The following is a 72,089-nucleotide window of genomic DNA, read 5'->3' on the forward strand; positions in this document are numbered from 1 at the left end:
AAATCTGACGTGTCCACGACCAAAATCTTGCAGTCCAACAACAGACGACACAACAAATAATAATTTTCACGCAGGTTTAATAACCAAAAAAATCCTGCGGAATAAATAAAAAAAAATGTTTGTTATTTCATCGAACATAAGGCTGGTAGGTACAGGGTTTGCAGCCCAGTACCGGCTCCCACCCAGAGTGAGTTTTAACGATTCATTGGGTAGGTGTAAGGCCATTACACCATCTTCTCTCTCACCAACCACTAACAACTAACCCACTGTCCTGGACAGACAGCCCAGATAGCTGAGGTGTGTGCGCAGGACAGCGTGCTTGAACCTTAATTGGATATAAGCACGAAAATAAGTTGAAATAAAATGAAATGACCTACAAGTTATAGTTAGTGAGAAACTGATCTAAACGTGAAACTATTAACACAAACGTTGATGCCGTCGCCTTCCCCACCACTATCAGAAATGTAATGCATATATCTTGCCTTTTGACTTAATAAAGGCGAAACAAAAAGCCATATTAAGCACCAGCCTTTTCTACATGGTATGGTATTCAATACGATCTGTGGTCATTTATAAACAGCAGGAAAAAAGAAAGAAAAACAAAGATACTCTACAACATAAGTAAATATAGTATATATGTCACAATGGTGAATAACCACAGTAAAAATATGAATAGCACCTTGTTTCTGCGTGGAACTGAAAGCGGTGTTCACCATCGCACTGCGATTCACTATGCACGTTTCAGAGATCACTGAGATCACTACACCATTCTAAAACATTTAAGAAACAGTACTTACTAATCAGCTTTCTAAATGAAATAAAATGTTCCCTGTCCTGCTCAAAACATAATGAAATCATTACAATGGCGTAGCCAGCATGAGGCAGACAAGGCACTTGCCTCGTCTGGAATTTCCCCAGATTTATTTTCCCACGACACTGATATTTATTTTACAGGTCTGGCTTTGACTAGGCGTTTTTTCCTCTCTGGCTATGCCCCCAGCATTATTTTTCACGATTCTTGCAAAAGATGGTTCCTATATTCTACATTGTATAGGTCATCATACCAAACCTTCATGAATGTACCCACACCAAGGAGGGCAATATTACTGAACTACAAGTGACTACAAGTCGGTTGACATTAATTTTACATACATATAGGTATTCGATTGTTTTGTTACATGAATTACCATGAACGTACCCACACCACAGAGGGCAATATTACTGAACTACAGGTAATAAAAGTCGGTTCACATTAATTTTACATACATATAGGTATTCAATTGTTTTGTTACAGGAATTACCATGAATGTACCCACACCACAGAGGGCAATATTACTAAAAGCCAGTTCACATTAGTTTTACCTAGATACAATGTACAGTGAAACCCCTTTAAACTGGACACCATTGGAACCAAGTAAAATGTCTGGTTTTAAGAGGTAGCTCTAGCTATGATAACAAGTCTCAAAACTTAAAAGTAGAAAAATAAACAAATTATAAATCATGCTTCTTTGGTTTTTGGTTTTTGGTTGTTTTGTTGGGGTTTTTTTTTTGGGGGGGGGGGATTTATTATGCAATATGTTCACCAAAGTCTACTCAATTTCTATTTTGATGATCTCGTAATTGACAACTTGCATACATTACTTTTAAATATAAACATATATTAGTATTCTTTGTTATGACAATGGCCGTTAAACATCCAGGTATAGTGTTTGTTCTTCACTATGAGTAAGATATACTGTTCACAAGGCATTTCAAAAGTAAACTGTTGGCTCTAATTTACAATCAAGCTCTAATGGATAATCGGTTATATCGGTTATTAGAATAAATTTGACATGCATCAGGGCTATGCAATTAACAAACATGTCAAAGTGCCTGAAAATCCAGTTTTAAAGAATTTCAAACCCATAAACGCTTAGATGGGGAACTTATGGTCAGTTTTGTTTTTATTACTTTCTGGCAGAAAGCCTGCAAACAGTATAAATTCGTACTTAAAACCACTGATAGAATTAAATTTGATTTTAAAACATCAAAATATAACACAAACATAACAGTAAATAACATTAAATTAAAAATACCTTTTCTTTAACATAATGCCAATCTGATTGAAATTTGATTGTAAAATACATATTAAAAAAAAAAAGCATTTAATTTGATCAGGCACGGAAGGACCCATGATTTTTGGGAAGGGGAGAATCTATATACAACTACTTAAATAGAACTTGTACATTAGCATTGAATGGACATTAAAATAAGTGGATTTTTATTTTTTTCAATCATGAACAGGGGGGTCCAGACCCCTTCAACCTCAATGGATCTGCACCTGTTTCAGATCTCCCTGGATCTGCACCTGCTTAGGATCCCATTTCAGACTACACATTGATTAAATGATCACATTTAGGCATGTTCACCGAGTTCTCTCGGTTGTTCACTATAGATTGGTTTTCATGCCTAATATTAAATGAATATGAAAGGATGGAATACAATGAAAACCAGTCTAACTGTGAATGCTTGCCCTCCTGAATTTACTACAGAACCATCTACATGTACAGGTATAGTAATGCACTATGGTTGAACACAAAATATACAGACAGTATTTTTTAATAGTAATAAAATCTTGCAACAAACTTTTTTATTTTCAAAATTATTTTTTAAGAGAGAAATTGGTGCTAAAACAACCATGAGTTGGGACAAATGTCACGAGTCAGGCAGGTTACAACAAACAATATTTACTGGCCTCACAGGAAGGGCTAAACAGGGCCCATGTTTTAGAAGCTATCTTAACGCTATGATATCGTAAAACTGTCAGGGGCTATGACGTGAGTTGGGACAAATGTCACGAGTCAGGCAGGTTACAACAAACAATACTTACTGGCCTCACAGGAAGGGCTAATCAGGGCCCATGTTTTAGAAGCTATCTTAACGCTATGATATCGTAAAACCATCAGGGGCTACGACGTGAGTTGGGACAAATGTCACAAGTCAGGCAGGTTACAACAAACAATATTTACTGGCCTCACAGGAAGGGCTAAACAGGGCCCATGTTTTAGAAGCTATCTTAACGCTATGATATCGTAAAACTGTCAGGGGCTATGACGTGTCGGTGTGTCGTAGTGACGTCATAGCTTACGGCTGTTTTACAATATCATAGCAGTAAGACAGCTTGGGAAATCTGTAACCTAATCATTATATATGATTTGTAGTGCTTTAACCAGAATAGAGGAGTTGATAAACATATTTCATCTTTTCTTTTTGTACTTTGTCATACGTCTTTTTCAGCCTCTCCTCATATAACATTATGAAACAGCAACACCATAACCCTTCTAAAATTATATATCACTTGAAAAAATGTCCTCCTTTTATCAACACTAATAGTTTTTCCCAATATTATTGGACTTTCTGTTTTTATATTTTTTATTTGCTTCTTTGATATTAATACTTGTTAAAAAAATATCTGTAATACGGAGAAAAAACCCTGGCGAAGATTGCCTGTATTTATAAATGAAAGATTTTTAAAATGTTATGTAATTCTTGAAAAACATTCCCCAGTGTTGTAATGTATCCCATGATCTCCTTTGTCCCCAGAACCATACTAGGTAATTGCTGAAAAGCCCCAAAGTATTTGTATTAAAAGCAAACATTCAGTCCATGTTGAGCACTTTTCGTATTTTCGCCACGCAGACGTCGGAAGCTTGTTTGGCCTCCTTGCTGACGAGGGCGAAGTTGAGGAAGCCGTGTGGAAGGTTGTCGATAAGGTGAAGGTCAACAGACTTGCCCAGTCTGTGTAGCTTCTTCGCAAACATCACAGAGTCATCGAGGATCGGGTCCAGGTGGCACGCCTGCAAGACCACATCAAAGTTAAAGTTTGTCATCACTAGAGCACATTGATGAATGTAAATTAATCATTGGCTATTGGATGTGAAACATTTGATAATTCTGACACATATAGTCTTCTGTTAAATGTTTGTTTTAATGATGTCACTAGAGCATCGGCTTTTACTAAGTTTTAGATGTAAAACATTTGGTATTTGTGACACGTGGTCTTCAGAGTTTGTAGCAAGTAACTGGAATGATTTACACAATGACCAAGTATCACCGGACACAGATGAGGCACGGTTTGTAGCATGTGACTAGGATGATTTAACAATGTCTACTTACCACCAGACACACATGAGGCAGTCTGTAGCACGTGAATAGGATGATTTAACAATGTCTACTTACCACCAGACACACATGAGGCAGTCTGTAGCACGTGACTAGGGTGATTTAACAATGTCTACTTACCACCAGACAAACATGAGGCAGTCTGTAGCAGGTGACTAGGATGATTTAACAATGTCTACTTACAACCAGACACACATGAGGCAGTCTGTAGCACGTGACTAGGATGATTTAACAATGTCTACTTACCACCAGACACACATGAGGCAGTCTGTAGCATGTGATTAGAATGATTTAACAATGTCTACTTACCACCAGACACATATGAGGCAGTTTGTAGCATGTGATTAGGATGATTTAACAATATCTACTTACCACCAGACACACATGAGGCAGTCTGTAGCACGTGACTAGGATGATTTAACAATGTCTATTTACCACCAGACACACATGAGGCAGTCTGTAGCAGGTGACTAGGATGATTTAACAATGTCTGCTTACTACTAGACACACATGAGGCAGTCTGTAGCACGTGACTAGGATGATTTAACAATATCTACTTACCACCAGACACACATGAGGCAGTCTGTAGCATGTGACTAGGATGATTTAACAATGTCTACTTACCACCAGACACACATAAGCAGTATGTAGCATGTGACTAGGATTATTTAACAATGTCTACTTACCACCAGACACACATGAGGCAGAGTCTGTAGCATGTGACTAGGATGATTTAACAATGTCTACTTACCACCAGACATAGATGAGGCAGAGTCTGTAGCATGTGACTAGGATGATTTAACAATGTCTACTTACCACCAGACACACATGAGGCAGAGTCTGTTGCACTTGACTAGGATGATTTAACAATGTCTACTTACCACCAGACACACAAGGTAGAGTTTGTAGCATGTGACTAGGATGATTTAACAATGTCTACTTACCACCAGACAGAGATGAGGCAGAGTCTGTAGCACGTGACTAGGATGATTTAACAATGTCTGCTTACTACTAGACACACATAACGCAGTCTGTAGCATGTGACTAGGATGATTTAACAATGTCTACTTACCACCAGACACACATAAGCAGTATGTAGCATGTGACTAGGATTATTTAACAATGTCTACTTACCACCAGACACACATGAGGCAGAGTCTGTAGCATGTGACTAGGATGATTTAACAATGTCTACTTACCACCAGACAGAGATGAGGCAGAGTCTGCAGCACGTGACTAGGATGATTTAGCAATGTCTACTTACCACCATACACACATGAGGCAGAGTCTGTAGCAGGTGACTAGATGATTTAACAATGTCTACTTACCACCAGACACAGATGAGGCAGTCTGTAGCATGTGACTAGGATGATTTAACTATGTCTACTTACCACCAGACACAGATGAGCCAGAGTCAGCAGCATGTGACTAGGATGATTTACACAATGTCTACTTACCACCAGACACACATGAGGCAGAGTCTGTAGCATGTGACTAGGATGATTTACACAATGTCTACTTACCACCAGACACACATGAGGCAGAGTCTGTAGCATGTGACTAGGATGATTTAACAATGTCTACTTACCACCAGACACACATAAGGCAGAGTCTGTAGCATGTGACTAGGATGATTTAACAATGTCTACTTACCACCAGACACAGATGAGGCAGAGTCTGTAGCATGTGACTAGTATGATGTAACAATGTCTACTTACCACCAGACACACATGAGGCAGAGTCTGTAGCATGTGACTAGGATGATCTAACAATGTCTACTTACCACCAGACACACATGAGGCAGAGTCTGTAGCACGTGGCTATGATGATTTAACAATGTGTACTTACCACCAGACACACATGAGGCAGAGTCTGCAGCATGTGACTAGGAGCAAGAAGCGGTGACATGTACGGGTTTCTCGCAATGGGCAGGTGTCTCATCGCCTGTAGCGGACTCTGACCGTGATGCCGATGTCGGGCAAAGTCCGTCGGTCCCGGGGTCCGCTGTGGTGGGGACGCCATCTTCTTGAATGTGGGGGTGGAAGGGGAGCGATTCAGCCTCGATGGTGAATGCTTTTTCGACCAGGCATCACCTGCAGCTAAATCAAGATTCAGCAATTCACGATTTGGACGATGAATGTTACCGCTGGCACTGGCACAAGAATTTCCCATATTATCTCCATGGCAACCACTGGTGTTGTTCTTTGGTTTCGTTTCTTTGTTTGTGGAAAAGAAGCAGTTTAAGTTTGGCAGCCTCTCACCTGACTGACGTGAGGTTTTGACTTTGGTGTCTGCATCTTTACAAGTCTTTGGAACAGAACAGACTAATTTGGCAACAGAAATATCGACCTGCCCGTCCGGTTCATGATCAGAGTATGAAAGTTCGGAGGGAGAAGACGACCTCGATTCGATGCTGTTACAAACTGGAATGGTTTCCTTGTTCACGATCTCGTATTCTCCTATCAGATTGGTGTACGAGTTGTTTTCCTCCAATGGCGTGTTATTCAGGGCCACATCAGTGAAATGTTCGTTAGAAGCCAAAGCTTGATTTTCAGACACAGGCAACTTACGATCTGTTGCGTGAAGTAGATTTCCCACTGCGATGCTGTAGGTAGGCAAACTGTTCGAGGAAACGGCAGAGGATTTATCGAGATCTTCGTAAATACTTGCAGAGTCCAGCGTCGACAGATGCACCTCTAGTGACACGCTTGAATTGGCACTGCTCAGCTGGGAGTCATCAACATTATTCTTTAAAAATAATTCCTCCTTCTTTCTTGGAGCATCTGAATCAATTTCCTGCAAGTCATTTGAATATTCTTGTAACAGAACAGGTACTTTGACTGGAGTTTGGTGACGATTTCTGTCTGAATCAAGACGGACTTTCACTGGTGTATCATCAGAATTTTCTAATAAATCGAGATGGATTTTAACTTGTGAATTGTCAGAATGTTCTACTGAATCCAGGTGAACTTTGACCTGTGTGTCATCAGATGCCTTCTCTGAAACTAAATGAACTTTGTCCCGCATTTCATCAGGTGTATTTTTTGAGACAGGATGAACTTTGACCTGTGTTTCATCAGGTGTCCTCCCTGAATCAGGATGAACTTTGACCTGTGTCTCATCAGGTGTCCTCTCTGCATCGGGACGAACTTTGACCGGTGTTTCATCAGGTGTCCTCTCTGAATCAGAACGAACTTTGACCTGTGTTTCATCAGGTGACCTCCCTGAATTGGGATGAACTTTGATCTGTGTTTCATCAAGTGTCCTCTCTGCATCGGGACGAACTTTGACCTGTGTTTCATCAAGTGTCCTCTCTGAATCAGAACGAACTTTGACCTGTGTGTTATGTGACTCGATCTTGACCTTGGTACGATTGTGCTGCAGTTCTTCTTGCGACACAACAATCCACTCGTCTGATGACGACTCTAGTAGATTCACTGCACCATCATCCTCTCCCGGGAACACTGTGCTAGCCAATCCGGTTGCAAGTTTGTCAGACACACCCGCATAAGCTGGAGAAAAAGAAGAAAAAGAATGGAATGTGTGTTAAAATGTTAAGAAATTCGTTTTAAGGACAGCACTAGCAAGATTGGCTCTGCATGGTTAGCAAGTTCACCAAATTAAAAATTTAGAAACTAGTAAATTTTAGATTAATTTTGCAAAATAATTTCATGTAATAACTGATATTTTGATGATAAATAACTAGGTTTCTAAACTTTTTGAAATTCAGTAGATAATTTAACAAAATGTTCTGCCCATTTTTCTTTTCCAAATGATTCTCAAAATACACGATAAAATCACATTCTGTTAATCTGGAGTTCTGTGGAACCCTACCAATAGTGATTTCATTCATTTATTTTCATTTCAACCGATTTCCGTGCTTATATCCAATTACGGTTCAAGCACATTATCCTGGACACATACCTCAGCTATCTGTGCTGTCTGTTCAGGGTTAGTTGTTAGTGAGAGAGAAGATGGTGTAGTGGTCTTACACCTACCCACTGAGTCGTTAAAACTCACTCTGGGTGGGAACTGGTACCAGCCTGCGAACCCAGTACCTACCAGCCTTATTTTCGATGGCTTAACCACGACACCACCGAGGCCGGTTACTCCTGTGATGACAAATGCTGAGCAGGAAACACAAATGATTAATTAGAAGACAGGAGTCCTAGATTAAGGTTGCATACCGTCATTAACTGCTGTCAGAATATATTCTGTGGATAATACAAGCACATCAAGAGGGTCACATGACTACTAGTTTTAGGGAGTACTCTCGTTTGAATATCAGTACCATATCAGTTAAGCCCCGGGCACACTGTCAAGGATCGTCTGGCCAGATCCACGACGAATGAATACCTCATGGATGACCCCAGATAGTGGTCTATCTGCGGTCCCCTACGGTTACACCACAGTTTAACTACGGTTTTTGATGGATAAACCAAGGAGTAATAAGGATAGGGGGTTAGTTGACAACAAGGAGTGCTACGGGTCATTATGGATCACTAAGGATCGGTACAGCTTAGTACAGACCACAACGGATTGTCACGAATGATGCCGGATCGTATCCGTGGCTAGCCCGGCGTCCCGATCCTTGACAGCGTGACCGGGGCTTTAGTACTAAATGTGTCAAGTAGCTTCAAACCAATGGGTTATTTAACTACTACAGAGGTCAACATACTTGTAATCATAGAAAAAAACATTTCAAAACATTGAGGATTGATTTCCTAAACCGGACCACATTAAGCTGCTATAACCAGTAACGACACGACAAACGGTGGCGTGGTCTTCTGTCTTGGATACATTAACAAGGAAACTCAGAGAATGTGCCTAACAGGGAACATTTTGTTTTCAAAATCTTGATTAGCGACATTTCTAGTCAATTGAAAACTGATTAGCAACTACTGTTTAATGTTCTAAAATTGTTTAGTCATCTCTAAAACGTGCATAGCGATACTGATGAAAAACTGTTCCCTGCCTAAGAGAGACGTACTTGAAGGTTCAGTGGAGGTAAGTGTGTGTCAAATGGTTGATTGATTGGTAGTGTGGTGTATTAAATGCAGGGGCGAGACGTAGCCCAGTGGTAAAGCGCTCGCTTGATCCGCAGTCGGTTTGGGCTAGATACCCATCAGTGGGCCCATTGCGCTATTTCTGGCTCCAGCCAGTGCACCACGACCGGTATATCAAAGGCCGTGGTATGTGCTATCCTGTCTATGGGATAGTTGATATAAAAGATACCTTGCTGCTAATCGAAAAGAGTAGTCCATGAAGTGGCGACAGCGTGTTTCCTCTCTCAATATCTGTGTGGTCCTTAACCATATGTCCGACACCATATAACCGTAAATAAAATGTGTTGAGTGCATCGTTAAATATAACATTTCCTTCCTTCCTTCCTAAAATGCACTGAATAAATGACAGTTGTTAAAGTTAAAGTGGGGTTTTTCTTAACGACACCACTGGAGTACATTGATTTATTAATCATCGGCTATTGGATGTCAAACATTTGATAACTCTGACATATAGCCTTAGAGAGGAAACCCGCTACATTTTTCCATTAGTAGCAAGGCATCTTTTATATATGCACCATCCCACAAACAGGATATCACATACCACAGCCTTTGATATACCAGTCGTGGTGCACTGGCTGGAACGAGAAAAAACCCAATCAGCTGAATGGATCCACCGAGGTGGTTCGATCCTGCGACGCAAGCACCTCAGGCGAGCACTCAACCAACTGAGCTAAATCTCATCCCCAAGAGGGTGGCACATAGCCCAGTGGTAAAGAGCTCGCTTGATGCACGGTCGGTGTGAGATTGATCCCCGCCGGTGGGCCCATTGGGCTATTTCTCGATCCAGCCAGTGCACCACGACTGGTACATCAAAGGCCATGGTATGTGCTATTCTGTCTGTGGGATGGTGCATATAAAAGATCCCTTGCTGCTAATCGAAAAGAGTAGCCCACGAAGTGGTGACAGTGGGTTTCCTCCCTCAATATCTGTGTGATCTGTAACCATATGTCTGACGCCATATAACCGTAAATAAAATGTGTCGAGTGCGTCGTAAATAAACCATTTCCTTCCTGCCCATCCCCAACAGCTGTTGAAGCATAAAAATAACATACTAACCAGCTAAACAACGAGAGAGAATTCCCACAGGAAGTAGTGGATCCATCAGTGTGAGCAGACGCGAGGGCGACGGGGTGTATCGGACCATGACAGGGGTGTAGGCAGCCATGATACCGTCCGGGACGCGGATACCCACCGCGGCCGCACGCATCGCGGTAGAGATCATGAGGTTACCGCCCGCGCTGTCGCCTGCCACACAGATTCTCTCCCCTGTCGATCCTGGAGAGAAGAAAAAATAAACACGAAATCAAGCCAGTTGTAAAAATTACTGATGTTGATTTAACTTAAAAAGATACCTTTTATTTGACTACAGGAGGGATGTGATATCCAGAGTTTAATCTGGACCATCAAAATTTGGCAAATTATATCTGCTTAAGTTTCTAAAACAAAATTTGAAAAATATTTCATGCCACAAAGCTGAAGCTGGACAAAAAGGAGAAATAACAGTGTTCGAGATTAAACATTTTGGGCAGTATCCCAGTTGGATACTAACATTTCAAAATCTGGTATCCCACCTGAGAATTTAGTATTCCACTTAAATGAAATTCATAAATAACATTGTAACAAACTTGGATGACACTGTTCTCGTTCCCAGTCTATTGCAGCATTGCTACCCCGCTATTGCTCCAGTGTAGCATTAGACTGGGTATGAGTTCGAAAATACTGTTACTCAACTTCACCATTAAATGATGACTTTCATTGTTTCAGCGAAAAATAAAAATGCAGGATTAAAAAACCCAACAACATTACATGGTATCCCGGTGGGATACTGGGTTATTGAAGTCTGGTATCCTAAATAAAATTTTGGTATCCCTGGGATATTAGGATACCGTTAATCTCGAACACTGAATATCCCCCAGTGTGGATATTACTGTTAAAGTCAAGATCTAATTTTCATTTCAGTGCAAAAACTATAAACAGCAGAGGCAAATTAAAAAAACAAGCAAACAAACAAACAACAACATAAGGCAGGGGTGCAGAAAGTACTCGCCTGCTCGCCAAATGAAAGTAAAAATTGTGACGAACGAGTTAAAAAATGCAAGTACCAGTCCGACAGGCGATCTGTCTTTTCTATAGTTTGTTTACCACGTGATGTTGATCACTTACCAGGTGTTCTTAATAATATTTTGTCAATATATCTATATATATCATTTGAAGTGAAGACACTGTATATTATAGTATTATTAACAATATATTATTCTAGACTAGCGGACTAGTAGAAATTATTGCCGGTCTGGTGGGCTAGTGAAATATGTTCCATTTCTGCACCCCTGATAAGGTGGCTTTTTGGGGAGGTTTGGTTTGTTTTCTGTTTTTGTAATTTGGAAACTAATGTCAACTGAATAAACCAGTGGCATATTCTATTCAGTAATAAACTGATGACAACTCGACTAAAAACACACCCAGTTTCTCAACATTCTGGACAGCCCAGGCATAGGCGTAAAAACATTCCTCGAGTGCGCGCGGGAAGGGAAATTCTGGAGCCAGCGAGTAGTCAATAGACAGGATCGGAACATTGAGCTCCTTTGCCCAGTGACGCAGATACACCTGGAAATAAAAACAACACTATTAAAGACTTGAAACTTTAAAATTTGTTACCCATGGCACATTGGTTTATTAATCACTGGCTATTGGATGTCAAATATTTGGAAATTGTAACATGAAGTCTTCAAAGAAAAAAGCTACATTTTTCTATTAAAAGTAAGTGAATTTTTTTTTATATGATCTTTCCTGCAGATAGGACAGCACATACCACAGCCTTTATATACCAGTTGTGAGGCACTAGTTGGGATGGGGGGAAATGCAATCAGAGAATGGGCATATTGGGCGTACAGGAACCTACCTCGTGTGACCTAGACGACTGAGCCACGAAGCCCCCACCGTGACAGTGTACAAGCAGACCGGGGGTCCGGCTGATACAGGAACCTACCTCGTGTGACCTGGACGACTGAGCCACGAAGCCCCCACCGTGACAGTGTACAAGCAGACCGGGGGTCCGGCTGATACAGGAACCTACCTCGTGTGACCTGGACGACTGAGCCATGAAGCCCCCACCGTGACAGTGTACAAGCAGACCGGGGGTCCGGCTGATACAGGAACCTACCTCGTGTGACCTGGACGACTGAGCCACGAAGCCCCCACCGTGACAGTGTACAAGCAGACCGGGGGTCCGGCTGATACAAGAACCTACCTCGTGTGACCTGGATGACTGAGCCACGAAGCCCCCACCGTGACAGTGTACAAGCAGACCGGGGGTCCGGCTGATACAGGAACCTACCTCGTGTGACCTGGACGACTGAGCCCACGAAGCCCCCAACGTGACAGTGTACAAGCAGACCGGGGGTCCGGCTGATACAGGAACCTACCTCGTGTGACCTGGATGACTGAGCCACGAAGCCCCCACCGTGACAGTGTACAAGCAGACCGGGGGTCCGGCTGATACAAGAACCTACCTCGTGTGACCTGGACGACTGAGCCACGAAGCCCCCACCGTGACAGTGTACAAGCAGACCGGGGGTCCGGCTGATACAGGAACCTACCTCGTGTGACCTGGACGACTGAGCCACGAAGCCCCCACCATGACAGTGTACAAGCAGACCGGGGGTCCGGCTGATACAGGATCCTACCTCGTGTGACCTGGACGACTGAGCCACGAAGCCCCCACCGTGACAGTGTACAAGCAGACCGGGGGTCCGGCTGATACAGGAACCTACCTCGTGTGACCTGGACGACTGTGCGACGAAGCCCCCACCGTGACAGTGTACAAGCAGACCGGGGGTCCTAGGTAATGTTTTCTGGTCGGGCTTCAGCTTGCCTCCCTGCTTCTTCAGATGAACTTCCTGGAATAGCATTAATAAAAGATAATCAATACACCTGCATGTACATGGGTTCAACGGTCGACCCACTTCAAGCCTCTGATAGGTAAATTTAATATGTGAAATTAAAAAATTGTGTACCTGTTATAAGCTAAGTACCACACCATTAAATTCCTGTTCTTTTCTAGGTTGGTAATATAGGTTGAAATATGTACCAACAACCAGCCACTAACAGGTGTAGACAAGTATCTGTTATGTATACATGTTATTATACAGAAGACATTTTGCTTTATGTAATGTTGTTAACATTCCTCTCTCCCCATCTATCTCTATCTTTATATCTCTCAGTCTGTCTCTCACTCTGTCTCTTATTCTCTCTCCTGTCTTTGTATTTCTCTTGTCTCTCTCAGTCAGTCTGTTGTTTTCTGTCTGTCTGTCTTTCTCTCTCTCTTACTCTCTGTCTGTCTTTCTCTGTCTCTCTCTCTCTGTCTCTGTCTCTCTCTCTCTCTCTCTCTCTCTCTCTCTCTCTCTCTCTCTCTCTCTCTCTCTCTCTCTCTCTCTCTCTCTCTCTCTCTCTCTCTCTCTCTCTCTCTCTCTCTAATTTGTTTATATGCTATATACTAAAATACACCTGTGATGATGACACTATAACTGCGTACCTGGCCCTCCCTGAGCACCACTGAGATAAGCCTCACTTGAACTGAACCAGGCCCCGTGTGGGCGCAGGGCGGGGTGATCACAACCACATCCGAGTTGTCCGACGTCGGCATTTCAAACGAGTCGGGTCCCAGCAACAGAACCTCGTTCACCTGGACAACTGGACAAACCAGCGACGGCAGTTGCTGAAAATAAACATTAATTTGTACAGGTATAAATTATGTTGTGGATAAATTAATTTATCATATAATATCTTACATTTTCAGTGCAATGAAAGTATGTGATATTTTTCAGATCACACACTTTAAGAATTTGATAACTTTGCAAATTAGATGTAAATTAATTGAGGTCATGGCGCTTGGTTTATTGACATTTAAGCAAATGTACTAGGGTGAAACTCCATAACTGATGTATGCATTCATAGTCATCAAATAAAAACATTTCAATAGCAATTTTACATTGAAAGCTCTCCAGGTTTAACAAATCTACAAATGTTATGCAATAGTTTATTTTGATGTAAGAACATCCAAAATGATGTCATTCGAGTTTGACATCATTTCCATTCAAAAAGACATTGCACCACATATTCTTACGTCATTAGAATATCTAGTAATGGCGGACTAGAATTTAAGTTGCATGTACAGTTTACAAAAACATGTTGTATTAAGCTTGAGATGATCATAATGATAAAGAGATTGTGTGTTTCAGTATCGTCAATATCATATATTAGGAATAAAAATAATGTATTATGCTCACCGGAGGCTCGCATAATACAATTTTTATTCCTAATATATGAATCATACTGACGATATCGAAAAACACTTTGGTAATAACCTCTATTTATGAAGCCTGTTTTTCGTTTAAAAAAAAGAAGTTTGTTTTGTTTAACAACACCACTAGAACACATTGATTTGTTAACCATCGGCTATTGGATGTCAAACATATGTTTTTTCTTAAACGCATGTGTTTTAGCATCGTCGTTATATGTGTGTAAGACATAAACAGGCTTTGTAAATTAGGCTCTTACTGTCTTACTTAGTGCGGCAGGATGGTAGTTGCTAAAAGCAAAAAAAAAGTATTCCGAGAATACTGCCGAAGCAATATATGTCCCCTATCGGGCTCAACAATTTTCTTATCTCCTAAATTCAAAGGCCATCACCATGAAAATCAATACTTATCTGTAACAGAACATGATAAAGCTAAGCACAAAATTTCATTGCAATATCTCGTGGCATTGTTAAACAAAACATGTGGAAAATAAATTTTCATATTTCCTAAGTTCAAGGGCCATAACTTTATCACAAATGGGTAAATCGCCATGAAAGTCAAACCTGATCTGTAACAGTATATGATAAAGCTATACACAAAATGTCCGCTCAATATCGTGAGGCATTATGAAGAAAAATGTCCGGAAAACTATATGTGGGACAGACGGACAGACAGACAAAGAGACAGGACGAAAATAAAACTTATAATCCCCTCTGGTTGGACCAGTAAGAGACTAACAAGCATTAATTGAAACAAACAGGATTAAAAAGGTGATCATTATGATTGCAAATTTATTTTACATGCCATCAGTGTTTCTGCCAGAAAGATATTTTTGGGTATGGTGTTATGAAATTGAATATTTAAAATGTGTGTGCTGAATGCAACGGCAGTCGATAGGGGTGATGCTGACAAAATATGACATGTGCACACGCTTAATTACTTTGTACCAGCCTCAGTGGTGTCGTGGTTAAGCCATCGGTCTACAGGCTGGTAGGTACAGGGTTCGCAGCCCGGTACCGGCTCCAACTCAGAGCGAGTTTTAACGACTCAGTGGGTAGGTGTAAGACCACCACCCTCTTCTTTCTCACTAATCACTACCAACTAACCCACTGTCCTGGACAGACAGCTCGGGCGGGACATAGTCCGGTGTGGACAGACAGCTCAGATAGCTACGGTGTGTGCCCAGGACAGTGTGCTTGAACCTTACTTGGATATAAGCATGAAAATAAGTTGAAATAACTGAAATAAATTAAAGGAAAGTTACTTCGTAATTGATCATTACATTGTCGGAGCCTGAATGTTTAACTTCCAACTGTTATTGATAACCATAAGACCATTAACAAACTTACCTTCATAATTTCTGTCTCTGTAATCCCCCAGAATGCCTTGCAAAAATTAACATCAGCCGAACGTGTAATATTTACGACCTGGAAAAAACTCCACTTGGTTACCAAATCAGTTAATTCAGCTTTTAAATGTACATAATATGCATGTAAAATACGTATCCAATAGTATGTATTTACATTTAGAGCTCTGTTTACATCTAGATATCACAGTAAAAAAATAACAATAATCCCTATATATTTTCTAAATTTGACATTTTAATTTTGCACAGTGAAATTCCTTCCATGTTCACACTTCTCATTTGAAAGACAAAAGCATGTTTTACACTTTTTAACTTCAGTGTCTTTTTGAAGTTTGCACACACACACACACACACACACACAGAGACACAGACACAGCCACAAACACACAGCCACAAACACACACATTTTATTTCCTACCAATCAGATTTCAAATTTATACTTTTCCTTTAAATTTAAAAACATATCATGTACCAAATCAACAAGTGATGAAGCTAAAATATATGGAACATTAATTTTTGTGACACGACATTTCAGTAACTGAAAGATATCCAAAACAAAAGAAGAAAAGTATAATCAATGAAGTGTCAACCTGAACAAAGAAAAGAAATATTTGTTTTGTTTAACACCACCACTTGAGCACATTGATTAATTAATCATCGGCTACTGGATGTTAAACATTGGTAATTCTGACTCGTAGTCATCAAGAGGAAACCCGCCACATTTTTTTCTAACGCAGCAAAGGATCTTTTATAAACAACATCCCACAGACAGGATAGCACATACCACGGCTTTTGAGGAACCAGTTGTGGTGCACTGGTTGGAATGAGAAAAAACCCAATCAGTTGAATGGATCAACCAAGATGGTTCGATCCTGCGACGCAAGCACCTCAGGTGAACACTCAACCCACTGAGCTACATCCAACCACTCAAGCTGAACAGTTCATGCCTCTAACAATTGAGAATCTGCGTGACCCATTTATCGGTTACACACAAATAAATCCAGGTAACCCATTTCATTTTTGTGTAACCCATCATATTCAAGTAAATGGTGATCCAAATTTTGCGTGAACAAAATACAGGTTATGCAAAATTAGATTTGCGCGAGAAAAACGGTCGCTCTCGCAATTTTCAGAGGACTGTATGCTTTTTAATTTTTTAATTACCTGTTGTGCTCGCAGCTCCGGATTAAACAAGTATTTACCGCTGCTGAAAATCGATGTTGCGAGCTTCATGATTTGTGAATTTTCTTGATATCCTTCGGAGAACGATGCCATGGCAATGGCCACCACAATGAGCGGTCTCTGCATCGAGTAGCAAAACTGAAATACCAAATGGTACACACATATTACATACTCTACTCATACAAAGGATTTTAAAACTGTACACAATTTATGAGCACCAATTTGGCAAAACCATGAGAGCTCTGAAAGGGTTATAATTTCATGGTATCTATCACTTTGTATATTTGCTACAGGTTATACCAGTTGAAAATTATTTCACAAAAACATAACAACTTGTAACAGGTTTAATAAATCAGGGGTTCTAGAATTTTCTTTTTAATTCACTTGCCATGGGGCCAGTGGATTTGAAAATTCACTGGCCATGGTGAAAAATTCACTTGCCCAATTTTAACTGTTCATAAAACAAAAAAAACCAGTAAATTAAAATAATTAACTTTTCAATGTACATTTCACATACTGCGACCATATTTAACACATTTTTCAATTTATACAACAGATATGCTTATTAGGCATACTTTATGGTTTGTTTAGAATAAAGTTACCAATTAAAATGTTTAAATATTTGTTTCCACCAAAACCACCTAAGTTATAAAATTATCCATGTTACCCATTACAACAATTAACAGCATTAAAAACAAATGAATATTTTGTCACTTATAAATGAGTATATATTTATTTACTTATGAATGGGAACTCCCGACTCCCCCCCCCCCCCACCCCAACTTTTTTTATTCAGTGATGTCATTAAAAATAAAAATAGCAGGTGAAAATCAAATTATAGGCGGCCATTAATCAACAAAAAGTCGACAAGCATTGTTTATTAGAAGTTCGATATCCGGCGACAATTGATTCGATAGCCGGCTATTAATGACATCCCTGTTGTTAGCATAAAATGTAGATATATTACAGTTTATGGCTTATAACCCCCCCCCCCCCCACCCCACACACACACACACACACACAAACACCAAATTAGTAATTTTTCAATGTAGGTACTCTGGTAAATTTATCATTTCATGATATTTTGTGTTCTTAATTATTTTTATTTTGTATTTTTTAATAATATTTTAGAAATTAAATAAATAATTTACACATTTAACGTTTTGCAAATATAAATGGTGACATGCAACCTTAAAAGTGGTTTCCGTTTTGTATATTACGCTTTGCACTGTTTTACTATTAGTATTAGAGTAACAAATGTTTGGGTTCCAGTGTAAAGAAGAACATGGCAGCAAAATGATGAGTATTTTGTGTAAACTTTATAACTTGAATAAAATTACATTGGTAGATAAATTAATTAATGTCATGGATGGGTCAAAGATTACTGCTGGCCAACTATTTGTTATTGAAATATTGCATGTGACAGCAAAACGAAATAAGTAACTTTTAGATCTAAGTTGTTTCTTTTGTTTTCATATGATCATAGCGTTATAGATTTGTTAGCTTTTTTTGGACCACTGGCCATCGGGATTGCACAAAGTAATTTTTTAGTGGTCTGAATCTAAAAACCACTGGCCTCTGGCATCGGGCCACCATATTCTAGAACCTCTGTAAATATTATTATCTACATACATGTATGTCACATTCATGACTGCACACATGCCAATAAACATAATGCATTGCATGTACTAAACTCATTCCAAATATATGGTTTAAATTTAATATTTAATTTTTGCGAGTAGTCAGTATAGTAAACGAATCATAGTCACTTCGTACCCAAGTCATATCGTACCATCCATTTCGTACCATGCTGCCTGGTCATTTCGTACCCTAGTCATTTCGTACCATTGTGAAAAGTCATTTCGTACCCTAGTCATTTCTTTCCAGTGTATAGAAAACGAATTGACTTTTCAGTTATGGTACGAAAACGAATTGACCATAGCATAAAAGCAGTGGGTTTTGTTTTAAAACTTTATTTTGAGTTTGAAAACCAGAACACGTTATTGTGCAGCATATCGTTATTGATTCCCATAATACCTGTCAACCATTATTTCCATTTTACCTGACAAGAGCTGTATATGATATTTACTACTAACTGCCAACTTTGATTTTGTGTGAAATGGCTCCAGATAATTAGTCAAAAACACAAAACAATATAATGGACCAACAAAATATTATTTATTTATTAGGTCTTCTTTTCAAACTTGCTTATTTGCATCTTATTTGTTTAAGAAATAAACAATAACAGCCATTAAAACATTAACTACCTTACTGATTGCCAAATTAGCCAATTGCTAATGTTTATATACAAAGTGGCAATAATTTTTAGTCTTTTGCTGATAAAATATCCCTTAAATTAACCACAAATTTGTAATTTAATGTTATTTTGTAAAAGACATTACCGGTGTGATTGTTATAAATTGTTATACCATGGTACAATATGACTTTCAGTTATGGTACGAAATGACCAAAGTATGAAATGACTAGGGTACGAAATGACTTTTTGCAATGGTACGAAATGACCAAGGTACGAAATGACTTTTTGCAATGGTACGAAATGACCAAAGTACGAAATGACTTTTTGCAATGGTACGAAATGACCAAGGTACGAAATGACCAAGGTACGAAATGACCAGGGTATGAAACGACCAAATTAGGTATGAAATGACCATGGTACGAAATGACTAGGGTACGAAATGACTTAGGTACGAAATTACTTTTTGCAATGGTACGAAATGACCAAGGTACGAAATTACTTTTTGCAATGATACAAAATGACCAAGGTACGAAATGACCAGGGTATGAAACGACCAAATTAGGTACGAAATGACCATGGTACGAAATGACCAAGGTATGAAATGACTTTTTGCGATGGTACGAAATGACCAGGGTACGAAACGACCAAATTAGGTACGAAATGACTATGGTACGAAATGACCATGGTACGAAGTGACTAGCAACCATAGTAAACACTGCTTCCTTCCCCCATCCCCCGTCTGATCAGCTCTGAAACAGCCCAACATGTAACCACAAAAACATCAACATAAATAGGCCTACCTGAAAACCAAGGCATCTACCATAAAAGCAATCTTCATTCAACGTCTCGACATCCGACAACAGCTGTTCAGCTACATTATTATTAAGACTATCTTCATCTGCGAATAAGTTTCCATTTGTGCAGTAGGACATTAACTTTTGAGCATAATACAAACAAGCACGTAACTGTCCTAACGTGGCAACATAGGCCTCAACTTCCTTGCAGTAGTTAGCTCTACGAAATAACATGGAATCCCTGTTTATCGTTATATGTCGTAATAGTTGAACTAAATGTAAACAACATTTATGAATGACTTTCAAAAGACTACGATATCCATTTCCCTTTACATCTGGCGATGCATCAAAACCAGACAATTGTGGAAACAGTTCTATTACAATGGGTTCAATACCAATATCCAAATATTCGTACAAAAGGCAGAATGAAGTATGGAACTTGGCATGATGACTGTGACTACCGTTCTGAAAATATTCCATATTCGCCAAGGCTAGACATTTCAACTCCTTAATGACAGATGTCAAAAATCTATATGGACATTCGTAACTGTTTTCAGTTGCCATTTTGTAGGAAAATGAACACCAATTACTTGCGAACAAGTTTTAAAATATGTAGAACTGGTGACTTTCTATCATTGGTAAATGTATTTATGACTAATAAAATCGGAGATCTCGGTTAAACTCGTATTATGTAGTTTCATGATGTCATCAACGAACTTCCTGCTTTGTTTTGGTCGCCATTTTTTCATCTCACATCGAATATTTTGCAAGAATGTATTGCTTCAAAAACCAGTCTGTAATAAATCATTTAATATGAACTGATTATTTCTTAATTAAATACATATTTAATATATTTTCACATTTGGATATAAATATCCATACTATAAATTATTAAATTAACCAATGAAAAGTCTCCAAAATATTCACACCTTGAACTTTCAGCTAGAAGTCAACAAGACATAATAGGATATAGATCTCATTCTTGCGAGGTATATAACGCATTAGAAGCGATGGCAATTTCTTGTCATTTGTTTTTACACATATGTGAATTGTTAGTTATTTGACGCATCATTATTTCACACTACTGTATACCAGTAAACGTTTTTATGGTGTTATTTTGACGGGAAATAATGTAAACATTTTTGATGGTTATGTTTATTTTTTTTATTTATTGCATATGTCCGGTCAGTAGCACGAACAAACTGAACCAAAGTGAAAGTCATGATATCCAGCTAAACCTAAACATAGAGCCAAATCAAAATCAAAACATCCAAATCAAAATCAAACAGTGAAATGTAATTTAGACACGGGAGTACTAATGAGATTTATATACTGAAAACCAAAAGAAAATCATCATATTTGTATGGGTACAGATGTTGTACAGCAGTTAGTTTAAACTATTTATTTTGTCTTTTAGTCAACATACTGAAGCCTATATTAATTAGAACCATTCCCTTTATATTTTAAAGGGACTGCCCAGAAATTGCTGTCAGTGTACCATGTTTGGGGTTTTTACTAACTAAAATTACACATTAAATGCATTTTCTCCTTTATTATGTTGGTGTCTATATATATATATATATGTATATATAATGTGTTTATTGTTATCATAGTAGCCTAACCTTTATTTTACCTCCAAATACATAACGTGCATGCATGCAGGATAAATTTTTATCTTGCAGAACATGGTCTAGCAGGCATTGGTCTTAAGGCCGAGACAGAGGTGCTGGATACAAGATGGCCGAATCTTCAGACACACCCCTGGAGGCAGTTTCAGGCACTAACAACCATTCTGTTCGCGCCGAGAGTACCACCAAGAATGGAGAACCCCCCACGTCAAACTCAGACGACATGTTCCCAGAAAGTGTGTCCTCGTCATCAGTTAAAGATGAACTCTTTCTTGGGACATTAAAAAAGGATGACAGTGGAATTGATCTGGAAAAGTCACCTACTGCTAGCGCAAAAGAGACTTTGTCTGACGGTGAGGCTGAGGATTGTGCGAAAGATTCTCTCAATAACAATTCGTCACTTCTGCAGAATGATTCGCAAAATGATTCAGCCGTGCAGAGTTGTTTTGTCACAGGATCGGAGGAAAGCCCCGATCTTTCCGTTGACACTGAATCGGAGAAATCTTCACCTACGCATTCTGCCGATGTGGAAACTTCAGATGTTGGTGAAGTCGATGGGCCTGCAGTCGGTGACGCTGGTGTCGATTCACCACATATATCTGACTCGCCTGCTAATTTCCGAAATGATGTTTGTGACAGTGTTGAGTTGGCTTCGGAATCTACAGATACTGACAGACGTAAACGATCGCATCTCGACTCGAGTGTTGATGATGACGATGATGATGATGATGATGACAATGCTGGTGTGGAGGAAGTGGTTAAGTCGGATGATGATGATGACGATATGGATATAGGTTGTGGGAAAACACCGCAACACAAGTGGCATGCTCTTTTCGACCTGCGGAATCGGGAAATTGGATATGCTAATACAACTCCACCGTCGTACTTTCGTGAAAAAGTTCAAGGCAGTTTACAAATGGTGCAGAGACTGAAACTTCAGTATGGGATGGAATACCACGATGGCTGTGTAAATGCTTTACATTTCAATCGGATTGGTAAGCAGGTTTACCGTTTCCACTGGGGAAAAAGCAGGTCACAATCCAGTGTTTTAACCTAACTGCAGACGGGGTGGGATTATAGTGGTGATGTTCTATTGGTCAATTATAATCGAACATTGATCAGTAGCTCACTCTTTCTGTGTCTGTCTCTCTCTCTCTCTGTGTGTGGCTCTCTGTTTCTCTGTATGTGTGTGTGTCTCTCTTTCACTTTTCTCTCTCTGTTTCTTCTCTATCTCTTTGTCTGTCTGCCCCCCCCCCCTCCCCCTCGCTCTCGCTCTCTCTCTGTATGTGGCTCTCTGTTGATCTTTCTAAGTGTCACTCTCTCTCTCTCTCTCTCTCTCTCTCTCTCTCTCTCTCTCTCTCTCTCTCTCTCTCTCTCTCTATGTGGCTCTCTGTTGATATTTCTGAGTGTCTCTCTGTCTCTGTCTCTTTCTCTGGGTCAATCTTCACTAGAACTAATAGAGAAGATAAATTTTGTTTGAAATTTTCAGCATTAAACATCAAACAGAATCTTTAAAAAAATTTAAAATTAAAACTTTAAACTTTACAGATGCAGTAGACTTAACAGTAATTTGTATTCATTGTTTCTTTTAATGTAATTTTTTCATGATGTTAATTTAATTCTGACAGTATTTGCTAACTTGAATTCGTATTGTAAAAACAGGAACACTTTTGGCCAGTGGTTCTGATGACCTGCACATTGTTCTGTGGAACTGGATTAGAAATCGCCCAGCTCTTGCATATGAAAGTGGTCACAGAAGCAATGTATTTCAGGTTAGTATTTGCAACATTGATGTGTGTGTGGGGGGGGGGGGGGGGGGGGTTTGAGGCACATAATTATACTGAATAAATATATATATATTTTTTAAATGTATGTATCTTTTCATGATATAATTAATTTCATAAATAGACTGTCAAAATATGTATAAAATGTTCATCATTTTAATGGCCACAAAAACAAATGTGATTCAAACTGAATCATTTTAAATAAATAATATTGATATTGGGTCATTCCACGCCAAAACAACCAAATTCCAGAAATCTTCCTGGGTGACCATCTCCAATTTTGATGAAATTTCACCTATTTGTGCATCTATATAAATGATGGATGCATGCAAACTTTTAAGTCCAAATTCTAAGTAGTTTTGAAATTATGACTGGTCAAATGCAAGGCCCGTTGACCCACTTTTAGCACTCATATTATTTCGGACAGTTTTTGGATGCTAGTAACTTTTATAATTATAAAAACATCAGTTGCAATTTGCTGTATTAGCTGACTCGTACCCAGAGAATCTATTATTGTACTCATTTTGTACATATCCGTCATAGTTTCTGAACAGGGGACCCATAAAGTTTAGTTTTTTATCATTTGGAAATGGTATTTTTAATATTGCTCCCTGATTATTTATCACAGATACAAACTGTTATTTGATTGTACATTGTAACCTACCAAAATAGGGACTGACGTCGGTGATTAATCCGCCGAGAGAATAAACATTTTAAGTACCATATGTTTCATCCCAGTCATCAAAATTGAAAAAAGTAAAATTGTGTTAACTTCAACTATTCAACATCGCTAATTTCCGTAAGTTTTTATCGGGACTAAATTGTCTGCAGTACCAGAACTACAATGTACACAAGCTGCTTTGCACTTTTTATTTTTTAACCTTGTTTGTAAAGTAAATCTTTGCAGATTTTTTTTTTTCACTTTCAGTACGAGCAAATTTTTTTTTTATAATAACTACCGGTAGTTAAATAATTCACTATTATATATTATGTACTATTATGTACCTGTGCTTACTTATCTTTTTTTTTTAATCAGTGATACCTTTTGTGAAAGTTGTGTTGAGTTAATAATTAACAATAGGCCTATATATTATGTATTTGTGCTTATATCAAGTAATCCATATGGCTGGAACGAGAAATAGCACAATGGGCCCACCTACGCGGTATTAATCCCAAACTGACCACGCGTCAAGCGACGGTTACGCCCCACCCCTAAATTTTCAATTGAGTAGAAATATCGCTAATCAAGATTTCGAAAACAAAATGTTCCGTGGATATAGCTGCCAGGTACTGGTTTTTTAAAACAGCAACCTAGTTTCAAAGATGATGAACATCCTGTAGACAACATAATACCATTTGTCGTGCCGTTGGTTGTTGTAGTTCTCAGCTTAATATAGTTCAGTTTAGAAAAATACTTCCTTATGAAAAACAAAAACAAAATTCTGACATGCTTTTTGAAATCTTCTCTTTGATGATTACACATAGGTTGACAAAGTTCTGTAGTATTTAAATAACCCACTGGTTTAAAGTGACTAGTTATATGCATAATGCGGTACTAACTGATAACAACTGTTCAAGTGGTATGGTGCCACTTGTACAACAGCAACACGAGGCATTGCTCGGGCATGAGAGCTGTTGATTGCTCGGGCATGAGAGCTGTTGATTGACATTTTAACTATGTTGTACTTCTCACTTGAGGGCACTCCCTAAAATTAGTAGTCACATGACCTTCTCGACAGTGTTGTAGTTTTTCACAGAATATATTCTGACAGAAATTATATTGAACTGCATGAAGTAATTAATGTTGGTGTGTAACCTGTAACAGTTTTAACTACAGTAAAACCCCTTTAAACTGGACACTATTGGGACCTAAGGTTTTTCTGGTTTAGAAGGGTTATGTTTGGTACTGATATTTACAAAGGGTCTGTGAAAAACGTTTGGTTTTGAGTGAATTCTGGTTTACCGAGGGTTTGGTTTTGAGGAATTTCACTGTATTTAGACATACAGTAGTTCTGTTCTTGTTTTCTTCCTCTCTTTTAATCCAAATGTTCTGTACAATAGTACATTTAATGAAACATTTTTTCATGTACCGGCTAATTTATTCAGGCCTCTAAAAATTGAAAATTTGCATAAACCATTTATGGGTTACACAAGAACAAATTCAGGTCAACCCATTTCGGTTTTAGGTATCCCATAATGAATGTACATGTAAATGCTGTCATTAATTTAATGTGCAAACAATACTTACGTGAGCGACACACAAGCGAAACTATCGCTCTCGCAATTTTCGGAGGTGTGTTTATGGTATCCTGGCGAAGTTCAACATTTGTTGTTGTCCTGACAACTTTTTTTTTTTTTTTTTAATATATATATTTATTTTCCCCAGTCCATTCTGACCATGTCACGGTTGGGGAGCCTTGAATTCATGGCCTTACATCAAAGTGATATAATTTATATACAAGTACATATATATCTAATCTGTGGTATGATAATGTTATGCAGTCATATATAACAATTTGATACATAAATGCATTTGTAATGTTTCTGTATAAATTAAAGATTGGCAAAAAACAAAACAAATTGCTATGACGCATAGAATGGAAAGGACTGGGAAATATAGGAGAAGAACAAAGAAGATATATGGTAATGGTTAAAACACATAATAATAAATTGATAAACAAACAAATAAAGAAACAAATAAAATAAATAAAGTAAAGTTTGTTTTATTTAACGACGCCACTAGAGCACATCAATTTTTTTATCTTATCATCGGCTATTGGACGTCAAACATATGGTCATTCTGACACTGTTTTTAGAGGAAACCCGCTGTCGCCACATAGGCTACTCTTTTTACGACAGGCAGCAAGGGATCTTTTATTTGCGCTTCCCACAGGCAGGATAGCACAAACCATGGCCTTTGTTGAACCAGTTATGGATCACTGGTCGGTGCAAATGGTTTACACCTACCCATTGAGCCTTGCGGAGCACTCACTCAGGGTTTGGAGTCGGTATCTGGATTAAAAATCCCATGCCTCGACTGGGATCCGAACCCAGTACCTACCAGACTGTAGACCGATGGCCTGCCACGACGCCACCGAGGCCGGTATAAATAAATGAGTACATTGGGGGAGGGGAAACGAAAAAGACCTGGAATTCGAAACAAGCTATTGTTAGGAAATAAGTTTCTATATTTACCTCTCGACTGTATGTTTTGTTTGTCAGGCAAAATTCATGCCATTCAGTGGAGACTGCCACGTGGTGAGCTGCGCGCGGGACGGTCAGGTGCGACTGGCCGAGCTGTCGCTGACGGGAATCTGTAAAACAACCAAGAAACTCGCACAACACCGAGGAGCTGCTCACAAGGTGACGTCTTGTATTACAAATACGAACATGTTTATTAGGATTGCCGATGATTTCACAGTGTTCCACACAGAAATACATTACAGTGCACATAAACAAATACAAATCTAGTTAATTAACATTAATGTTAAAAGTGAATATGAATTTGAAATGTAAAATTAAGTATGTATACTATTTTGTCTAACTGTTCAAGCCTTAATTTTAAATTTAAGTAGTACAATCTTGTATTACAGTCAGCAATTGTGCAAAAAACTGGACGCCAAAAAATAATTGAATTTGTTTGATTTTATCTGAAAATTTGTAGCCAAATTCAAGTAATATTTAGCTAACCAGAACTTACTTTTGTTAAATAGCTATACTCCTACAAACAACACACAGTTTATTCACTGAATTCAATTTTTAAAATCAGATTTGGCAAACAACAGCGTAAAACTTTGTTTGTTTTGTTTAACGACCCCACTAGAGTGCCTTGATTTATTCATCATCAACTATTGGATGTTAAACAACTGGTAATTCTAATGTGTAGTCTGACATGACAGTCAACCTTTTCTGACACTCGATAGCCGATGTGTATTTTTGTGCTGGGGTGTTATTAAACATTTATTCATTTTTAAATGACACTTCATTTTTCCATTATCAGCAACGGATCTTTTACATGAATCTTCCCACAGAAAGGACAGCACATACCATGATCTTTGATATACCAGTCATCATTGTCTTGTGTTTTACTCAGCATTAAGTTTAGCTTTGTTTCTCACAAACTAGAGCAATGAAACTTTTTTTATGGTGGATCTATTCATGAATGTTAATTTCATAAAAATGAAAATTGATTTATTAAATAAAATGGTTACTTAATAAATGTGACAAAACTAGATTAATAATGAATTTTACATGACAAATGTCTTTTATAAATTTAATGTGTTTTTACTACACCCAGTTTTGACAATGTCTGTCAGTACATCAGTCTGTCAGTAAACGTTTTGTTTCCTTATCGATTCATATAAAATCTTTAATCCTTGTATGCAAGTACAGCTTGGGATGGCAGTGTGTTCAATACCCTAACTAGGTCACTGTGACCTACTTTTTATCAAACTCCTGACAAGCTTGTCATGTATGTCATTGGTACTCTTGTTTAAAATACCTTGATGAAACTAGATTAATCAGGAATTATACAGGCCACATTTCAATTAACAAATTAATACGGGTGTTTTTCTGTTTGTAGTTGGCTCTTGAATACGACTCGCCCCATTTGTTCCTGAGCTGTGGCGAAGACGCAGTCACCTACGAAATCGATCTCCGTGAAGAGAAACCAAACAAGTAGGTTGTTTGAGGGACTGTCCTCAGTTTGCAGCCATTGTTTTCCACTAACAGAGCATTGTTAGCAACTAACAGTACATGTTCAGGGCTAGCTCTTGGGATAGAATAATTAGGGAATTTTATTTTAATTTTCCTCTGACACTTGGCAAATTCGCTGAAATAGGGGGCGGGACGTAGCCCAGTGGTAAAGTGCTCGCTTGATGTAGGTTTGGGATCAATCCCTGTCAGTAGGGCCCATTGGGCTATTTCTCGCTCCAGCCAGTGAACCACGACTGGTACATCAAAGGCCGTGGTATGTGCTATCCTGTCTATGGGATGGTGCATATAAAAGATCCCTTGTTGCCAATCGAAAAGAGTAGCCCATGAAGTGGCGACAGAGGGTTTCCTCCTTCAATATCTGTGTGGTCCTTAACCATATGTCTGACGCCATATAACCGTAAATAAAACGTTTCCTTCCTTCGCTGAAATATTTTATGTAATTATTGATATTTTGTAACAAAATAACTCGGTTTCTGCAATTTTTGAAGTTTAATAGATAATTTGTTGGCATGTTCTACTCGCCCAGAGCTAGCCCAGGGTGAATAAGAATTCGAATAATACACTTGTGCCAATTGGGGATGGTTTATCTTACAACTCGTGGTTTCCAACTGTATCTAACAAGTGAAAGTGAGTTTGGAAGCCATTCGTGAGATAACATTGCCTCCAATGGATACGCGTGTACATAAGCTATTATACGAGCTTGTAATAATACACTTATGCCAATTGGGGATGGTTTATCTTGCAACTCGTGGTTTCCAACTGTATCTAACAAGTGAATAATACACTTGTGCCAATTGGGGATGGTTTATCTTGCAACTCGTGGTTTCCAACTGTATCTAACAAGTGAATAATACACTTGTGCCAATTGGGGATGGTTTATCTTGCAACTCGTGGTTTCCAACTGTATCTAACAAGTGAATAATACACTTGTGCCAATTGGGGATGGTTTATCTTGCAACTCGTGGTTTCCAACTGTATCTAACAAGTGAATAATACACTTGTGCCAATTGGGGATGGTTTATCTTGCAACTCGTGGTTTCCAACTGTATCTAACAAGTGAATAATACACTTGTGCCAATTGGGGATGGTTTATCTTGCAACTCGTGGTTTCCAACTGTATCTAACAAGTGAATAATACACTTGTGCCAATTGGGGATGGTTTATCTTGCAACTCGTGGTTTCCAACTGTATCTAACAAGTGAATAATACACTTGTGCCAATTGGGGATGGTTTATCTTGCAACTCGTGGTTTCCAACTGTATCTAACAAGTGAATAATACACTTGTGCCAATTGGGGATGGTTTATCTTGCAACTCGTGGTTTCCAACTGTATCTAACAAGTGAATAATACACTTGTGCCAATTGGGGATGGTTTATCTTGCAACTCGTGGTTTCCAACTGTATCTAACAAGTGAATAATACACTTGTGCCAATTGGGGATGGTTTATCTTGCAACTCGTGGTTTCCAACTGTATCTAACAAGTGAATAATACACTTGTGCCAATTGGGGATGGTTTATCTTGCAACTCGTGGTTTCCAACTGTATCTAACAAGTGAATAATACACTTGTGCCAATTGGGGATGGTTTATCTTGCAACTCGTGGTTTCCAACTGTATCTAACAAGTGAATAATACACTTGTGCCAATTGGGGATGGTTTATCTTGCAACTCGTGGTTTCCAACTGTATCTAACAAGTGAATAATACACTTGTGCCAATTGGGGATGGTTTATCTTGCAACTCGTGGTTTCCAACTGTATCTAACAAGTGAATAATACACTTGTGCCAATTGGGGATGGTTTATCTTGCAACTCGTGGTTTCCAACTGTATCTAACAAGTGAATAATACACTTGTGCCAATTGGGGATGGTTTATCTTGCAACTCGTGGTTTCCAACTGTATCTAACAAGTGAATAATACACTTGTGCCAATTGGGGATGGTTTATCTTGCAACTCGTGGTTTCCAACTGTATCTAACAAGTGAATAATACACTTGTGCCAATTGGGGATGGTTTATCTTGCAACTCGTGGTTTCTTGCAACTGTATCTAACAAGTGAATAATACACTTGTGCCAATGGTTTCCAACTGTATCTAACAAGTGAATAATACACTTGTGCCAATTGGGGATGGTTTATCTTGCAACTCGTGGTTTCCAACTGTATCTAACAAGTGAATAATACACTTGTGCCAATTGGGGATGGTTTATCTTGCAACTCGTGGTTTCCAACTGTATCTAACAAGTGAATAATACACTTGTGCCAATTGGGGATGGTTTATCTTGCAACTCGTGGTTTCCAACTGTATCTAACAAGTGAATAATACACTTGTGCCAATTGGGGATGGTTTATCTTGCAACTCGTGGTTTCCAACTGTATCTAACAAGTGAATAATACACTTGTGCCAATTGGGGATGGTTTATCTTGCAACTCGTGGTTTCCAACTGTATCTAACAAGTGAATAATACACTTGTGCCAATTGGGGATGGTTTATCTTGCAACTCGTGGTTTCCAACTGTATCTAACAAGTGAATAATACACTTGTGCCAATTGGGGATGGTTTATCTTGCAACTCGTGGTTTCCAACTGTATCTAACAAGTGAATAATACACTTGTGCCAATTGGGGATGGTTTATCTTGCAACTCGTGGTTTCCAACTGTATCTAACAAGTGAATAATACACTTGTGCCAATTGGGGATGGTTTATCTTGCAACTCGTGGTTTCCAACTGTATCTAACAAGTGAATAATACACTTGTGCCAATTGGGGATGGTTTATCTTGCAACTCGTGGTTTCCAACTGTATCTAACAAGTGAATAATACACTTGTGCCAATTGGGGATGGTTTATCTTGCAACTCGTGGTTTCCAACTGTATCTAACAAGTGAATAATACACTTGTGCCAATTGGGGATGGTTTATCTTGCAACTCGTGGTTTCCAACTTATCTAACAAGTGAATAATACACTTGTGCCAATTGGGGATGGTTTATCTTGCAACTCGTGGTTTCCAACTGTATCTAACAAGTGAATAATACACTTGTGCCAATTGGGGATGGTTTATCTTGCAACTCGTGGTTTCCAACTGTATCTAACAAGTGAATAATACACTTGTGCCAATTGGGGATGGTTTATCTTGCAACTCGTGGTTTCCAACTGTATCTAACAAGTGAATAATACACTTGTGCCAATTGGGGATGGTTTATCTTGCAACTCGTGGTTTCCAACTGTATCTAACAAGTGAATAATACACTTGTGCCAATTGGGGATGGTTTATCTTGCAACTCGTGGTTTCCAACTGTATCTAACAAGTGAATAATACACTTGTGCCAATGGGGATGGTTATCTTGCAACTCGTGGTTTCCAACTGTATCTAACAAGTGAATAATACACTTGTGCCAATTGGGGATGGTTTATCTTGCAACTCGTGGTTTCCAACTGTATCTAACAAGTGAATAATACACTTGTGCCAATTGGGGATGGTTTATCTTGCAACTCGTGGTTTCCAACTGTATCTAACAAGTGAATAATACACTTGTGCCAATTGGGGATGGTTTATCTTGCAACTCGTGGTTTCCAACTGTATCTAACAAGTGAATAATACACTTGTGCCAATTGGGGATGGTTTATCTTGCAACTCGTGGTTTCCAACTGTATCTAACAAGTGAATAATACACTTGTGCCAATTGGGGATGGTTTATCTTGCAACTCGTGGTTTCCAACTGTATCTAACAAGTGAATAATACACTTGTGCCAATTGGGGATGGTTTATCTTGCAACTCGTGGTTTCCAACTGTATCTAACAAGTGAATAATACACTTGTGCCAATTGGGGATGGTTTATCTTGCAACTCGTGGTTTCCAACTGTATCTAACAAGTGAATAATACACTTGTGCCAATTGGGGATGGTTTATCTTGCAACTCGTGGTTTCCAACTGTATCTAACAAGTGAATAATACACTTGTGCCAATTGGGGATGGTTTATCTTGCAACTCGTGGTTTCCAACTGTATCTAACAAGTGAAAGTGAGTTTGGAAGCCATTCGTGAAAATAACATTGCCTCCAATGGATACGCATGTACATAGATTATTATACGAGCTTGTGTGTCGTACTGATTTTACGAAACACACACGAGTGTAATAATTTTATTATCCACATTATTCAAAATATTATTTTCATAAATAACAAGCTAGGACCATGTCAAAACGTTTCAAACGTAGTGTTTACATTTGAGAAGTCGAATTAAGTTATGACGTCGCTTCACAAAATTATATCATTCATCATTATGACACACGTGGGTCATACTGGTTATATTTCCCTGAATATCTTGAACTATGTGGATAATAATATTCTTTATAACACGCAACACAAAAATTATGTTCTGTTTTAATAAGTTTTTTCCACATGAATTCTAAGTGTGTTTGTCGTTGTTTGCAGATTGTGCACCACCAAGGAAAATGATCGCAAGGTCGCCCTCTATTCCATCCACTCAAACCCAAGCAATTCATTTGAGTATTGTGTTGGAGGCCGTGACCACTACATCAGGTGGGTTGTTCATGTTGTTGTGTAAAATATGTAAAGTGTATGTTTTAATGGTAAGGAAAGAAAATGAATCTGAGTTCATTTTAATCTTCCAGGGCTTCTAGAATATTTATAAAATCCACTAGCCATGGGATCAGTGATTAAAAGTTTTTACTAGCCATGATTAAAAATTCACTAGTCCTACTTTACTTTAAGTTGATACAATTTTACTAAATATTAGTAATACTCAGATATGTCACCTAAAGAGGGAGAAAGAGCTTAAAAACACCAACATTGGTGAGTTGGGATTGGGGCAGGATATTCATATTTACAAAATACACGTAATTGCAACATTTACCAAAACAATTCACTAGCCATTGGGCATGGCATTAGTAATTTACTATCCCAACACTGAATATCACTAGCCATGGGAGTAGGGCTACCATAATCTAGAAGCCGCAATAGTAGTTATTTACTAGCCCAACACTGAATATCACTAGCCATGGGAGTGGGGCTACCATAATCTAGAAGGCCCATCGGGCATGGCAGTAGTAGTTATTTACTAGCCCAACACTGAGTATCACTAGCCATGGGAGTGGGGCTACCATAATCTAGAAGCCCCATCGGGCATGGCAATAGTAGTTATTTACTAGCCCAACACTGAATATCACTAGCCATTGGAGTGGGGCTACCATAATCTAGAAGCCCCATCGGGCATGGCAATAGTAGTTACTTACTAGCCCAACACTGAATATGACTATCCATGGGAGTGGGGCTACCATAATCTAGAAGGCCCATCAGGCATGGCAATAGTAGTTACTTACTAGCCCAACACTGAATATCACTAGCCATGGGAGTGGGGCTACCATAATCTAGAAGGCCCATCGGGCATGGCAATAGTAGTTATTTACTAGCCCAACACTGAATATGACTAGCCATGGGAGTGGGGCTACCATAATCTAGAATCCCCATCGGGCATGGCAATAGTAGTTATTTACTAGCCCAACACTGAATATGACTAGCCATGGGAGTGGGGCTACCATAATCTAGAATCCCCATCGGGCATGGCAATAGTAGTTATTTACTAGCCCAACACTGAATATGACTAGCCATGGGAGTGGGGCTACCATAATCTAGAAGGCCCATCGGGCATGGCAATAGTAGTTATTTACTAGCCCAACACTGAATATGACTAGCCATGGGAGTGGGGCTACCATAATCTAGAATCCCCATCGGGCATGGCAATAGTAGTTATTTACTAGCCCAACACTGAATATCACTAGCCATGGGAGTGAGGCTACCATAATCTAGAAGCCCCAAATATTCTGCTATTTGGTGTCTAAAATAATGTTTTTTTCTACATTTACTTGTGACATACGATAGGAAATCTACTGCTACCACGCATTCTACTCCTACCGAAAATAACAGCAAGTCATCTATTATAAGCATTTTTTCATAGAATAGTAAACACTATGGCCTTTGGTGTACCTGTGTGGGGCACTGTTTGGGAAAACACCCAGTGGGTCTGTCAAGGGAGTTAATCCTATGACTCAAAGCACTCAGGTGAGTGCTCAAACACTGAGCTACATTTGCCCCATTTCTGTGGAAATGCTAGGCACAATTTTACTATTTGTCCATAGTGGAAAATATTTCTATATGATGTCATATTTATAGGATATTAAATGAGGTTCCATTTTGTATCATGTCCTGAGCAAAATAATTTTCAATTGTCGCAAGCTTTAGTGAGTGACAGTGGAGATTAGTTAATGAAGGACATAAATATGATACAAAATGGTAGCGAGTTTACATTGAAACTAACAAATACAAGACACATCACTGAATGATTTGACAGAAGCAGATCTATAAATTTATCCTCATTTAATATATATATTTTTTTAATGGGTTTTTTTTTTAGAATCTATGACAAAAGGAAAATAGCTGAGGTAAGTTTTATTTGTTGTTTTAAAGAGGTCGTAGAACATTTCTTGCACTGACTTCTAGTATAACTAGCTTGTACTGACAGGGCACTTTGGCATAATGAAGCAAACTTAGTGGTTTACTTAACATGTGATTTTTGTGCTTATTTGAAAGGAATTGCAAAGGGATACGATTTGATTTTTCAGATAAGATCAATTAGCATCTTGACATACGGAATCATACATTTTTGTTTCATCTATTTAAAATCAGTTATCTGAATAAGTTGGTGACATAAGTTTACTGTACATAGGAATCTTGTGTTCATTTTATAAGGTAGTCATCTATTTTTCTATTCATTAATATAGCCGATGTTCTTAAAATTGTCATTTCACATCCCCGTCCTGTTCATATACAGTTGAACCCGGTTGGTGGTTGAGAAAGTATTTAACCTGTCGGGTAATTCGACCTAACCATTCGGTCAACAACGTGTAAGTGTAACTCGGCACTTTGTTTTTGGTTCGAGCGTTGTGGTGTTTTCGACCCAACGAGATTCTGCTTTATATTAATACACAAACACATCTTACATGTTACTAAAACTTTTAAGTTTTCATTATCAGTGCTGTATTGATGGATTCTGGAGCAGCCCTTATGACAGTGTTTCTTGTATTGCAGGACACTGATGGCGGTGTGGTGAAGAAGTATTGTCCTCACCATTTGGTACGTTAACACAAAATTTGAACAGTGTCATTGCTAACAAGCTTCATGCTATCAAGCCAGTCCTTGGAGAGTGGCAATCCTCCTATAGGCAGTGCAAGAATGATATAGTCTTGTGTCGTGCTTGCATCGGTCATACATACTTGACCCATTCATTTATCTTGAAGGTAGATCCTCCACCTCAGTGTGTGCACTGTCTGTGTAGTTTGACGGTGCGCCACATTTTGGTGGAGTATACCCATCTCAAAGAAACTCGAAAAGATATATTTGGTCAAAGAAATGTGATGGAATGTTTTCGATTCCATCCAGAACTTTTATTACAATTTTTATGTAATACTGACTTTTACTCTAAATTTTAATAATACCTATCTGTGATATTTGTATTTTTCACGCAGTTCTTTACACTGTGTTTTTATTTAACTGTTGAATTTTTATATGGATGTTGATCATCACTTAATGTTTTGGATTTACCATAGTTTGACACCCAATAGCCAATATATTTTTCGTGTTGGGGTGTCGTTAGCCACAAAGGTTGCCGTCTAGATTACGCCATCAAAAACCTTCACAATTAAGGATTGTCTGTTATTTCTTTTACGTTCATCGGGGTATGAACAAAACAAAATCATCCGCAAATTGTGTAAATCAGTGAAGCCATTCTCACATAAGTTTGCAGATGATTTATTTTTTTCATACCCAGATGAATGTAAAAGAAATAACAGACAATACTTATAATTAAATTTGAAACATACTAATAAACATTAAAAGTTTTTTTTTTTCTTTTTCTTTCTTTTGTTAAAACAATAACGCTCAGTAAGACAAATGACCAAATCGAATATAAAATGACGTCATCAGGTATGATGTTCCCTGACGACGTGTGTTTTCCAGACTGTTTTTTACACTGTCTAAATGAATTTTTGTGTATAGCTTTATCATGTATTGTGACAGATCAAGTTGACTTTCATAGCTATTTACCTCTTGGCATTTAAACTTGGGCGATATGAAAATGTGTTGTGCTCAGTATTTTTCATTTCATTTCAAATTATTTTCGTGCTTATATCCAATTAACATTGAAGCACGCTGTCCTGGGCACACCTCTCAGCTATGTGGGCTGTCTGTCCAGGACAGTGGGTTAGTTGTTAATTGTTAGTGAATAGTGAGAGAGAAGAGGGTCATGGGGTGTTACACACCTACCCATTGAGTCACTCTGGGTGGGAGCCGGTACCGGGCAGCGAACCCTGTACCTACCAGCCCAAGCCTTGAAATAAGCGGACGGTCACGGTCATTGTCCGGTACAAATTTGTAACTTGTCAGTAACAATGTCGATTGCGCCGGTCACCATGTCCGAAGCTCGCGTTGTAGTAAAAGCCGGCTGTTTTGGAGTTGAATACACTTAATGCACCGATTAAAAAAAAAATTGATTACGAATGAAAAAATACAAATGTGTACCAGTGGGATTCGAACCGGTTCGCGGGGCACTTGACAGTCCAACACGAAGTTCATCTACAGTCTGCGTACCTGTTTAGTAGGATTTTTTATAGTCTCAATTTTGCGGGAACTTACATTGTGAAAAGTGATGTCACGCATATTAGTAATTGACCTAGCGTATACTTCCTGTGGCATTTTCATTTAAAGTTTGCAATTCAAATTGCCTCGTGGTTAACAATTAAAGAATGTTGAACAAAATAACTTCAATCTTTGCTGTAAAAGAACAGACAGGTACTGATAATGACAAATCAACTGTCCCTGTTCCCAGTATCCGCGGCGGGCAGCCGCCGATTAAATTGTACCCCAAAAATTCCCGAACGAATATCTCGTAGAGTAGTATCTTAAAATCTAGCACTGAACTAAAATGGTAAAAGGAGTATTTAGTTAAAACAAATACCTCTTTGTGGCTACAGTTTGAAGAAAACACCAACGGCGAGGTTACACTTATGACGTGCTCGCTCTGCAAAACATTTAAAAAAGAAATGCAGTATAATCACGATTTTTCGGACGCATGGATCAAAGAGTCCACACATCTGCGTGTGTCAAATGCTAAAGATCACTCGGCAACCAAAAATATAGAATATTACCACAAACAAGACACTGATGACATTGAAAAAAATGGACGAGTCTGAGTCAGATCATCATGAATCTGAAAGTTCAACACAACAGATAGTGACAACAGTTTCATGGATTTCTTAAGCCCTATCCTAACCGGCTGCAAGCGATTATTTTAGAAATCATTGACTTCCATTGCCACATCCCAACTATACGCATGATTTCTGAAGTAATCGCTAATGTAGCTCGCGGCAGTTTAGGATACAGCTTTACCAGAGGACATATATTAATGCATCATAGACTAGTAAGTATGTAACAATAATAAATGTCATCATTTGGTGACTATTGCCTTAATTGCTGCATTGGTTATTTAGTAATTAAATATATCAATTATTAAACAACACAAAACATAATTTATTTCATTTTTATTTACAATGTTTTGTGACAGGTACAATTTCTTTCATGTCAGGCACAAATTGATTAGTGCAGGACATTGTGTCAGGTACACTAAAATGTTTTATTTCAAGGCTTGCCAGCCTTGTGTCCGATGGCTTAACCACGACACCACCGATGCCAGTTGGGCTCAGTAGGGGTCATACGTTGCTTTAGCAGTACTCTCAGGATGCTTGTTAACATAAATGTTGTGTTTTGTTTCAGATCGGGAATGAGACGAAGGCTAATGTCACGTGTGCCTGTTATAATTACAATGGGACAGGTATGGATTTCTAGACTACTTTTTGTCACTTTAGTCTCACATGCAATAAAGTAACGTTTCTTGAAACTTTAAAGGGACATAACCTAGTTTCAACCCGTGAAAATTAACACTAAGTTCAGTTAATCTACAAACCTGAAACACATTTGGATAAAGTTACAACTGAGTGAAACATGAGTCTGTGACTTTGAAATGGTGAAATATCCTCTAAAAATAGACTAAAACTCGACTCAATAACTGTTACTTCTCAGACGCTCGTGCATTTTTAAAAATATGAGAAATGCATTTAGTGATATTAAATCACCAGGATGACCAAAAATACTTCGAATGTGCAGAAATGGATAATTTAAACAATAAAATCTTAAGTAAAGTATGATTTCAGTTCGTTATTTTACAGGGGTACTTGGAATGTACAGTGATGAAGATATCTACATGTTCAGTAATATGATGTCTCGTTATTTTACAGGGGTACTTGGAACGTACAGTGATGAAGATATCTACATGTTCAGTAATATGATGTCTCGTTATTTTACAGGGGTACTTGGAATGTACAGTGATGAAGATATCTACATGTTCAGTAATATGATGTCTCGTTATTTTACAGGGGTACTTGGAATGTACAGTGATGAAGATATCTACATGTTCAGTAATATGATGTATTGTTATTTTACAGGGGTACTTGGAACGTACACTGATGAAGATATCTACATGTTCAGTAATATGATGTATTGTTATTTTACAGGGGTACTTGGAACGTACAGTGATGAAGATATCTACATGTTCAGTAATATGATGTATTGTTATTTTACAGGGGTACTTGGAACGTACAGTGATGAAGATATCTACATGTTCAGTAATATGATGTATTGTTATTTTACAGGGGTACTTGGAACGTACAGTGATGAAGATATCTACATGTTCAGTAATATGATGTATTGTTATTTTACAGGGGTACTTGGAACGTACATGATGAAGATATCTACATGTTCAGTATATGATGTATTGTTATTTTACAGGGGTACTTGGAATGTACAGTGATGAAGATATCTACATGTTCAGTAATATGATGTCTCGTTACAGGGGTACTTGGAACGTACACTGATGAAGATATCTACATGTTCAGTAATATGATGTATTGTTATTTTACAGGGGTACTTGGAACATACAATGATGAAGATATCTACATGTTCAGTAATATGATGTATTGTTATTTTACAGGGGTACTTGGAACGTACAGTGATGAAGATATCTACATGTTCAGTAATATGATGTATTGTTATTTTACAGGGGTACTTGGAACGTACACTGATGAAGATATCTACATGTTCAGTAATATGATGTATTGTTATTTTACAGGGGTACTTGGAACGTACAGTGATGAAGATATCTACATGTTCAGTAATATGATGTATTGTTATTTTACAGGGGTACTTGGAACGTACAGTGATGAAGATATCTACATGTTCAGTAATATGATGTATTGTTATTTTACAGGGGTACTTGGAACGTACAGTGATGAAGATATCTACATGTAGTATATGATGTATTGTTATTTTACAGGGGTACTTGGAACGTACAGTGATGAAGATATCTACATGTTCAGTAATATGATGTATTGTTATTTTACAGGGGTACTTGGAACGTACAGTGATGAAGATATCTACATGTTCAGTAATATGATGTATTGTTATTTTACAGGGGTACTTGGAACGTACACTGATGAAGATATCTACATGTTCAGTAATATGATGTATTGTTATTTTACAGGGGTACTTGGAACATACAGTGATGAAGATATCTACATGTTCAGTAATATGATGTATTGTTATTTTACAGGGGTACTTGGAACGTACAGTGATGAAGATATCTACATGTTCAGTAATATGATGTATTGTTATTTTACAGGGGTACTTGGAACGTACAGTGATGAAGATATCTACATGTTCAGTAATATGATGTATTGTTATTTTACAGGGGTACTTGGAACATACAATGATGAAGATATCTACATGTTCAGTAATATGATGTCTCGTTATTTTACAGGGGTACTTGGAACATACAGTGATGAAGATATCTACATGTTCAGTAATATGATGTATTGTTATTTTACAGGGGTACTTGGAACGTACAGTGATGAAGATATCTACATGTTCAGTAATATGATGTATTGTTATTTTACAGGGGTACTTGGAACATACAATGATGAAGATATCTACATGTTCAGTAATGAGCACTCGGATGGAGCTAATTATATTCACAGATATCAGGGTCATCGCAATAACCAAACAGGTACGACAGAATACTTTTACTGGAGTAGATATCCATTCATATTTAAATAAAGGAAATAAAAGTAAATAATAAAACCAACATGTAAAATTTTAATGTTAAATGAATAATTAAAAACCTTTTTGGCATCAGTTTTAAAATTTGATCAAAAAAAGCTTTTTCAGTTTATAAATGTACAATTTAATTTTTGTCGTATGCAGTAGACAATATTTCAAAATCTTAGGTAACCAGAAGTCAGTTCATGTAAGATTTACTTAGGTAACCGATTGTTCGGTTTAGTGAAATATAGTTCTCGTAACCGATAAGTTACACCTACCTAATCCTAAAACACTTGAACTACAGTTCTGTGCTACATTGGTGGATAAAAAATATAAACTGATTTTCACTTTCATTACTGATATTTAGTACTTTGAATTTTAGAATGTAATTGTTTACTACCTAACCGATTGGCGGTTCTCGTGAATTTAAAGTTGCGTAACCGACACGCAAACAGAACAACAGTTCTCGTGAAATATTGTGCCCTGCGTATGTAAATAATTACTACTTAGCTCCCATTTTATGAACAATATAAAAACTATTTTCTGTAACTTAGTGAAAGGTGTGTATTTCTGTTTTTTAAACTTCAGTGAAAGGAGTAAATTTCTACGGCCCGCGGAGTGAGTTTGTGGTGAGTGGCAGCGACTGCGGCCATGTCTACATGTGGGACACCGAGACGGAGAAGATTGTTCAGTTCCTAGAGGCAGACAATGGTGGAGTGGTGAGAACTCTTCTTTCATGCTTCTGGGGTGGGATTTAGCTCAGTCTGTTGAGGTGATTGTGTCGCAGGGTCGAACCACCTCAGACTAGCCGTTCAACTCATTGGGGTTTTCTCGTTAAACCAGTGCACCACCACTGGTCAAAGGCCAGTGGTATGTGCTTTCCTGTCTGTGGGAAAGTGCATATAAAAGATCCCTTTCTGCATTAGGATAGGCATGCGCTACAACAGCTTGCTCTGAATATACATGTTAAACACTCTGACCTGACCTGACCGATTAGAAAAATGTTGCAGGTTTCCTCTGTTGACTGCGAGTCAAAATTACCAAATGTTTGACATACAATAGCTGATGATTATATAAGCAATATGCTCTAATGGTGTCGTTAAACAAAACAAATGTCTTTTTTGCTTTTAGCAGAACTCGCAAAATCTAACTTTCAAAAGGAAAATTTTGGGGTTTGTGAATTTTGATTTTCACCTGCTATGTATACAAAATGGACTGGTTTTCCCAAGCTGCTATTTCGAGCCCTGCATATCGGCTACTTGTAATGATAAATCAGAATGGATCTATTATATGCTATAATGTACTTTCCCATAGACAGGATTAGTGTTTTCCCTAGCCTTAATCAGCGCCGTAGCCCAGTGGTTAAGTGCTCGCTTGATGCACAATCGACCTACGATCGATTCCTGTCAGTGGGCCCATTGGGCTATTTCTCATTCCAGCCAGTGCATCAAAGGCCAATGTATGTGCTATTCTGTCTTTGGGGTGCTTCATATAAAAGATCCCTTGCTACTAATAAAAACATGTAGCAGTTTACTCTCTAAGACTATATGTCAAAATTACCTAATGGGTGACATCCAGTAGCCTGTGTTTAATAAATCATAGTGCTCTAGTGGTGTCGTAACTCTAACTCAAACCTATGTTTTTGTTTCCACATTCAATTTAAAACATAATTTACATCAATCTTCACCAGGAAAGTGGGCGGGACGTAGTCCAGTGGTAAAGTGTTCGCTTGGTGCGAGGTCGGTCTAAGATCGATCCCCATCAGTGGACTCATTGGGTTATTTCTCGTTCCAGTAAGTGTTCCACAACTGGTGTAACAAAGGCCGTGGTATGTACTACCCTATCTGTGGGATGGTGCATATAAAAGATCCCTTGCTGCTAATCGAAAAGAGTAGCCCATAAGGTGGCGACAGCGGGTCCTTAACCATAAGTTTGACACCATATAACCGTAAATAAAATGTGTTGAGTGCGTTGTTAAATAAAACATTTCCTTCCTTCTCCAGGAAAGGCTCAATGGGTAGGTATAAACCACTTGCACCGACCAGTGATCCATAACTGGTTCAACAAAGGCCATGGTTTGTGCTATCCTGCCTGTGGGAAGCGCAAATAAAAGATCCCTTGCTGCCATTCGGAAGAGTAGCCCATGTAGTGGCGACAGCAGGTTTCCTCTCAAAATCTGTGTGGTCCTTAACCATATGTCTGACGCCATATAACCGTAAATAAAATGTGTTGAGTGCGTCATTAAATAAAACATTTCTTTCTTTCTTTCTCCAGGAAAGGTGAGTGATCACTCTCGCTCTCCTCCACACTCACCAGGAAAGGTGAGTGATCACTCCCGCTCTCCTCCACACTCACCTGGAAAGGTGAGTGATCACTCCCGCTCTCCTCCACACTCAGAAAGGTGAGTGATCACTCCCGCTCTCCTCCACACTCACCTGGACAGGTGAGTGATCACTCCCGCTCTCCTCCACACTCATCCTGGACAGTGGACAGGTGAGTGATCACTCCCGCTCTCCTCCACACTCACCTGGACAGGTGAGTGATCACTCCCGCTCTCCTGCACACTCACCTGGAACGGTGAGTGATCACTCCCGCTCTCCTCCACACTTACCTGGAAAGTTTTAGGAGAGCAGCAAATTGATCACCATGCAATAAAAACTTCAATACATTTTATATGGAACTTCTTGTGATTGCTCGCCTAGCACCATTTCAGGAGAGTGATCTTCAGCTCACCTGGCACCATTTCAGGAGAGTGATCGTCAGCTCACCTGGCATTTTACTCACGGCGAAGACTGTACATGATTGTAATGGGTTACGCAAAATTAAATCGGTTACCTGAAGTTATTTTTGCAGTGGGTAACTCCGAAATGGTTTAATCTCAAATTCTTGTTTAGTTTAGTTATATGTCATTTTGAGAAATAATGATACGTATGCAAACCCTGCAGTTACCCACGGCAACCGGCAATCTGCTGTGGAGATTGTCGTGCAATTTTTGGTTCTCCACAGCACTTTTTTTCCTGGCATGGTGTTTTTTTGACGTGGACATTTTCTTAATTGCAGGGGTTGTGTATGGTATAATAATAATAATATTGATGTTTTTTTTCACCTCAGATTAACGTACTGGAACCGCATCCGTTTGCCCCTATTCTGGCCACCAGTGGACTGGACCATGATGTGAAAATATTCGCACCTACAGAAATGGAGCCCACAGATTTGAAAGGACTTAAGAAGGTAAATTATCTGTCAAATATTTCTCAAATTCTTTTCATACATAACCTGACCACTCACCTGTGCTAATTTATTGTCAGTTTGGATGTTCAGGCAAGACCATAGGTCAGAGATCTGGGACCCGTTCCACAAAGCGATGTTAGCCCTAAGATCAGCTTAAGTGCATAGGGTAGCTAATCCCTTACGGTAATCTTAGGGCTAAGATCACTTCGTGGAACGGGGCCCTGGGGCCTAATTCACAAAGGTCTCTTAGGCTCTGCTAGACAACAAAGCATCCTCTTTGCAAGTCTTTTAGCATTTCACTGCGAGATCGCAAAGTTGCAAGCGTTTAGTGAATTAGGCCCCAGGATTAAGTATTCATGAAATGTTTTCTTCAATTTGTTTTCCTTTCTCTTTCTCGTGTTCATTTTAAAAAATTTGCTTCATTGTTCTTGCTATGAATAAGTTCTTGAGTGAAATAAAGACAGAATGGGCAACAGAATGCTTCAGTTTGAAATGCGATAATTGTTTTATCGTTCAAATTTCTCTGGTTGAGAATTGAACATTGAATATTTCTATCATTGTTTATAAAAAAATTCTGTCCCAATCAGTAACCCATGACTGGTTTATGAAAGATGTGGTATGTGCTGTCAGGTTTGTAGGAAAGTGTATGTAAAAGATCCCTTGTAGGTAATGGACAGATGTAGAAAACACAGTCACAGTGAGGACCGAAAACAAAAATTGTTGAAGTTCTAAATTGAAATTCACTTTTGTCTCACTTTTAAACCCCAGTCATATATACACAATTTTTGCCCTGAATGGCTATGACTTGAAAAATCAGGGTTATTCTTGGATATGCGTAGTGAAACCCTAGTGGCTTCCTGGTCATTCTTCAGTATTGTTGGAACACCTAGATAGGCACCAGACAGTTTTGATCATGTTCAAAACTGTCGGGAGTATAAGGCCAAATAAAATCCCATAGACAACCATAGTAACATATGGGGCTATAACGGTTACATGCAGTGTATCAATCAACATACACACAACATATATAAATACTAGAACACCCCACCCTTGAAATATGGGGCTATAACGGTTACATGCAGTGTATCAATCAACATACACACAACATATATAAATACTAGAACACCCCACCCTTGAAATATGGGGCTATAACGGTTACATGCAGTGTATCAATCAACATACACACAACATATATAAATACTAGAACACCCCACCCTTGAAATATGGGGCTATAACGGTTACATGCAGTGTATCAATCAACATACACACAACATATATAAATACTAGAACACCTCACCCTTGAAATATGGGGCTATAACGGTTACATGCAGTGTATCAATCAACATACACACAACATATATAAATACTAGAACACCCCACCCTTGAAATATGGGGCTATAACGGTTACATGCAGTGTATCAATCAACATACACACAACATATATAAATACTAGAACACCCCACCCTTGAAATAAATCACAGAAAATTGGGGCTCAGTGTATCAATCAACATACACACAACATATATAAATACTAGCACCCTTGAAATATGGGGCTATAACGGTTACATGCAGTGTATCAATCAACATACACACAACATATATAAATACTAGAACACCCCACCCTTGAAATATGGGGCTATAACGCAGTGTATCAATTCACAACCGCTGTCCTGCACAAAAATTGACAAGCTTATTTTTATGACATCCCACCTATCTTTCAAGCACCACAGTACGTGACTATGGGGCTATCATATATAAATACTAGAACTAACACTGGTTCAAATCAAATCACAGCAAGTTTTTGGTCACATAAAACAACACTTTTTTACAGCAAGTCCTGTCACATATGTCCCCCATGACATTCGAGGAACCATAAAGTGCTGTATCAAAAGTTTGGTGCACCTCGAACTTTGACCTGGACGAGATGCTATTTGTCTAAAATTTGTCATGCATGAAATGCAGAGTCCAATTCCAAAATATTTCAAACCCATCACATCTTAGTAGAGGCACCATTTATTACATACACTTAAATTATTTTATGGCAGAAAGCCTCTGACAACATTGGTCAGTCTATGACCTTTGGTATTGAAGTGTATAATGTCTGTGTTCTATGTATTGTGTTTGTTGTTTGTACAGGCGGCTCGCCGGAACAAGAAGGACCGCGAACAGGAACGTCTGCAGGAACCTGACATGATAGACGGACAGATGCTGTGGTTCATTATGCATCACTTCAGGCGGTCGGCACGGAGACGGGTTAGTCACATGATTACTACATCACCTGCTAGCAGGAGTTTCATTGGTCCTTGTTATATAGGGGACTATAAATTCTATAGTTCTATAAATAAAGATTTTATTATTATTATTATTACTACAGAAAAATGTCAATCATAGGGACATCTATGTAAAAATAAGTCCTTTAGAGAAATATTTGCAGAGAAAAGAATCTGTTTAAAGAAAAAAAAGTAGAGAAAAATAGCAGTCTTGTAAATTTTCTTCATTCATTTGTTTTATAAATGTCTCAAAACAAATCTTGCAGATTACATGAAATGTATTAAATTATAAAACTTCATTAAAACTGTGACTGTGTTTTGATAAACTGTAAACATTTCACTTGTGCAAAGCAAATGTTTTCAGGAATATTAAAATAAAAAATTATTATTTGATTTTTAAACCTTGATTTCTGGTATGCCAATTAAGGTTTAAGCATGCTGTCCTGGTAACACCCATCAAATCTCTGCTTTCTGTTGAGGGTCCTGTTTTACGAAGTGATCTTAGGGTGATCTTATCGTTAAAATCGTTTTATATAACAGGACCTAGGACATTGGTTTATGGTAAGGTGTTTATGGTGAGGTGCTAGTGAGAGAGTCACTAATTACTTAATGTTAAAACAGGACCTAGGACATTGGTTTATGGTGAGGTGTTTATGGTGAGGTGCTAGTGAGAGAGTCACTAATTACTTAATGTTAAAACAGGACCTAGGACATTGTTTTATGGTGAGGTGTTTATGGTGAGGTGCTAGTGAGAGAGTCACTAATTACTTAATGTTAAAACAGGACCTAGGACATTGGTTTATGGTGAGGTGCTAGTGAGAGAGTCACTAACTACTTAATGAATGTTAAAACAGGACCTAGGACATTGGTTTATGGTGAGGTGCTAGTGAGAGAGTCACTAATTACTTAATGTTAAAACAGGACCTAGGACATTGGTTTATGGTGAGGTGTTTATGGTGAGGTGCTAGTGAGAGAGTCACTAACTACTTAATGTTAAAACAGGACCTAGGACATTGGTTTATGGTGTGGTGTTTATGGTGAGGTGCTAGTGAGAGAGTCACTAATTACTTAATGTTAAAACAGGACCTAGGACATTGGTTTATGGTGAGGTGTTTATGGTGAGGTGCTAGTGAGAGAGTCACTAACTACTTAATGAATGTTAAAACAGGACCTAGGACATTGGTTTATGGTGAGGTGTTTATGGTGAGGTGCTAGTGAGAGAGTCACTAATTACCTAATGTTAAAACAGGACCTAGGACATTGGTTTATGGTGAGGTGTTTATGGTGAGGTGCTAGTGAGAGAGTCACTAATTACTTAATGTTAAAACAGGACCTAGGACATTGGTTTATGGTGAGGTGTTTATGGTGAGGTGCTAGTGAGAGAGTCACTAACTACTTAATGAATGTTAAAACAGGACCTAGGACATTGTTTTATGGTGAGGTGTTTATGGTGAGGTGCTAGTGAGAGAGTCACTAATTACTTAATGTTAAAACAGGACCTAGGACATTGGTTTATGGTGAGGTGTTTATGGTGAGGTGCTAGTGAGAGAGTCACTAACTACTTAATGAATGTTAAAACAGGACCTAGGACATTGGTTTATGGTGAGGTGTTTATGGTGAGGTGCTAGTGAGAGAGTCACTAATTACTTAATGTTAAAACAGGACCTAGGACATTGGTTTATGGTGAGGTGTTTATGGTGAGGTGCTAGTGAGAGAGTCACTAACTACTTAATGAATGTTAAAACAGGACCTAGGACATTGGTTTATGGTGAGGTGTTTATGGTGAGGTGCTAGTGAGAGAGTCACTAACTACTTAATGAATGTTAAAACAGGACCTAGGACATTGGTTTGTGGTGAGGTATTTATGGTGAGGTGCTAGTGAGAGAGTCACTAATTACTTAATGTTAAAACAGGACCTAGGACATTGTTTTATGGTGAGGTGTTTATGGTGAGGTGCTAGTGAGAGAGTCACTAATTACTTAATGTTAAAACAGGACCTAGGACATTGGTTTATGGTGAGGTGTTTATGGTGAGGTGCTAGTGAGAGAGTCACTAATTACTTAATGTTAAAACAGGACCTAGGACATTGGTTTATGGTGAGGTGCTAGTGAGAGAGTCACTAACTACTTAATGAATGTTAAAACAGGACCTAGGACATTGGTTTATGGTGAGGTGTTTATGGTGAGGTGCTAGTGAGAGAGTCACTAATTACTTAATGTTAAAACAGGACCTAGGACATTGGTTTATGGTGAGGTGTTTATGGTGAGGTGCTAGTGAGAGAGTCACTAACTACTTAATGAATGTTAAAACAGGACCTAGGACATTGTTTTATGGTGAGGTGTTTATGGTGAGGTGCTAGTGAGAGAGTCACTAATTACTTAATGTTAAAACAGGACCTAGGACATTGTTTTATGGTGAGGTGTTTATGGTGAGGTGCTAGTGAGAGAGTCACTAATTACTTAATGTTAAAACAGGACCTAGGACATTGGTTTATGGTGAGGTGTTTATGGTGAGGTGCTAGTGAGAGAGTCACTACCTACTTAATGAATGTTAAAACAGGACCTAGGACATTGGTTTATGGTGAGGTGTTTATGGTGAGGTGCTAGTGAGAGAGTCACTAACTACTTAATGAATGTTAAAACAGGACCTAGGACATTGTTTTATGGTGAGGTGTTTATGGTGAGGTGCTAGTGAGAGAGTCACTAATTACTTAATGTTAAAACAGGACCTAGGACATTGGTTTATGGTGAGGTGTTTATGGTGAGGTGCTAGTGAGAGAGTCACTAACTACTTAATGAATGTTAAAACAGGACCTAGGACATTGAGGTGTTTTATGGTGAGGTGTTTATGGTGAGGTGCTAGTGAGAGAGTCACTAATTACTTAATGTTAAAACAGGACCTAGGACATTGGTTTATGGTGAGGTGTTTATGGTGAGGTGCTAGTGAGAGAGTCACTAATTACTTAATGTTAAAACAGGACCTAGGACATTGGTTTATGGTGAGGTGTTTATGGTGAGGTGCTAGTGAGATAGTCACTAATTACTTAATGTTAAAACAGGACCTAGGACATTGGTTTATGGTGAGGTGCTAGTGAGAGAGTCACTACCTACTTAATGAATGTTAAAACAGGACCTAGGACATTGGTTTATGGTGAGGTGTTTATGGTGAGGTGCTAGTGAGAGAGTCACTAATTACTTAATGTTAAAACCCACTCTGGGTGGGAGCAAATACCAAGGTGCAAATCCAATACCAGCTCCAACCCAAACTTAAAATCTGGTCTTAGAATTAAAATTTTAAAAATGCAAAAAAGTCCAAGCCAAAATAAAGAGGGAGCTAAAATGATTTTTAAAAATGTTAGACTCGCTGAAGGAACCAACTTACAAAATGAGTAAACTATAAACTGTCCAAAGCCACTTAGCTAATTTTTATTTGAGGGGATTAGAGAAAAAAGTCTTATCACAGAGAAATCTAAGTTAAAATTTAAGTTACTGGGTCCGAGAAAAGTGCCAAAAATATTCTTTTTTCGAGAAAAAGATATAAAGATTCCGGTCTTGGACACTGAGCTAATTCACACAACCAATTTTGTTATTAACTGACTAGGATAATCATTAAAGAATTCAGATTCAGATTAGTTTAAAGTGACAGACCCTAGTTTTGAAACACTATGGCACATTCTTCACTATTAAAGCCGTTTTTGATCATTTAAATTAGAAGTACTTACATTTTGTTATTTAGAATATTAATTTTTGTACACCTGAAGTGGTTCTGGTCACCCAAGTTTTGATAATACCTCCAAATGCATTTTCCATAATTCTAATAACGAACGTTAGTCTGAGAAGTAATGGTTATCGAGACAAGCTCTAGTTATTTTTAGACGGTATAACCCTATTTAAAGACCACAGACTTTAACTTCTCTCTGTTATAACCTTATCCAAATGTGTTCCAGGTTTGTAGATTAACTAAATTTAGTGTTCGTTTTCACACGCTGAAACTAGGACCTGCGCCTTTAACGAAGATCTTGTTGCTAAGTGACTCGAATGTCTGTTGAGTAATAATAGAGATTAGTTGGGTACTATTTTCATAAACAGCCAGGTATATTTAATCATCTGTAATAAATCAAGGGATAACTGTGTTGTATTTCACCATTTGCGGATGTTCATGCTGGGTTTACTGTTGCAAATTGAGTTTTACCAGCCAAACAAAGTGGAGACAGTAAAACAGATAATATTGTCTTAAAGCAGTTTTACTCTTACAGATTTACAGCTGTTTTTGTCTTATAGCTGTTTTAGTGTTATTTGTGTTTTCTAGCTGTTCATGTCTCACAGCTGTTTTGTCTCACAGCTGTTTTTTCTCACATTTGTTTTTATCGTACAGCTTTTTAAAAAGTTTTAAAAGATGAAAAACATAAAAAGTACCTTTTGTTAAATATACAAAAATACTGTTGGGTCTGTTTTATTTACTTTGTACGAAACCAAAACAATGGTCCAAAAATTGACTGGCGTCGACATGCGGTGCTATTTGTTGTTAAATCAAAGTAGGCCTTCATATTAGTAGCAAAAAATCGGAGCAAAGGTTACAGTTATATCAACTACATAAAGCATAACTGTCCAACAATTGAGTGCACTGTTTTATTCAACGGGGCTTAGTGTTAACAAAACGTAAACATTTATTTTTATCACCGCTTTGACAGTCTAACGTCGTCTGCAATGTGAAGTATACACCTGACACAGCGAAAATAAAGTAACATTGCAACGTTCAGCCAGCCGTTTTTTGCTAAAAGTTTGCAAACATATTTTGACTGGTTCTCGAAGAGGTCATTCAGTTTAATATGTAGGGTTAAAATCAGTCTTCCAAGATGAGCGTTAGCGACAAACCACTGGCTGAACTTATTCCTAAAAGAAATGTCCTGTCTACGCAGGTGCAACATACTAAGCAGAAAATCAGTCCCAGGTTCAGCCAGCAAACGTTTCGCTAATGTTCGTGAAGTATTTGGTTCCCAACGTGGCCATTTGCTTTACCGTGAAGCATATAATCCAGTCAAGCGGACGTTTTTCCGCTCGGTCTGGCTAAATGTAGCACCGGTAAATACGACACTACGTGTTTGCCAATAGTACTGCACACGGGCCAATTGTCAGTTTTACAGTGTGTGGCAATAGTAAAAATTAAAATGGTAATAATTGTTTTAACTTCGCGGAAAATCGTAATTCCGTTTCACAATGGGAATTCCGTGAATTCTGTCCGTTTTCTGCATTCACGGAAAATCACTGGGTTTGCATTTAAAAATATGGCTATTTAGTGTCTAAAGCTTTTATCCTAATCGGCCACAATTATTTTAGAAATCATTGATTTCCATTGCCGCATCCTAATTGCACGCATGCGATGCGACAGATTTATATGTTGCATTGCACGCGCGCGGTTAGGATATGGTAATTGAAATCAATGATTTCTAAAATAATCGCTCGTATCGCTCGCGGCCGGTTAGGATACAGCTTAACATGTTTATTTCAACAGAGTTTAGTATACATTAAAAGGAATATCGTCAATAGTTTCTTGAGTAGATCTGAATGTCATGGTCATCTATATATGAATGTCACGGTCATTTTACAATAAGTGACATTACTATCATGTGAAACATCACAGTGAGGACTCTGACAATTGCAAGAACAATCATTTTGTTTGTACGTCACTGACACAAATCTCATTTAGCGTAACCCATTTCTTATTGGCACATTAAGTTAAAGATCATATCATTTTGTTTGTACATCACTGACACAAATCTCATTTAGCGTAACCCATTTCTTATTGGCACATTAAGTTAAAGATCATATCATTTTGTTTGTACATCACTGACACAAATCTCATTTAGCGTAACCCATTTCTTATTGGCACATTAAGTTAAAGATCATATCATTTTGTTTGTACGTCACTGACACAAATCTCATTTAGCGTAACCCATTTCTTATTGGCACATTAAGTTAAAGATCATATCATTTTGTTTGTACATCACTGACACAAATCTCATTTAGCGTAACCCATTTCTTATTGGCACATTAAGTTAAAGATCATATCATTTTGTTTGTACGTCACTGACACAAATCTCATTTAGCGTAACCCATTTCTTATTGGCACATTAAGTTAAAGATCATATCATTTTGTTTGTACGTCACTGACACAAATCTCATTTAGTGTAACCCATTTCTTATTGGCACATTAAGTTAAAGATCATATCATTTTGTTTGTACGTCACTGACACAAATCTCATTTAGTGTAACCCATTTCTTATTGGCACATTAAGTTAAAGATCATATCATTTTGTTTGTACATCACTGACACAAATCTCATTTAGCGTAACCCATTTCTTATTGGCACATTAAGTTAAAGATCATATCATTTTGTTTGTACATCACTGACACAAATCTCATTTAGCGTAACCCATTTCTTATTGGCACATTAAGTTAAAGATCATATCATTTTGTTTGTACATCACTGACACAAATCTAATTTAGTGTAACCCATTTCTTATTGGCACATTAAGTTAAAGATCATATCATTTTGTTTGTATGTCACTGACACAAATCTCATTTAGCGTAACCCATTTCTTATTGGCACATTAAGTTAAAGATCATATCATTTTGTTTGTACATCACTGACACAAATCTCATTTAGCGTAACCCATTTCTTATTGGCACATTAAGTTAAAGATCATATCATTTTGTTTGTACATCACTGACACAAATCTCATTTAGCGTAACCCATTTCTTATTGGCACATTAAGTTAAAGATCATATCATTTTGTGGACATAACGTGCTACACAAAAAGGAAACGGGCTAATTCACCAAACTCTCACAACTTTGCGATCTCGCAGTGCAATGCTAAAAGACTTACAAAGAGGATGCTTTGTTGTCTAGCAGAGCCTAAGAGACCTTTGTGAATTAGGCCTCTGGTTAATATGTAAATTTGTTTTTGTGTAACCGATAAATGGGTTATGAAAATGTTGTAATTCTCAGAGGTCTAACAGTATACATTATTGATATATCAGTGGGTATATTTTTCATGTGGTTTATTTCCCTGCAGTTCTAATTTAATTTCTTGATTGTAACAGGATTCATAACCCCAGTTTAACAGTTTCCCCACCTCCAGTTTGTGTGTCCGCCCCCCTGTTCTCATCTATTTCTTGACCTCTTTTGACACCCAGTCTTTATTTCCAGCGTCGGGATGAAGGTGAAGATGTCTCCAGCTCGTCAGAAAGCGAAAGCTTTAACTCGGACAGTGACACCGACCCCGAACAACCGCAAACCGAGTAAAACAAAAACAAAAATTGTGAATTTGTCAACTTGTTAAAGCCCCTTTAGCTACGAACAGTCGTTTTGTTTTCGTGTGTGTGTGTGTGTGTGTTTTTGTTCATGTTTGATGATGACAAAACAAAATCTGCTATACTTCTAGCTTCGCCAGGAAGGAGAGGATGTGTCGAGTTCGAGCGAGAACGAGAGTTCAGACACGGATAGCGAACCGGACGAGCCCCAGCGACTCCAGTGTCACCAGTCGTAGTCAGTCGTGCATGACTCGTGCCCCGTCTTTCGCGCATCACGTAACAGAAATGTTTGTTTGCCACCAGTCAGATCACGTTTTCTCTCGCCGTACAAACAGATATGTGCTGGCTTTTTTCATTCATGGGTTTAAGTTGGCCGGAAATTTTGTTACAGATTTGGCAACTTATACAGGACAGCAGGTTAGCCAGTTTGGTGAATTTTGTTTCATAATGGGTTAGCCAATTTTGTTTCATAATGAGTTAGCCATGTTTCATGATGGGTTAGCCAATTTTGTTTCATGATGGGTTAACCAATTTTGATTCATAATGGGTTAGCCAATTTTGTTTGATGATGGGTTAGCCAATTTTGTTTCATAATGGATTAACCAATTTTGTTTTATGATGGATCAGCCAATTAGGTAAATTTTGTTTTATAAACCTACGTGATGAATTTTGTTTGTTAATGGCTTAATCTATTTAGTGCATCTTTGTTTGATAATGTATTAACCAATTTTGCTAATTTTTATTTGATACTTGGTTAGCCAATTTTATTTTGTAAAGGCTTTGTTAGGTGAATTTTGTTTCCTGATGGATTAACCATTTTGGACAATGGATCAGCCAGTTTTGCATAAAAAAGAAAGAGATTTAAAAAAAGGTTTATAATGGGTTAGCCAGGGGTTTTTGTAGCTAAAGAGTGGACAGCAAATATAACAAACATAGCTTACTTTTGGTGGATTCATTATGAAATATATATTCGCCAAAATTATATTTCAAATTGTATTTGCCAAATTACAGATGTTAACATCATTGTTCTTTGTATTCCTATTATTTACACATGCATGTTAGTTTGTAATCTGAACACAAAGGTCTGTATGGCCAACGTTTAAAATACATTGTTTGATGTCATCTCGACTGTATTCAGCCTTTATGCCATTCTTCTGATATTTTTGCAGTTTAATAATAATGCAAAATCTGGCTATTTTAGGACACACCCTCCATGTAATATATTTTGATGCTAAGACCACACTCTTCAAAACTATATAATTATTTTGTCACACCCTTTTTTTCACTGTCAATGTGATATGATTGGATCATCATTACAGGGTTTTAAAGAGTCCAAGATTGTACAACCATTTAGTTTTTTTTAGTTTCTACAAATGTAGTTTTCTGTTGTTCTTGAAAGTTTATTTATGTTACACTACCAGGGGTAAAAATTTACACTGCCACTTTTCAAAAGGAATTATAGTGAATTTCAAAAAGCAATACTCCATCACAGAATGTACTTACAATTTAAAGATACTGGTAAAACAAAATAAACTCTAGTTTTTGGAAGGGTAAAACCTGTGTTTTTTGACCCCTGGTTAATCAAATTTGGTATTGTATAAATAGTTTTGCCAGGTTTCAAAATGGTGGCACTCTTACAGGGCTTCTAGATTATGGTAGCCCCACTCCCATGGCTAGTGATATTCAGTGTTGGGCTAGTAAATGACTACTATAACTAGCCCAACGGCTAGTGGGAAAAAAACCCTTGTCAAATGCTGCATTTACATATTTTGTAAATATTAATATCCTGCCCCCTCTTTCCACCCCCAATCTAAGGATTTTATGCTCTATCTCCCTCTATAGGTGACATATCTGATTATTACTATTAGTAAAATTGTATTTATTTAAAGTAGGGCTACAGAATTTTTAATCATGGCTAGTAAATTTTTGAAAAATCACTGATCCCATGGCTAGTGGATGTTTATAAAATCACTGATCCCATGGCTAGTGGATGTTTATAAAATCACTGATCCCATGGCTAGTGGATGTTTATAAAATCACTGATCCCATGGCTAGTGGATGTTTATAAAATCACTGATCCCATGGCTAGTGGATGTTTATAAAATCACTGATCCCATGGCTAGTCGATGTTTATAAAATCACTGATCCCATGGCTAGTGGATGTTTATAAAATCACTGATCCCATGGCTAGTCGATGTTTATAAAATCACTGATCCCATGGCTAGTGGATGTTTATAAAATCACTGATCCCATGGCTAGTGGATGTTTATAAAATCACTGATCCCATGGCTAGTGGATGTTTATAAAATCACTGATCCCATGGCTAGTGGATGTTTATAAAATCACTGATCCCATGGCTAGTGGATGTTTATAAAATCACTGATCCCATGGCTAGTGGATGTTTATAAAATCACTGATCCCATGGCTAGTGGATGTTTATAAAATCACTGATCCCATGGCTAGTGCATGTTTATAAAATCACTGATCCCATGGCTAGTGGATGTTTATAAAATCACTGATCCCATGGCTAGTGGATGTTTATAAAATCACTGATCCCATGGCTAGTGGATGTTTATAAAATCACTGATCCCATGGCTAGTCGATGTTTATAAAATCACTGATCCCATGGCTAGTGGATGTTTATAAAATCACTGATCCCATGGCTAGTGGATGTTTATAAAATCACTGATCCCATGGCTAGTGGATGTTTATAAAATCACTGATCCCATGGCTAGTGGATGTTTATAAAATCACTGATCCCATGGCTAGTGGATGTTTATAAAATCACTGATCCCATGGCTAGTGGATGTTTATAAAATCACTGATCCCATGGCTAGTGGATGTTTATAAAATCACTGATCCCATGGCTAGTGGATGTTTATAAAATCACTGATCCCATGGCTAGTCGATGTTTATAAAATCACTGATCCCATGGCTAGTGGATGTTTATAAAATCACTGATCCCATGGCTAGTCGATGTTTATAAAATCACTGATCCCATGGCTAGTCGATGTTTATAAAATCACTGATCCCATGGCTAGTGGATGTTTATAAAATCACTGATCCCATGGCTAGTGGATGTTTATAAAATCACTGATCCCATGGCTAGTCGATGTTTATAAAATCACTGATCCCATGGCTAGTGGATGTTTATAAAATCACTGATCCCATGGCTAGTGGATGTTTATAAAATCACTGATCCCATGGCTAGTGGATGTTTATAAAATCACTGATCCCATGGCTAGTGCATGTTTATAAAATCACTGATCCCATGGCTAGTGGATGTTTATAAAATCACTGATCCCATGGCTAGTGGATGTTTATAAAATCACTGATCCCATGGCTAGTGGATGTTTATAAAATCACTGATCCCATGGCTAGTCGATGTTTATAAAATCACTGATCCCATGGCTAGTGGATGTTTATAAAATCACTGATCCCATGGCTAGTGGATGTTTATAAAATCACTGATCCCATGGCTAGTGGATGTTTATAAAATCACTGATCCCATGGCTAGTGGATGTTTATAAAATCACTGATCCCATGGCTAGTGGATGTTTATAAAATCACTGATCCCATGGCTAGTGGATGTTTATAAAATCACTGATCCCATGGCTAGTGGATGTTTATAAAATCACTGATCCCATGGCTAGTGGATGTTTATAAAATCACTGATCCCATGGCTAGTGGATGTTTATAAAATCACTGATCCCATGGCTAGTGGATGTTTATAAAATCACTGATCCCATGGCTAGTCGATGTTTATAAAATCACTGATCCCATGGCTAGTGGATGTTTATAAAATCACTGATCCCATGGCTAGTCGATGTTTATAAAATCACTGATCCCATGGCTAGTCGATGTTTATAAAATCACTGATCCCATGGCTAGTGGATGTTTATAAAATCACTGATCCCATGGCTAGTGGATGTTTATAAAATCACTGATCCCATGGCTAGTCGATGTTTATAAAATCACTGATCCCATGGCTAGTGGATGTTTATAAAATCACTGATCCCATGGCTAGTGGATGTTTATAAAATCACTGATCCCATGGCTAGTGGATGTTTATAAAATTCTACAAGCTCTTACTCTTATATGAAATTCTAAAACTTAATTGCTGATTGTTAGTACCTATTAATAGCTCACATGTTACATGGATGTGAATAATTATTGACACCTTTTCTGTATAATACGTCAGTTTAGTAGTATTATAATTAAAATTATACAGTGGAAACCCTCTAAACTGGACACCCATGGGATCAAGAAAAAAGTCCTGTTTTATCCGGTATCCGGTTTAGAGAGGTTATTTTTGGTACTGATATTTAAAAAGGGACTGTGAAAAACATTCAGTATTGAGGGAATTCCAGTTTACAGAGGTTCCAGTTTTGAGGGGTTTCACTGAAGATCTTTTAAAATTATTTGTTACAGTCAAGTGTCACCATTATAAAGTCATACAGGAGTTACTTCATGGGTTTGGACAAGGGCAGAATTTATGCAGGTGGTCTAGACTGACAGGTGAAGTTTAGGGGGGGTCAAGTTATGATCACTCGGAAAATACATTGAAAAAATTAAAATTTGCTTTGAGCAGGGGGAAGACTTTAACCCTTGAAACAACAACATCCTCCCCCACACCAGTGCACAGGCGCATGTCGGGGACAGAAGGTTCGCATGGTCATGTGACAAAATATTTGCCAAAATTTAATTCAATAGATTGCTTACCCATTCTTAGATCTATGTAAACGCTCACCAAAATGACGTCATTTCTTCGTCTCTTGTTGCGTTTGAAACGTTTTGACATGGTCCTAGCTTGTTATTCATAAAAACCAGTATTTTGGATAATGTGGATAATAAAGAAATGATCACACTCGTGTGTGACTTGTACTGATTTTACAAATGAGTGTCAGGATTATTGTATTACCCGGGCGAGTGCGAGAACACTAGCTCGTATAATAGTATCTTATGTATCCACTAGCACTTAATTTGTTCTGTTGAGTTTATCAATGTACAGTCTTGTATCATTTAAGTTTGGTTTTGAATTTCATTAGCAAGTGTAAGTAATCAAGATTTGGAACCAAGACATTTTCAGAAACAACTTGAATGCACTGTTGATACTGAAGTTATGAATAAAACAATATAGTATTAAGCATTAATTTCCCAAATTGGCAAACAAACATTTCTTTTGTTTTCATCTTTTCATCTATAACCTCAAAGCTGGAATTTTTATGCAAAGTTATGATTTCTTGTTTAAACTTATTTAAGTTCCATGGGTTTTTTTTTGTTGATTTATGAAAATGTTGCATATTAATATAACTGTAAATTATTAACTATCTTCCATCTGAATATAATGTTTATTGAATAGTGAATGTACATGAGTGGCATAAATATGGTATTACATTGCATCAAATTTTTCTTTTCATACGTAAATTGACCCTCTGGGGAAAGAAGAGAGTAGCTGTCATGTGACTGGTCAGGTCATAAGTCTTAACGTGCACATTTGGAACAAGCTGTTGTAGCACACTATGTTACCAGATTAGGGTGACTAGGATATACTGGAAGATTTTAGTCATTTGATTGGCTGCTGCGATGTTCAGACCAGTTTATTATAACAAGGGGAAATGCCATAGGTTAGAGGCCAGGTTAAGTGTTCATGAAAAGAGAAAATGATTAAATATTATTGGTTTCTTTTTACACACCGTGTTTGTGAAAGACAGAGATTTTAGTGTGAGTGCCACGATGCATCGATGCAGAACAATACTACTAACTGCTGGCAATACAGTACACGATACCTTTGCTGGTGTATCGATTAATATCTTAATTCCTTAAATTTAAGGCCAAAACAGTGTTTGTAAATTCAGCTAAGTTTTAAAACGTCATTGGCAATATTTATAGGTGCTTTATCAAAATTGTGTTACTCAGTTCTGTGATAAAAAAAAAAAAAAAACACAAAAGTCCGAATCAAATTGTTAACAACTACGATAAATTACTCTCCTACCTTTAATTACTGTTACATTTTCCAAAAAATTTGTCCAGACACAGTTGTGAAAAAACCATTACAGTGATATAAATTCCACATAGGAGACTGTAATGATGTCGCCAGTATCGACTTTGCTGAAATAGCATAGGGCAAAATACATGCAGTTTTCAGCCGTCTGCCATTTTGCTTTTTTGTAGAATACTCTTCAAGAGTGGTGAAAGCCTCCAAACTATGTGACATAATTAATATAAAATCAATGATCTCTAGTGGTATCTTTAAGCAAACAAATACTAATAAAAAACAAATTAATATGACGTCATCATGTTTGCTTTTATATAACATGATGACATTGTTAGATTAAGTCATATCCTTTCACCCCTCTTGGAGAATATTCCATAAAAAGTCAAAATGGCAGCAGGCACAAAATTACATGCTTTTTGCCCTATGCGATCTCAACGAAGTCAATATAGGTGACATGATTGTCATCTAGTATGTGGAATCTGTGTCATTGTAATGGTTTTTTCAAGATTTCTGTCTGGACAAAATGTGGGTAAAATCTAACGAAAAATAAAAGTAGGAGCGCAATTTATCGTAGTTGTTAACATTTTGGTTCGGACTTTAGGAATCCGTGGAGATTACTCACTACTACTCATCTATAATAATAAAGAATTCATTATCCTACTCCTCAATGAATTATATAACGGTGATATGTGCGACTGACTAATATTTAGATTCCTTTTCTGAACATTTTCAAATCATAAATCTGCAAGGAAATACAAGGATTTAATTTATTTATTTATTTATTTTATTCTATTTTATTTTTAAATATTTGAAGCAGATTACGGAAATTTGACTTGTTAATATGGTGACTGGCTCTGGCATGACTAAATATACAGTATGCAAAACAACTATAAAGTCATCTAGATGTAGGTGGTTGTCTAGGTTTCCAGTCTGTTTCACTGCCTGTCTATGTGATTAGGGTAAAGTGTAGAGGTAGTTGGATGAACCAACTGAGAGTAGCTGGGTAATTACAGCTGTATTTGTGTGTTCAGGGGAGGTAATTACACACTTTGACAAACCAACTGAGTGTCCTGGGTAATTACAGCTGTATTTGTGTGTTCAGGGGAGGTAATTACAGCTGTATTTGTGTGTTCAGGGGAGGTAATTACAGCTGTATTTGTGTGTTCAGGGGAGGTAATTACACACTTTGACAAACCAACTGAGTGTCCTGGGTAATTGCAGCTGTATTTGTGTGTTCATGGGAGGTAACTACACGCTTTGACAAACATGTGGACCTCTGGTTGACTTTATTGTCAGCTCATGTACTTTAGGTTTCAGACATGAAATTAATGGATTTCACTAATTAATTTTGCTTAGAAGTTTTAAGATCCAGGTACATTACAGTTTTTGCAATCTACAATTATGTGATAATATACTCTTATATGTTAGATGGAGAATTTATTAAAAGTCTCTTCTGATAATTTTTCACCAAATTGTCCTGCATTCAACTGTGGTTACAAATCATTTATGAGATTCTGTATTTGTCACATATTAACATTTTTCATATGAAGTCAAACCTGCTCAAGCGGTCACCTTTATATAGCAAACACTGACATCATTAATAAGCAGTAGACTGCTAATTTTCAAAAATAAAATTTTCAGATAAAGGTCTGTAAAGAATAAATTCTCCTAGTCTAGATGTTGATATTTAACTGACAAATAATCATGCATTGGTATCACATACAGTATTACTGGACGAATTGACACAAACCATTCACCTTGTCTACTAAATATGACATCATGATTTGGCAAACACACAAATGATGTCACATAGTTAAAAGAGTTTGCAGTTACACCTCTGTTGTTTTAATACAATAATTGATTATAGATTTGTTTTTAATAGAATAAATAAAACTTTAGTTTTTAAAAAATTATATGTGAACGTGAATAAAGTACAAAGTTGTGGCAATACTAAGAAGTGTGTACAGTGTTTTACATTGTTTCTACATACTTGTACATGTATGTATATCAAAAACAGAAATCTTTTACAGAAAACAAAATAGCTAATGTAATACGGGGTAAATACATGTGGAATAAGAAACTGCACCAGCCATTATTAAATTTATGTCCCTTGTGAAATCATTTTTATTTGTCACTCCCTAAAACTCAGAACATAAATTTTATTATGACTGGTAACTCATTTATTATCCAGTATTTACTACACTCCCATCATCAGTTAAATATACGATCGGTTGATTTGTATTATGCAGATGCCTCTATTTGACACTAAAGTCCTTTAGGTGATGGCTTAGGACAGGTTTGAGTGTATATCAGTGTTTTCCATTTGCATGTTGTCAAATTTTCTATTTGTATAATCATATATGATTTGATGATGCAATATTTTGACTACTTGTATGTCAGATGGTGGGATTTACAAACAACAAGAGATTAACCCTCCAAAAGCAACTTAGAAAAGATAATTTCAAATTGAGTAGTTTTGGTGACATGCATTTAAAAAAAAAAGACTTAATGTTTGCACCAAAAGACTAGAATTCTGAAGTGTCTAGCTTAAATGTTTGTTACCTACTGTAAGTTTTAAAAGTTCTTCAAAATGCCTCCCTGTGACAATTTTGAGCATGCCTGTAGCAATTCTAAACCATTAACTTTTACAACAAATAAACATAAAACTAAAACTAAACATTACCACTTCGTCAGACAACAATGATTTTTATTCAACTGCAGAAAAGTGCCACTAGTAAAGCCCCTTTCTTACAATGCATATTGCAGCTTTGAAAATTGCCATCGGTTCTGTCGTTAAGTTTGTGCCCTGTTTTTATAACTTCTATTTGTTTGATAGACACTTTGATAAACCCTTTTGTAGGTTTGTTGTTTTTACATGTGTACTCCATCAGATCAAGGCCCCATTCCACAAAGCGATCTTAGTGCTAAGATCACCTTAAGTGCATATGTTAGCGGTGTAGATACGGTGATCTTAGGGCTAAGATCGCTTCGTGGAACGGGGCCCTGATCCGTAAAGTTGGTATGTGAAGTCACATGCTGCATGTGTTTGTATACTGAAAATGTTAAAGCACTTTCAAAATGAAAGATATTGTTTCATTCTGTGGTTACGAACTTGTATATTAATTTATTTTTATTATTCTAGTCTGTCTCTTGTCTGTCAGGGTTTTGAAATGTGTACTAAATTCCACTGCGGTTAACATGCATTGAATGATAGCGTTAATAGGTCATGGGGATCTTGAATATGTTTAAATAAGATTTGCTGAAAAACTATAATTGTCTGCATTGTGTGAATATAATTCCACATTGCAAACACCTGTAAAAACTGTAATTTTTGTATAATAAATACAGGATACTCCCCGAGTGTCTTGTGATATTATAATTTATCAGCATGAGTTGATAAAAGTATGAAATCTGAGGTTTGCCAAGAATTTTTATACTTTTATTAACTGGTGCTGATAACTTATGATATCATAAGACACAAGGGGGGAGGGTGTATTCTTTTTATCATGCATTATCATTCTTTTCAGTTGCGACAATTGTAAACAATGTCAGTAATGTGGATTGAATGTGACTATATTTGGCAGCGGTAGACTCGTTAACTAGCAGAACAACAGTGGTGTAACATCACTAATGACATTTATATAGATCTGAAACATACACAGTGATGTAACAAAAGAAGCGATATCTCCTTCGAGAATATATCGCAGGAGATATCGCAAATTATAGAGCCAGCGATATTTCCTACAAAAGCCCTGAATGGATGATAAGTCCACATCTTTAAGTTAGCCTGTCTCACTGCAATAATATCATGACACATTATTCTTGTACATGCTTAGATCACCTTAAATGCATAACTACGATATGTACTTAAGGTGATCTTTGCACTATGATCGCTTCGTAAAACGAGGCCCTGTTTTACAATATATGAGTTTATTTTCTCCTTGAAGAGTTATTTCCCCTTACATCTGCTCTTGTTTGAAGTAGAACCTCCTTTGTTTGTAAGCTTGTCTATAGGGATGTGACGTTTCTCTTACCGTAATTTAAATTAATGTAATTATTGAAAATAATTTTATTGTTTCAATTGCTTAACATTCACCTCGGCAAAACGAATTTGGAATGAATATTTATTTGATATCTTTAATTTCATTGTGCAATGTTTTCAAGTTTTTATCTGCACTGTATTCAAATATATAGCAAGTAATGTTATCAAATATTACTACTTGTATATGTTTGGCACATTGAAAGTTGTCCCCATCCTACTGTCTGATTTATTAACCTTTTCACGATCGACCCACAGGCAAAGGTATCTGGTAGTTAACAAAGACGCAGGTTTGAGTTTTACAAAATATTGTTGAAAAAAATAGTTGGGTTGTGTTTGAAGAGATAGTTTACTGGACAATATATCTGGATGGACTCTTTTTACAATTGACTAACAGACAAAGGTAGATGGTAGTTAACAAAGATGCAGGTTTGAGTTTTATACAAAGTTTTGTTGAAGACGATAGTTGGCTTGTGTTTGAAGAAATAGTTTACTGGACAATATATCTGGATGGACTCTTTTTACAATTGACTAACAGACAAAGGTAGATGGTAGTTAACAAAGATGCAGGTTTGAGTTTTATACAAAGTATTGTTGAAGACGATAGTTGGCTTGTGTTTGAAGAGAGAATATTTACTAGATGATACATTTGGCTGGATCCTCCCCTAGTGATGTTCCAGTCATCTTCCAGTGATCCATTACAGAGCTCAAACTTAAGAATTGGTCTCCCACAGCAATGGTTTCAAAGACTTGCCATGGGTGAAACCGCCCACCATGTCACCTGTTTACTTTTAGAAAAGTTAAAGTTTATTTTCTTTTAACAGCAGCACACATTGATTAATTAATTATCAGCTGTTGGATGGCATACATTTGGTCATTCTTCAAAGGAAACCTGCTAGATTTTGCTTTTTAGGATCTTTTGTATGTACTGTCCACACAGACAGAACAGCACATACCATGGCACTGGTTGGGGTGGGAGAAACAGAGTAGTGGGTCTGGCAGAGGGGATTGATCCTACAACCCCAGCACCTCGGACGATCAATTTCCTTTTAAAACTAACTATGTATAACATTGTGTTTGTGATCACCTCTAGCAGCTAACTTCAATATCGGATATTGCTTAAAGAATAAATAATTGAAATTTTATCATTTATTTTTTATTTATGTTTCTAACAATATTCTTGGCTGCAACTTTTTCCCTTTGGAGGTGAATGGTCCAATACGAATACATTTTTATTATTCTTGATTAATAATGTTAGCAGTAGCACTGGTACTGTCATCACTAATAAGTTTTAACATTGTAATGATGAGGTTAAATATTTTCAAAGCAGTCTTAGCACTGCGATATTGTAAAACCGTAATAGGCTGACGTCACTATTACACACGCCATAGCCTACGGCAGTTTTATGATATCGTAGTGCTAACTTAAAGATAGCTTTGAAAATATGGGCTCGGGGTCATAGCTAGGCTGAAATAATGAGGGTGGGGGGAGAGGGGGAGCAGTTAAAAAGAATCGAGGCACAGTTATGTCAAGTTTTCTCGAGTTTGATAAAAAGGGAAGTCTTAAATTAAAAAATGACACTTTTGGGGGGAGGGGGGAGGCAACTGCCCCGTACCTCAACTCCACTCCACTAGTTATGGCCCCGATTTAATTGTATGACATGCTAAACTAGCTTCTTTTTGATTTTACAGTTTGTCTGTAGTTGGAGGAAATATGGAAAGTTTGGGAAAGGGACTGGTGAACTTAACTGTGAATTGAAAGGAAACAATATTTTTGTAAATTTTGTACAGTTTAAATGATGTCATTACTGTATTGCTGTAGTATATTCAGAGATAAAAACACTTGGCTCATTCCATGTCATTTCACACGCACACATACTATCAGCTTTAGCTGCAGAATTGTTTTTTTAATCTAAAATACTTTGACTTGCCAGACGAATTTTTGCTCCTTATCTGAAATAGTTTTTGGGTTGTGGCCCTTTAAACTTTAGGTGCCATGCCCGTTTTTATTGGCTTTAAAGTACAATGTTATGTTAGTACACATTCTAAAAAACATGTGACAGGGTCAGTGGTTGACCTAAAGTTAAGGGTTATAAATTTCTTGTTTACTGAAATTGGAGGCCCATCTCTTCAAAACAAGTAGAAATAATCATTCTCCCCCCCAAGTTCAAAATCTGAAACAGGACCTAAATGAGCCAGGGTACCAATTTTGATCTTTTTATTTTTTTAATATGTCATATTGGTTCAACAAACATATTAACAAGTTAGGGGCGTGTACCCAAACTTTGGCAGATCATAACTTAAGAATGTTTTGAAATGGCAAAAACCTGAGATTCTTTCGTTTGGTATATAAAGGTATTTAAATTTGTTTAATTCTGCCAAGTCTGAGAAGTGTAGTATGGTACATAGGCCTACCTGGATATTGCGTGATTTCACATGGAATGACTCACGTGTTGCTTTAGAATATTTGTCCTGTTCTTGATGTGTAGAAAATAACTTACATTTAATATAAATCTTTGTACAGCGTTCAGATATTTGTGTATTATAGAATATGTGTATTGGATCACTTTGTTTTGATTTGTTTGAAAATAAAATATTTAAAATGCCAGTGTGTACGTTTTGTGGTTTGTATCCATGAATATCAACCCAGTAGCCGATGTATTGTTTGTGCTGGGGTGTCGTTAAACATCCATTCATTCCATCGGGCGTCAAGACAAGTTGAAAATGGTTGTTCAGGTTAGTGAAAGATTACCACATGACAAGGAAGTCGAGAACAGCGTATCGGTCACCAATTGTTATTAAATCAAAAACTACACCCCCAGTCTTTTCATCAATTGTGGTTTTTATTAAAGGGACATTCCTGAGTTTGCTGCAATTTTAAAGATGTTATCGACTAACGGACACTTTTTAACGATTGTAATTACACATCAAATATATTTTTCTGCATAAAATATTAGTGGCTGTATATTTCTGGTCATTCTAATATTTGTACTAGGTTAAATTTTATTTTATTTCCTAAAATATATTTTATTTGTACGTACGAAATTATTTGAAAACAAAATCCAGTTTGGGCTACTTACAAATATTATGACGACCAGAAACATCAAATGTACATACACTGATTATCTAAACAAGAAAATATATTTAATATGTAAGTTTAATCGTAGAAATATTTTATTAGTCTGAAACATCTTACAATGCAGCAAACTCAGGAATGTCCCTTTAAAAATGAATGCAACTATAATTACAATGAGAACACTGCAACGGTGATATGAATAACAGTGTCGGTCTACCTACTATGACGTAATAATGGAATTTGTAATTTGATAAATGTTAGTTTGTTTTGTTTAACGACACCACTAGAGCACATTGATTTATTAATCATCAGCTATTGGATGTCAAACATTTGGTAATTTTGACATGGGTAGTCTTTGAGAGGAAACCTACATTTTTTCATTAATAACGGGATCTTTTATATGCACCATTCCACAGACAGGATAATACATACCACAGCCTTTGATATACCTGTCCTAGTGCACTGGCTGGAATGAGAAATAACCAAATGGGCTCGTTGACGTGGAACGATCCCAGACCGACAGCATATCAAGCGAGCGCTTTACCACTGGACAAAGATCAATGCCGTAACCCATAGGTATTTTGTGGTAACCTGTACATGTGTTACCAGACATTGCTTACTCCAGTGCCTGTTCAGTAATATCAGAATGTCTGTGTGGTTTGTTCAAACAAGGGAAGGAAATGTTTAATTTAATAACACACTCAACACATTTTATTTACGCTTATATGGCATCGGACATTATCATATGGTTAAGGACCACAGATACTGAGAGAGGAAACTCGCTGTCCCCACTTCATGGGCTGCTCTTTTCAATTGGCAGCTATGGATTTTTTATATGCACCACCCCACAGACAGGATGGCACATGCCACTGCCTTCGATATGGCAGTCGTAGTGCACTGGCTGGAATGATAAATAGCCCAATGGGCCCATCGACGGGGATCAATCCTAGACTGACTGCACATTAAGCGAGTGCTTTACCACTGGGCTACGTCAAACAAGGGAAGTATTATTTTGTGCACCTGTGTGAGAATTACGGATATGGGCAGTCGCATTCACTTCCCTCTGCAACAAAAGACTACTATATACATCCAACACGGGATGTATTATTTTGTGCACCTGTGTGAGAATTACGGATATGGGCAGTCGCATTCACTTCCCTCTGCAACAAAAGACTACTATATACATCCAACACGGGATGTATTATTTTGTGCACCTGTGTGAGAATTACGGATATGGGCAGTCGCATTCACTTCCCTCTGCAACAAAAGACTACTATATACATCTAACAAGGGATGTATTATTTTGTGCACCTGTGTGAGAATTACGGATATGGGCAGTCGCATTCACTTCCCTCTGCAACAAGACTACTATATACATCCAACACGGGATGTATTATTTTGTGCACCTGTGTGAGAATTACGGATATGGGCAGTCGCATTCACTTCCCTCTGCAACAAAAGACTACTATATACATCCAACAAGGGATGTATTATTTTGTGCACCTGTGTGAGAATTACGGATATGGGCAGTCGCATTCACTTCCCTCTGCAACAAAAGACTACTATATACATCCAACACGGGATGTATTATTTTGTGCACCTGTGTGAGAATTACGGATATGGGCAGTCGCATTCACTTCCCTCTGCAACAAAAGACTACTATATACATCCAACACGGGATGTATTATTTTGTGCACCTGTGTGAGAATTACGGATATGGGCAGTCGCATTCACTTCCCATGGCCAATTGGGACTTATAGTATCCCCTTCCCACAGGTCTGTTTTATGCATGGAAAGCCTGACATACCAGCATTTTCCACACACACCACCAGGGATGTGAATTGGTGAATTGCAAAATAAGAGAAAATCTGGAGGGGTCTCGGAAATCCTTGAAATTGTAGGTTAAAATATGTGCCATCTGACACATTTTGGAGGAAAGGACAATTAAAATGTGAGGAAATACAATGTTCCAGGAGAGGAAAACAGCTGATCCGAGGAAAATTCCCACCCCTGACCACACAAACTTAAAACAAGACTGGTCTAAACCGTGCTGCAGTGATAAAATGTTAATTTAGAAAATCAACCATTCAGTCTATAAACTAGGACATTTCCAGAATTGGTTACGAGGACTAGGCAAGATTCAAGTTGCAAAATAAATTTTATTTAAATCATATATACATAGAAAAAAAAGATATCTCCGATTCAAAACTTCTTTATTTCCATTAAATAAACACGCATCCATACATGACATCTTGCATAGACTTCACAGAGAACAATCCAAACATTCTTTTACAAAACAGCCAACCATCAATCAACCCAAACAAAAGGGGCCAACATTAAAATGTATATGAAAGTAACTTGTGTGTTACTTGTGTAACCAGGTGTTTATCTACCAGTTTAACTAATTAAAATGTATATGAAAGTAACTTGTGTGTTACTTGTGTAACCAGGTGTTTATCTAGCAGTTTAACTAATTAAAATGTATATGAAAGTAACTTGTGTGTTACTTGTGTAACCAGGTGTTTATCTAGCAGTTTAACTAATTAAAATGTATATGAAAGTAACTTGTGTGTTACTTGTGTAACCAGGTGTTTATCTAGCAGTTTAACTAATTAAAATGTATATGAAAGTAACTTGTGTGTTACTTGTGTAACCAGGTGTTTATCTAGCAGTTTAACTAATTAAAATGTATATGAACTAATTAAAATGTATATGAAAGTAACTTGTGTGTTAGTAATCTATTGTTTAACTAATTAAAATGTATATGAAAGTAACTTGTGTGTTACTTGTGTAACCAGGTGTTTATCTAGCAGTTTAACTAATTAAAATGTATATGAAAGTAACTTGTGTGTTACTTGTGTAACCAGGTGTTTATCTAGCAGTTTAACTAATTGTATATTTTCAGTTTAATTATTCAGGATAAAAGGANTTATTATTGAACTAAACATATACATTGTGTTCAGTATATCATATTATTAACTTAACAATTGTTTACAGAAACCCCTTAATTTATTAACTTAATTAGTCTTATTGATAATCCAAAGTAGTCATATTATTATAGTTTGGTTATTATGTTACTTTTGGGATTACAATCTTTCATATCTTCAGATCAGTGGCGTAGCGTGGGTTGCCAGTACCCCCTAACCAGTGGACCGTTAGCACTCCTAGAGTCCCTTCCACCAGTCCAGAATTTTGCGCCCGGTGGCCCAGCCCACGCTACGCCACTGCTTCAGATGAAATAGTGCTTTCTGCATGTAAAAAAACAGAAGAAGAAAGAGAAGACAAATTTCAATCCCTGTTAACAGCATTTTGGGAGTGCTCAATTGAGCAGTCGGAATTCAACGAGAACTAGTCACGAATCTTAACAAGATTTGAACAGAAGCATTATTGTGGTTGGTGAAATTATCTGTGCATACATTAACATCCACCATTTTTTATTCTGCTTGAACTACCATCACGTTGGGGATTGTCAGAATCCAGTCAGAACAGAGTTATGCAAATTTATTCATTTGGGATACCAATTATTCCCATTTCGTGAATTGCCAAACAAGCATGTCTTTAAGCAGAGTTCTCATTATGCGATTTGTTGCACCAACTTGTTACAAATAGGCCATGTTGTAATCAGTGATACTATTTGTATAGTGAGAATGCCCCTTTAGTCAACACACTGCGTGTACTAAGTATGCATTTCTCCCATCAGGGGTGGGAATTGGTGAACTGTAAAAAAAAAAAAAGGAAATCTAGACGGGTCTTGGAAATTCTTGAAATCCTAGGTTAATCCAAATTTTGCATGAAAGGATGATTAAAATGCGAGAAAACCCATGAGAGGAAAACAGCTGATCCGAGGAGAATTCCCACCCCTGCCAATACTCGAAGACTGGTCCTAACATCAAAATGGCTACTACAATATATTATCAGGTTAATGGCTACTACAATATATTAAAGGCAGTGGTTGGGTAGGAACATATCAACAGCCAATCAAACGTCTATAATCTAAAATCAGGATAAATGCATAAAAAGAAACGGTAGAGCAGAATACATCAACCATCAAAATGATTTTCTTTTTAATGGATCTTTTAATTTAACAAATCTATAGTCTGTTCAATTTAAAAAAAACTTTTAAGCTGCTTCACCTCTTGATCTCTGTAATATCCCCATTCATTTTACCAATATGGACGAAACCAAGGCAAGCTTCGAACAATTATACAAACAAATTTTACCATTAACCAGTCTTTCACACAATTTTATTTTTGTATAACCCATTTATTTTTTTTGTTCGTAGGATACATTTAAGACATAATTTACAAGATTGTAATGAGTTATGCAAAACAAAATGGGTCATGTGAATATTTTTTTTGTATAACCCATAAACGGGTTACACAGATTTTCAAAGTTCCGAAGCTTGTATGGGGTAATGCTGTTGAATGTCTGACATTAACCCTTCCTCAATGTCAGTGTCGGGAAATGTCTTCTGGTTAGACACCAATACTACATTGCACAATATCCGACTAATAATAGGAATTGAGGAGCTGTGATGGTATCCCAAGATACATCTGTAAGGAAATCATGGCCACGGATGCAGTGAAGATGGCTTTTGCTAACAACAATGTCCAGGAGCCCAGACCAATGGCGTGAATGAGAATTCTGAAAAAAAAAAAAAAAAAAAGAGAAATAATTAAGACAAACACAAAACTTTCACAACCAGAATCCAAGACGAACTGAGTTGAGCTATGTATGACACAGTAAATCCTGTTCATGGACCATTCCTTGATGTGGTGAGGGGGGTTTGTATGTCTCAATGACTCAAGAGAGCTATGTCAGAAGGCAGAAGGAGTTTTGGCTCCTGTTAGGGATACCCAAGCTCTATTGGTCGATGGGTAGACCATTCCTTGATGTGGTGAGGGGGGTTTGTATGTCTCAATGACTCAGAGAGCTATGTCAGAAGGAGTTTTGGCTCCTGTTAGGGATACCCAAGTTGGATTGATCGATGGGTAGAGACTGAACTGATAAGGACTAAGGGTGAGGTAACCCTAACAGAAACTTCGAGTCCTGAAGTCAGAGGTATTGGACCACAAGGCACACTCTAATAGACCACAATACCATGCATATACAGCTCTTATTATGACCTGAGTAAATGAATGAACAGATGATAGGAAGGATGGATGGATGGATGGATGGATGAATGGATGAATATTGTTCATTTGTAAATAACATGAGAAGATTTGCACAATTATGACGGTGTGTTCCAGGGCTCCCTGCCCATTGTCAAATTAGCCAATTGCTAATTTTTATACAAAGTGGCTTCAATATTTACTCTTTGATCAATAAGATGTTCTTTAAATGAACTACTTTTGAACAGCTTTTAAGAAAATAACCTAGATGTCTGAAAATTGGTTAAAACATACTTTGTTACAGCGTGAGCCCTGGCATTCACACGAGTTACAAATTTCAACCATTTACAAACTTTACATTTGGTCCGAAAGAAAGAAAGAAATGTTTTATTTAACGATGCATTAAACACATTTTATTTACGGTTATATGGCGTCTGACATATAGTTATGGACCACACAGATATTGAGAGAGGAAACCCACTGTCGCCACTTCATGGCCTACTCTTTTCGATTACCAGCAAGGGATCTTTTATATGCACCATCCCACACACAGGGTAGTACATACCACGTCTTTTAATAT

General features: G+C 37.5%; 3 protein-coding genes across 4 annotated transcripts in view; 1 reads left to right on the forward strand and 2 right to left on the reverse strand.

Moving 5' to 3' along the window:
* Window positions 1-288: 288 nt before the first annotated feature.
* Window positions 289-20,844, reverse strand: LOC121386894 (hormone-sensitive lipase-like). Its single transcript, XM_041517935.1, has 9 exons — window positions 20,130-20,844; window positions 17,055-17,210; window positions 15,874-15,951; window positions 13,759-13,941; window positions 12,998-13,123; window positions 11,687-11,831; window positions 10,284-10,502; window positions 6,010-7,673; window positions 289-3,836 (listed from the first exon to the last, which is right to left on the reverse strand). Exons 1-9 carry the CDS (start codon window positions 20,685-20,687, stop codon window positions 3,639-3,641), a joined length of 3,327 nt encoding a protein of 1,108 aa, XP_041373869.1. The 5' UTR covers window positions 20,688-20,844; the 3' UTR covers window positions 289-3,638.
* A 227-nt stretch (window positions 20,845-21,071) lies between these two features.
* Window positions 21,072-55,040, forward strand: LOC121385723 (DDB1- and CUL4-associated factor 8-like). 2 transcript variants are annotated; one of them, XM_041516488.1, is made up of 14 exons: window positions 21,072-21,112; window positions 21,806-22,746; window positions 23,414-23,523; window positions 26,758-26,898; window positions 28,118-28,212; window positions 32,682-32,789; window positions 34,681-34,708; window positions 35,355-35,399; window positions 38,094-38,151; window positions 40,330-40,437; window positions 41,061-41,191; window positions 43,584-43,703; window positions 45,840-45,956; window positions 53,183-55,040. In XM_041516488.1, exons 2-14 carry the CDS (start codon window positions 21,861-21,863, stop codon window positions 53,276-53,278), a joined length of 2,043 nt encoding a protein of 680 aa, XP_041372422.1. In that variant the 5' UTR covers window positions 21,072-21,112; window positions 21,806-21,860; the 3' UTR covers window positions 53,279-55,040. The 2 variants fall into 2 exon arrangements, with proteins under 2 accessions (XP_041372422.1, XP_041372421.1); XM_041516487.1 differs by having other exon boundaries at window positions 53,418-55,040.
* A 15,585-nt stretch (window positions 55,041-70,625) lies between these two features.
* The window catches only part of LOC121386489 (transmembrane protein 147-like), an 11,841-nt gene continuing 10,377 nt past the window's right edge, over window positions 70,626-72,089 (reverse strand). Inside the window, exon 6 of the mRNA XM_041517403.1 lies at window positions 70,626-71,042. Within this exon, the coding sequence (XP_041373337.1) occupies window positions 70,907-71,042 (136 nt within the window). The 3' untranslated portion in view covers window positions 70,626-70,906. The remainder of the gene's footprint in view (window positions 71,043-72,089) is intronic.

Source organism: Gigantopelta aegis, chromosome 12 (assembly GCF_016097555.1).
Source record: "Gigantopelta aegis isolate Gae_Host chromosome 12, Gae_host_genome, whole genome shotgun sequence".
NCBI classification, from domain to species: domain Eukaryota; kingdom Metazoa; phylum Mollusca; class Gastropoda; order Neomphalida; family Peltospiridae; genus Gigantopelta; species Gigantopelta aegis.

Bases quoted from the DNA above. Each gene is read 5' to 3' on its own strand.
- LOC121386894 (XM_041517935.1), bottom strand. From the start codon at position 20,687: ATGGCAACTGAAAACAGTTACGAATGTCCATATAGATTTTTGACATCT. The intron at 13,124-13,758 runs GTACGCAGTTAT...ATGCTATTCCAG, and splicing joins TGGTGCTCAGGGAGGGCCAG to GAAGTTCATCTGAAGAAGCA. The intron at 11,832-12,997 runs GTAGGTTCCTGT...TTTTATTTCCAG, and splicing joins AGTCGTCCAGGTCACACGAG to GTGTATCTGCGTCACTGGGC.
- LOC121385723 (XM_041516487.1), top strand. From the start codon at position 21,861: ATGGCCGAATCTTCAGACACACCCCTGGAGGCAGTTTCAGGCACTAAC. The intron at 26,899-28,117 runs GTGACGTCTTGT...TTCTGTTTGTAG, and splicing joins ACCGAGGAGCTGCTCACAAG to TTGGCTCTTGAATACGACTC. The intron at 45,957-53,417 runs GTTAGTCACATG...CTATACTTCTAG, and splicing joins GGCGGTCGGCACGGAGACGG to CTTCGCCAGGAAGGAGAGGA.